The sequence below is a fragment of the Podarcis tiliguerta genome (genome assembly GCF_965153285.1).
Source record: "Podarcis tiliguerta genome assembly, chromosome: 1".
Taxonomy (NCBI): domain Eukaryota; kingdom Metazoa; phylum Chordata; class Lepidosauria; order Squamata; family Lacertidae; genus Podarcis; species Podarcis tiliguerta.
Genome location: NC_139534.1, coordinates 71,884,615 through 71,956,703, shown reverse-complemented (window position 1 = coordinate 71,956,703; position 72,089 = coordinate 71,884,615). Strand labels below are relative to the sequence as shown.

The window sequence follows — 72,089 nt, the reverse complement described above, 5'->3', positions numbered from 1 at the left end:
TGCTAATTTTCTTAAATTGTGTACAGGTCTTTATGCTTGGTATTGGGAGCATTTAGTATAGGCTGATTCGGGGAAAGAGAGGAGAAAATTATTTGAACTATATCCTGCCCCACAATATAATTTGTGTTTCATGCTTTGATGAAAATAAAAAATGTGATTGGTAATTTAAAGAAACATGGGGGCATGAGGACCATGCTGACACTTCAGCATCTTGACTCACAATTATCTCATGAGGTATACATCATACTTGGTTTTCAAATAAGCAGGTCTATTTTGCAAATGTTTGCATTGGGGATCCAGTAATTTGCATACCTCAGGAACTGAGTTGCCCCATAGCACACTACTGCTTTTGACATTATCTTGTAAACTCTGCCTCGTGATGTGATTGAAAGAGAGGAATGGAGATCACAGAGTGAAACATAAATTAATTCTCTTCAGAAATTATTCCTGATTCTCATTGATCCCCTGTTCCTGGTGTTTAGCAGTACTAAATTGCTAAATTAGATTAAGCCAAATATATTTAAAGGCACTTTACTTAGACCTAGGCAAATAAATAGCAGCTTTGACTGTAAAAATTGTTTCCTTGTGCAAAAAAACTGCTTCTCAACCTGAATCAATACAGAAGTCTGTCTCTAAATGCCAGTTATCTAGCCTTTTTTTAGTACTACAAATGTTTGTTGACCCAAATTATGAAAATATGATTTGTAATCGTGTTTTTATCTGCTGTGAAGCAAGTTTACCTAAAAGCTAAACTGCATGTGATTTGTGCCTAAAAGTAAATTGGGAAAAAAATAGCCAATTAAAAATGTGGAGATTTATTTTTAAGAAAATGCTTTAAAATTGTTTGCTTATCTATGAGAGAAGTGCACTGCCATCTGTTGGAAAAACTTTGCAAATTCACTAAACTGTACAAGACTTTTATTGCCATGTAAGTAAGAATCAGGGAGAATAAAAGGCTAAGATTTAATACTGTGTGAGTTGTCATGCTGTTAGATATAGTGTGTAAGCTCTTGCTATTTATTAAGCACAATACAGATAAAACAAAATCTAGTGAGCATTATATGTAGATATGCTTATTGGCGAATAATCTTTCAAAATCGCAAGATTCTTAGCTTGACAAGGAGGTGTAAAGAGTCACAATAAAGAGTGTAAGAAAAGCAAAATAAGTTTATATGTTACTTATGTCAAATATTTTCCAATAATCTTGACTGCAGAACTCAGCACTTATCAAGTAAATAGCATGCAACAGTACTAACATGTTATCTTTTATGGAAGAAAAACAATGTTATGCTTGATATAGGGGATAAAGATTCTTGTGCAATATTCAGCAGCATTTGATCTTTGTAAATTTATTTTGTATGATTCAAATAAAAAATGTCACTTAGTAGATGCAATAGCTCCTCATTCACTTTCATTTAAAACGCCACACAAAACTGTTTTTAAAACCTGAAATTGAAACACTACAAAATGTCTATGATTTTTGTTAGCTAGTCATTCATTTGAATATTCAAGGAATAGCAGAGGTTTGCAGACGTCAAACTATGTAAAATGTTGTTCACATCAATTAGATTTCCCACAGATGTGTACTCAACAAAATTTTCACTTTTTCCTCAGCTTTCCATGCAAAATAAACCCATATTCCAAATAGATAGTAAAGCAACTGCATTTTAATAATCTGGTGAATATTTGCATCGAGGGGGTGGAATCTGCCTTTTAAAAAGGAAATAAAGGCAAATAGGGAATGTGTACTGAAAAGATATGCTGCAATGAACTATTTTCCAATAAAATTTGTTTCACAGAAGATTGCTGCTAAATTTTATATTGTTAAAAAACACATAGGAAAAAAGGCATCAAGAAATAACATGTAGGGCATTCAAGGTAGAATTAAAAGCTGCCCTTTTTATTTTAGGTTATATTTCTTGCTTTGCTTGGATCATCTCTTTTTCCGTATTAATTTCCTGAGCTCCACAGAGCAAAGCCCACAAAATCTCTCTTGTTTTTGAAATTTTAATCCGGCAAACCTAGGCTTGGGCTGCATAGAGATGTTCTTTTCCACAGTAAGTACAAGATGAATGTTTTATTCAATACCACCAAGCAGTTGTGTAAAAGCTACATGCACGGCCAGAGAATGCATTAACTATGACCTTGACCAGACTTAAACACATGAGCTTTTTTAAAAAAAGCAGATTTGTAATAATAAAATAAATAAATATTACTTTAGGAACCAAACCATGCTAGGTTATTAGGTATGCAATTAAGCTCCGGAAGGTAGGACCCTAACCAATGGATTCAAGTTACAAGAAAGGTGATTGCAACTAAACATCGGGAAGAACTTTCTGATGGTAAGAGCTGTTCAACAGTTGAACTGGCCCCCTTGGAAGGTGGTGGACTTGCCTACCTTGGAGGTGCTTAAGCAGAGGTTGGTTGGCTCTCTAGCATGGATGCTTTAGTTGAGATTCCTGCTTTGCAGGGGGTTGGACTGGATGGGTTTCGGCATCCCTTCCAACTCTACAATTCTTTGATTCTATGAAACTCAAAATCTATTGTCTACATACGTCTCCCCGGCATTGGAATACTAAATCTTGATGAAGAGAACCATACATGTTTGCTTAGAACATTTTTAATCTTCAACCCCAAAGGATTCTTAGAACATCTCACAAAAAGTGAGAGGGCCATACACCATGGACATAAATGAGAACAGTCCAAGAGCATTGTTGTAATGTATCTGGGCACAATGCAGCAGGGAAAAGGCCATAGGTCAGTGGCAGAGTACATGCAAAAGATTCTAGGTTTAATCTCTGCCATCTCCAAAGAGGGCTGGGAATGATCCCGGTCTGAAACCTTGGATAGCCAATAAGTGTAGAGAATACGGAGATAGGTGGGCCAATAGTGTGACTAGGCATTATGAAGCTGCCTGTGTTTCCTTTGTGCAAGCAGGGTAAAAGTGAACAATAGTATCAAAACACAGCATATCAGATGCATTGTATACTAAAATTCTCATAATACCTGCAATCCTGCACATATCTATCATGTTGCAATCCTACATATACAAACAGGAGGGTAAGCCACTGGACTCAATTGGGCTTACTTCTAAGTTGATATGTTTAGGATTGCACTGTTATCCCGTTGGTGTTTAGGTTTGACCCTGGCAACTACAGGTCAACTCAGATTAGGAAGATATTACATCACTTTTGTTGATCATTTTGTTCCCTCACCCTGAACACTTTGGCTTTTGACAGCACAGATGCACATTCTGTTCCACAGTAAAACAGTGCTCGGCGTTCCATGGGCAGCAGTAACAAAAGGGCAAATTGCAGAAGGAAAGATGTTTGCCTGTGACAACCCACACAACATCCAACACTCAGAAATACTCAGTGACCCTTAACAGTGTCAGTGCATAATTTGAGAAACTGGTATTTTCCATTGGAACATACAGTTGCCAGAAACGCACCGTCACTATCTGCAAGACTGTCTGATAGCAAATGATGTCCATCCAAGTCCTACATTGTATTTCACAAAAATACTCCTTCCAGGGCTGGAAAATCCCCCCTGCACACTGTCATTCACTTCCTCATGGCATTCCCCTGCCCCCCATAACCCTTATCCACTCTCCTTTTTAAAATCCCACTCCAAGTGATACATCTTTCCTGTTGGAATGTTCTTAATATTTTCTTTCTTCTTTCCTCAACAAAATACATCATGAGATGAAGAGGTGGCTCTTAAGTACCTTCGACGCTCACTGTCTTGCTACAAGGGCTCTGCAGGAAACATCAGCATCTTTCCAAATCTCAGAAGTGAAGTTCTGCCACCTTCTATTTGTCAAGAATTAGGAAAGCCCGATAAATATTGAAAATGACATTTTTGTTTCATTGGATCCCTTCTCCTCCCTATTCCACTAAAGGGAAATACTACAATAACGCTGCTAATTTTTATTTGCCACTAACATTCTTTTGTCAGGTTATGCCTAGCAAGATAATACTGTATATGGCTGAGTAACATATATTCCCACTTATTTTGAGTCTCATTCAGGAAGATGCTGCAATGTATGCACTAATTTAAGCTTAAACAGGACTATTCAAGTGCCTAAATCTTGGTCGCTGAAGCTGTAAACTAACTGCTGCAGTGCAGATGGATACTTTTAGTCTTAAAGACTTTGGCTAAATTATTTTATTTAGTTATTTATAAACACACACACACTTGTTTACAACCATTATACGTAAAATAATACCAAAAAACCATATTAAAGAATTAAAATAAGAAATCAGCTAACTATTGCGGAAAGACATATTCTTAATTGGCCGTGCAACAATTTTTAGAAGGCATTTAAAAGTTGAAACAGAAGGTGTCTGCTGATTTCAGGTTACACAGGGTATTTGCAGTTGTAGCAAAATCTGTTCCCATCCAGCACCATTTTACTTCGCTATGTGGAATAGCAATAAATGCTGCATGTGCAGCAGTCTCACATGTGCTGCCATCCCATTGCAGCAATGGTGGCGATTGTCTTTTTAAAGTTTAACTACAGCCAACTGCTATGCTTTAAACAGAAATTGCTGCTGCAGCAAATCAGCAATAGTGCAAATACTCTCCATGGCCACCCTGCCCACAGTGTCTCACATTGACAAAGCAAGGACCTTACTCAGTGTCACAAAGTAGGGTCCTTCCTCAGAGTGAGGCAGTATAGGGGCGAAATGGCCCAGGACATCCTTGTAGTGCTAATCTTGCTACTACAGCAAGTACTTTTAAAACAGAAGCAGTAGCCTGGGGACTGTAGAAGGAGGAGGTCAGCGCACAGGGGGCAGACAGAGAGAAGAAGAAGACTGATCTGCCTCAGGTAGAACAATGAATTGTACTGACCCTGTGCAAAGCTGCGCTAAGCACACCACTCTCTGATCACACTGACACTGATGGATTTGAGCTGATTTGGACTTAATCTCCAGCCCCGGCCTACTGGATTCCTCTCTCCTGCTTCTTTTAATGGCAGTATTACTGGACAGAGTAGCCAGTGAAACTAGTGCTTTTATCAGAGCAAATAAAAGTACTCTACGTGCAGAAATTAACTGTCCAGACACAGTACAATTCTGAGACTTTTCAAGTGCTTTTTAAGGGATGGAATAACCCTAGGGAATATTATTTAGTGAGTATAAATACTTACCTCCATTATCCAAAACCGCTCATTTGACAGATATGGCTAGTTGGCTACCCCTAAAATTGCTCACACCAAATTTAAAAGTTTGGATATGAGAAAAGCAGTGCCAGGAGGTATTGGGAAGACTTAGAAACTAACAGCATTCCATAGTTTGCATTGGTACAAAATCACATATGTTGTATTAGAATCACAGAAAAATATTGCAGCAGCAGTTTTCATGTTTGGAAAACAAGGAAAAACATATCCCTGCTCCCTTCTGCTGTAAAATTGAAGATCTGGCAGTTATTTCCCTATTTCTTAATAATCTCCCACTACAGTCAAATGCTAGTAAATAATGTTTGGTGGATACACAATATTTATAAATCCAGAACATGAATGAAGAGAGTCTGATATGCTTTGTTGCTCCCAGCTAAGCTACATATGGGACTTCTGATGTGATCATTCACATCTACTCTGATTGTCAGTCCAACATCTGCTTTCACCATATTGGACTGTGAATATTTCAGATCAACAGCTCAAATCCAGATGTGTTTTTTCCCATGAACTCTATGCATTATACGTTAAATTATTGGTGTTTTGAAAAAAAGAATTAAAAATGCATTCAGGCATGCAAGAGTGACCTAAAATGTACTTGATGCATTAAAAAGATTTTGTGACAGACTCCAGGCACCTGGGTACAAGCATATTCCTTGTCCCTATCACATTTGGCAAAGAATGCAAGCAAAACACTCCTTTAAAATGCTCCATGAAACAGCAACATAAAAGACAAAATGTGAGTCACAAAGGTTTTCACCCACACCATTACTTCTGACTTCTAAAATGAGAATGTTATTGTAGTTTTTACCAAATGGACTGTCGGGCTCCTCTCAAACTGTGTCCATAATAGCTCTAATAGATTTGTAAAGGAGCATGGCATTAACAATACATCCATGCCTGAAGCCCATCTATTCACTCTAATCTAATGACCGGTCAAGGGAGGGGTAGCCAATGCGATGCCCTCCAGATGTTGAGGGACTCCAGCTCCCAACATTCCTGAACACTGACCATGCTGGCTGGGACTGATGGAAATTGGAGTCTATCAACATCTGGAAGGTGCAATATTGGCTGCTCTAGGCTGAAAGTGCAAGAAACACATGAAGCATTTATTGCCCCTCCCTACTATAGTCAGTAGGGATGCGGGTGGCGCTGTGTTCTAAACCACAGAGCCCAGGGCTTGCCAATCAGAAGGTCGGCAGTTCAAACCCCTGCAACGGGTTGAGCTCCCATTGCTCGGTCCCTGCTCCTGCCAACCTAGCAGTTTGAAAGCATGTCAAAGTGCAAGTAGATAAATTGGTATCACTCCAGGGGGAAGGTAAACGCCATTTCCGTGCGCTGCTCTGGTTCGCCAGAAGCGGCTTAGTCATGCTGGCCACATGACCCAGAAGTTGTACGCCAGCTCCCTAGACCAGTAAAGTGAGATAAGCGCTGCAACCCCAGAGTCATCAGCGACTGGACTTAACGGTCAGGGGTCCCTTTTCCTTTTACTATAGTCAGTGCTACAAGTGAATGTTGTGGCCTCCTATGATGTATCTCTTGGTGAGTGACCCAACTTTTGATGCCAAAACTGGGCCTGAAACCAGACTGGATCTAGATATGTTGCTTCCTTCAGTTACAGCTGCAGTTGGCTGGCTGTAATCACTGTGCCCCCTAAAGGTATATTTAGTACCTGGTTGCTAGTTGTCCAACATTTCTGGGTCAAAGACGGGCATGTTCTGGAGGGGTAATACCACCACTTCTTTTCATGCAGTTGACATCATACCTTTCCTTAGTAAGGCATCAACCACCCCCTGGATCCACCCAGTCAATTCCTCTCTACTTGTTTCAAAAGGAAGGCTGGGCAGGGGGTGAGACACTACATGGTTGGCCTCACTCCTGTGAGTGCCCTGTTCACATCCTCAGGTGGCAACACCTGAAACTGATTCCATATACGTGGACAAAATGGTGCTCTAAACACCTCCTTCAGACTTGCATTGACTCTGGCATCATGGCTGAAGTGGTTGTGAGCAACTGTTCTCTCAAAATACTATGCAAAACTCTCAGTGTTTTGTTGCAGCTCAGATTAACCAGTCCAGTCCTCAAAAAAGCACAGGGGGGAGGTTCAGACCCCCTAACCCCATGCAACAAGGTCTGGTCCAGATCAGGGGCTCCCACTATTTCAGTGTTAATTAATAAATCCCCAAACAACCCCAGGATTAAGCAATCACAAGGCAAAAACATTTTCTGTTCCATACACTGGGCTAGGAGATAAATATAAATAACATACAAGTTTCAACTTATTGCAGACACAAATGATCATTATTATTTATTAAGTTTATATACCAGCCTATACCTGCAGGTCTCGGGTGGTTCAGATCCTTGAGGAGATTATTCAGATTTCATATCCCATCTGCAGTTTGCACACTTACACAGGAATGAATGTGTGAGATCTCAATAAGGACCAGACCTTTATTAATAGTAAAAAGTTCTGATCCTTGCTAAATCCAACAACTTGGATCTCACACATTCATTCTTGTGTAAGTGTGCAAACTGCAGATGTGATATGAAATCTGAATTGTGTCCTTAAGGATCTGAACTTTCTTTTCTGAATAAAACAATTGCTTCCAATATTCTACACTCCCAGTAAATGCCACACTACACTACCTGCTGCATTCCCCATACCATTGAGATTTGTCACTGTTTTTCTGCTTCATAACTGTAGGAATGAGACTATATTAGGAGTGGCAGTCTAATCAATGACCACTGTGGGCATGCATTCTGTCACAGCTGAAAATTCATGAATGGGCTGCAATGGGTCAGCAACTTCCTAACATATCAGCTTAAGTAGGAGGTTCCAGTGCACTGGAGCTCTATTTACCATATGTGCTAGAATGTGCTAGGAATAGCAGAAAGCTGTAGATGAATATCTTGCAATGCAAAATAGGTACAGAAGAGGCAAAGCAGATGTCCTGCTATTGCTCCCTGAAAGAACGTTAGACACTCAGTCGTCCTCTGAGAGTACTGTATTTTGTTGACTGTCATTCAGGGTAAGCTATTTTTAATCTAAGGAATAACATAAATCCCCCATTTTTTTTCCACAGCGGTTGCAAATCTGACAAAGAACCTCAATCCCAGAGAAGCAGACGCAGAGAACAGAATTGGATCCTATTCATCAAATTGCTTCAGTGGCCAGAAGGTGGAGCATTAGTTCTGCAGCACCATCACTTGGGCCAGGTTCTCTGTCAGAAGCCATTGGATCACCATGTTTTCCAGCCCCATCCCTGAAAGACTGTCCAAAAGGCTATGATGGTCTATGGCAGGGACTTTCAACCTTCCAGATTTTGCTGCTCTACAGGTTCCATAATCACTGAGCATTGGCCAAATTGGTTGGGGCTGATGGGAGCTAGCATCCAGTATCTGGAGGGCCACAGGTTCTGATACCACAGGACTATGATACTGAAAGTTCAGAGAATTAATAGAGTGGCACTCCCTCTGTCCATCTCCCAGTGTATTTTGTCTACACAAGGTAGCTTCAATTATGGGCCAGGAATGTGAGTGATAATGATGTAAATAATCTGTAACTTCCAGGAAGACCTGGAGATAAGATGCCACTATGAACTCCATCATCTTGCTCGAAAATGGTAAATTGGAAAATGCCCAATAGTTAGTCCTCCAGGATGCATTGAAAGCTTTTTCAAGCAAAATCATACAATGTCCTTCAAAGGGGCAACAATGACCACTTCCCTCAAGGAGGCATCACAAGCTCTCCCTACCAAGATGTCATTTCCACTCTGGCAGCTTTAACCAGCTAGGAAAGGCAAGAATCAAGAACATAATTACTTAATTTCACTCCATCAAGAATCCTATCTACATCCTCTGGTTGCACATACTGCAAAGTATCCATAAGACGACAAGATGGTACCCTTGCCTAGGTACATTCAATGTTATCTTTTTCATTGTGGAGCTGAAGTCAGAATGGATACAACCAACTCACCTGCCAAGTGTGCAGCAGACTGATCTTGGCGTGTTACTGAGGTTTCCATTATCTCCCCAAACAGGCCAGAAGGAAACAGCTTTTCCAGATGACAAAGGAAATGCAATGAAGACACAGAAATAGAACCCCTTCGCCGCAATCGCTACCATGCAGTCGTATCTAACAGCAGTTCTATATGCAGTCAGATACATCACAAGTTTTCTTTGACCTTCACTCGGGTCATTGGCGCAACTGTTTCAGAATCTTCAGATCCTCAGTAAATCAAGGAGCCAAGCAGGCTTTACTTAGGGGAGAGTGTCTAGAAACAATTGTTTCTAGTCATGATTGCAGAGACTGACCACGACATTAGCAAGACCACTAGTCCTATTCACAGAACCCTCTCCCACAGTATTTTGTAGCTGCTGGTCAGATGCAACAAAGGGGAAAGAAATTATAGAAAGGCAAAATTTCTGATAGAAGAATGGTGTTCAAGGAGATGTGATGTGTCTGTTTTAAATTGTAAGCTTCTCAGGGCCGGGATCCAGTTCTCTTCGCTTCAGCAAAGCACCATGCACACTAATGGCACTAAGTAAGTACATGATAAGATCATCTGCCTGTGGCTCATCTCTGACACTTGGACACAGGCCAGTGCATTAAATTCCATTTATAGACGGCATTTCTGCCAAGAGACACAAAATAATCTAAAACTACAGTCATCAATAAAAATAATAAAACATCCATCATGATCAATAAAACAGCCAGTGAAACTCAGAGAGCACAGCCAGATATAAAAATTCATAACCAGAATAAAACAGTAGCAATTAAAAACATCCAGTTACACACACTCTGTATCTCTGTTCTCCAAAGGCTTTCTATGCTATACATAAACTTGCTCCATTGGAGGCAAAACCTACTTATGTTGATGCCAGGGAGGCGGATCTGAGATAACAATCTAGGATTGTGTGTAAACTGTGTTCTAGAATTTGCTCATTTGTCTGTCTGTGTGCAAATCTAAAAGAAGCATCATTGGTGGCACCCAGTCCACTTCCATGAAGATTCATCAGAATAACAGGACTTAAGAGACCCCTCTTCTTCCATCTGTGGTGAAATTGCTACATGACCTAAATATTATTTGAATTGGCCTATATGAGCAAAGCTGCTTGAACAGCTGTGAGCAGAATCAAGGTGAGCACAACCTCCTACAGTCTTACCCCCCACCCACCCACACCTTGATCCTGGTCACACCCCTAACTGTCTCCAGGAGAGAGGTCAAGGGACCAGGTGGAAGAGGGCTCCTTCAGAGATGGTAAAGGCCCATTACCTTCTCCTCTTTCCTGGATTGTAAGTAAAGCATTTACTATTGGTGTTTAGGAGTTGAACTATAAGAGAGTTGCTGAAAAGGAAAAATATAGCTGAATGTCACCATCCCAAATCTCAGTGGTTACATATAGATATTTAAAAGTGCTGGGTCAAGATGGGGCTTTGTAGCATCCCACAAATCAAGCTCATGGGACACAGCAGCAATCATCTGATGATGCTGACTTACAAGATGAGGGTGGAGTCCCTGCAGAGCAGTGACCCTCCAAAGCCCAATCATCTCTAGAAGTCTAGAAAGGTTTTCTGCTGTATAACGAGAGTGGGAAATGTGTGTTTCCCCAGATGTTGTTAAGAGTCCAGTTTCCAGCAGCTGCAATCAACAAGGTCAGGGATTGTGGTAGTCCAAAAACATCTGGAGGGCTACGGCTTCCCCACTCCTGTTGAATAGATCACACACCATGGAGAGATCAAGGAGAATGAGCAGGATCACCCTTCCCCCCCCCAACAGATGAAAATAATCAACCACGGTAGCAAAGATGATTTCGGTCTTAAACCCTATTCTTATCATCCGAATATTTCATTCAGTCTACAAATTAAACCTTGGAGCCAGGATCTGAAATGTGGAAGGTTAATAGTGAATAGGGATGAAGAACAACTCTTGGGTTGGGGTAACCGGCTAATTTTTTTTAAATTTTAAAAAAATGGTTCTAATGTGACGCGGGTGGTGCTGTGGTCTAAACCACTGAGCCTCTTGGGTTTGCTGATCAGAAGGTTGGCGTTTCGAATCCCCGCAACGGGGTGAACTCCTGTTGTTCGGTCCCTGCTCCTGCCAACCTAGCAGTTCAAAAGCACACAGTGCAAGTAGATAAATAGGTACCGCTCTGGCGGGAAGGTAAACGGCGTTTCCGTGTGCTGCTCTGGTTTTGCCAGAAGTGGCTTAGTCATGCTGGCCACATGACCCGGAAGCTGTACGCCGGCTCCCCCAGCCAATAAAGTGAGATGAGCACCGCAACCCCAGATTCGTCCGCGACTGGACCTAATGGTCAGGGGTCCCTTTACCTTTACCTAATTTTGATTCCTCTGTTTTGTTTTTGTTGGGTTGGGGTTGGTTAAATGTTTAGGTGGGGTTGGTGATTATTTTAATTTGGGTATCTGTAAACTGGTGGTTGTTGTTCTCTATTGATTTATTGGCTGGTTTGTTGCTTGTTTTGTTGTGTTTTTATATATGTTGTAAGCCACCCAGGGGGCTGGGGAATCCCAGCCAGATGGGCGGGATATAAATTAAAAAATTATCATCATCATCTTCAGATGCAGTTGATAAATGCTGTATTAGCAGATGTGCCACACCCTGAATAGCCATGCAGTCCAATCATGAGTCATTGTTCTGGAGATGATTTCTATCAAATCATACTAGGTTGACGCCTATTGTCCCTGGATGACATTCCAGACACTAACTCATTTCCCTTTGGCAGGACTCCTTTGGTTTCCATGCACTTGGAATCCTGAAACAGTTACTCCAGCGCATCCATCATATATATTTGCATTCGCATGGGAAATTCCTAGAGCTTTATATCATGTATCTCTTATCTTGTCTCTTAAGGTCCTACTTTGAGAGCAGTTTTATACAGCGAACCCTGTGCAGGTTTTGGGCCTGAAAAGAGTTTTACCGTACCGGGATTTTTGAACAGGCCAGTCCCGTACACGAAGAGATTGCTTGCGAGATGATTTCACAGGAGCATTTCTAACATAAATATCCTTCTAACCTTCTACAGCCAGTGTGGTGTAGTGGTTAAGAGTGGTAGACTCGTAATCTGGTGAACCGGGTTCGCGTCTCCACTCCTCCACCTGCAGCTGCTGGGTGACCTTGGGCCAGTCACACTTCTTTGAAGTCTCTCAGCCTCACTCACCTCACAGAGTGTTTGTTGTGGGGGAGGAAGGGAAAGGAGAATGTTAGCCGCTTTGAGACTCCTTAAAGGGAGTGAAAGGCGGGATATCAAATCCAAACTCTTCTTCTTCTTCTTAACGACTGGGTGGGAAACCAACCCAAGGGCCACATTCTCTTCTGGGGACCATAGGTTGTAGCCTGGGGATAATCCCAAAGGTTAGACAGAGAGGCCTGGAGGATCATATTCAGCCCCTATACCTACAGCCGTATTCTAAAATGTTAGATACCCATTTGTTATATGACATATACCATAGCCCAAAGGGGGCATTATGGGGATATGGCAGGGGTGGGACATGACAAAGGAAGACTTGTTCCTTTTCCAAACTCCATTCAGCTTGGCCATTTGACTTAGCAACCCAGCAGAAGTCACACTGGCAAAAATATTCAAACTTTTAAAGGCTCCCCCTGCCCCCCGCAAGGTTTGAGCTAATTCAGCTGACAGTAGCCTCACTTTTGAATGGAGTTTAAAACAGGGTAACTTATACCAACATAATTTACTCTTGGTAAATGATGCTGACTTCCTTTAGTTTGGATTGTTTCATGAATTGGATCCCCGCCTCCCCAGGAAAATTGTCAGAACCCTTCAAAGTTAGCACTGATTCTGGACAGTGACTGGGTCAAAACAACTACTAAACTGATAGCCAAGACAGGATTTTCATTTGATTGTTTATTAATACAGGGAGCAAATAAAGCTTTGAACTTGGTGAATCAGCATACGTTGAGTTTAGATTTTCATGAATTGTTGGCAGAGATTAACCCAATGAACTTTTTTCTTCTCCCCAAGAATCGATGTCAGGATTTTCCTTCCACCATCCAGAACAAAACTTGTTTCCTAAGTGCTAAGGAGGCATCATCCTGACAAGATTGAATAGTTTACCTTCTGCTGTTATGTTAGGACACTTTCAAGAGAATCTCTCAGAGGCATGCTGATGCCAGTGTAGACAACCAACAGCAGAAACCTTGGAGCATATAGTGATGTAGTTCAGTCTATATAATTGCCCAAGACAGAAATTTATAGCAAAGTGGTTGGGAGTCAAAAGAGATTGAGCAGAAAAGGATGTATTGGTCCTTTGGCTGACAAACCAGACCTAGGATCAGATTTGACTTAGCTAGCTTTCTAGTTATGGTTTTGTCTGTTAAAAAGGAATGGGCCAAATCTCATATGATTGATTGCCAGCATGATTTAGAATAATGAAGGGGGATGAAGAATGCAGGGGACTGTCAACCCTATTGTTAAAGTGTTGAGCTAAATTGTAAAGGAGTAGGATGCGGGGGTATTTTTTTGGAATAAATAGGGCTTTTCCTACTATGGTAAAAGAAATCGGATATGCATTATGTTATTAGTTGATTTTGATCATATTTTGAGTTGAGTGCCATTTTTTGGATTATTGTATGATTGATAATGGCAAAGCAATAAATATTAGTGATTTGTAATTACAGTGTATATTTTTGTTTCCATAATGCAGATGAATGGGCTGAGGCTTGTGGTTGACATCACCTAGTGACTTCATAGATGAGGTTAAATTTGAACCAGAGATTTCCTTGCTCCCAAGTCACATCCATAGTCACTGTGCTATGCACTACAGGTGTGCACCACCCATGAGATTCAATTTGGAGTCTGATTCTCAACTATTATGGAGATCATTATTATTTTTACCAAACTGGATAAAATTTACAGGCATAGTAGTCCCTTCTGAATGGATAAAACTTGGCAAATTAAAAAAAAGTTGATAAACTTTGGAGGTTCCTGCTTCATGTTGAGATGCATCACAGAGATTCCATGTCAGCTCAGATAAGCCCTAAACCTGCCCAAAGTGGTCCACTTCATTTTGGGATTTGCCCAAATCTGATGCACACCCCATTACACACCACTTATGATTATGTGTTGTGAGAGCTTTTCAAAGGTCATTTCCCCTCACTTCCTCGTTGAAAAACTTTACCATGTAATTGCCAAACTGCATTTTGATTTTAAAGAGGAATTTGAAGAGTAAATTTGGGTTTCCTTCTACAAAGGTAACTTAGGCAAAATAAAAATAAATCAGATTAATCTGCAGAACATGTCTATGTATCCCTTTGATTATTGAGTACTGTTCCTGAACCTAGATCCCAAGAGACTATAAATAATACAATTGTATGCTGCTAAGGTTCAGCTGAAGGATGTAGCCAAAGGGCTGAACAGCTAGACACAATAACAACACACACACAAATGCATCACAATGTAATAATCAATGTGTAATCCAAGCTGGGGGGTTAGTTAAATAAAATGTGAAGGCTGTATTAATGAAGCTTTTTGGTGTCCAACACAGCATTTCATTTTCTTTCACAGGCTGCATAATGCAGAGCCTGGGAATAAATTATAAATGAAATCCCCATCATATGTTTATAAATACACTAACATTAGCATTTTACTTCCTCATAAATCTACACTAAACATTCAGGCACAAGATCGAAAGCCCTGTAAAACAATGATATATTCTCGGCTCGCAAGCCTTGACTAGTGGCCCATTCATTTCTACCGCTGTTCTTCAAACATTACTTCTTTCGCTCATGCCCCCTCATTTAAAATCCATTTTAATTTAAAGATGCTCGGTGCCGTCCTAGTGGTACATTTACTCATCCTAGTTATACATCATGGAGCAGGGAAAAGAAAATTGTTTAATCTAGAGATATGGTTCAGTGTGGTCACCACTGAACAGTGGAGTAATTACCAGATCAGCTCCGCTAAAAATGCACTCAGGGTGTTCTGTGACCTATCATCTTCTAATCTGCATAGTGAAGTATAGCTTCATAACTATAAATTGCTGACTTAATTAAAACCAGGACCTTTCTGTCATTTAATTACAGGGAGAAAGGTTATTGCTTAAATGCAATTTTCCAAATGTGATTTCTTAACAGTTATTAACTGCTTCACCATCATTTATTGTTTCAGATTTTTCAATTTGAAAATAGTCCCTGTGACAGAAGTAATGACTTCATGAAAAACTCAATCTAGATGGAGCTGAGTAGACCCATTTGTTTCTCGTAAGTGGAGCAGACAGAAAACTTTAAAATGTCACCAGAGGATCCTCTGATTGCTCTCAGTTTGCAGGAGTAATTAAAAACCAAGAGGCTGTATTAGAGGTGAAGGGAAGAGGTTTATGACAATTTCAGGGTTTTATCCCCCATTGCCAGAATACAGAGCTTGTATTAGCAACTCTTTCAGGGGAATAGATAGTTTCATAATTATTGACAGATATCAATTCAATATACATTACACGGAGAGTACCTAAGCCATGATATAGATCTCCTGGAGAAAAAATGAAGTTTAAAATGAAGAAATAAGGGTTCTTTATTGCTCTCATGTTCCCTCAAGACTTTCTGTGCCCCAATAATTATGATGTACAAGTTTTTTAAAAATATTCTTCAAAAATGATTTTTTATTCCCTTTTGGGAAAAAGTTTTTTTCCAAGCAATTAATCAAATGATGGGGAAATCGCTACAACCAAACCCCAAATTAGCTCTACTATCTTATTTTAAGCAGTGGAAGACAGGAGTGCCTGTCATGCTCTGGTCCATGGGGTCACGAAGAGTTGGACACGACTAAACAACAACAATCTTATTTTACTCCTCAGGTTAAGAACATAACCAATAAAGACCTTATCCTCCATTTATTAACTGCAGGTAGATTAGGATTGCAAAAAAAAATTAAAAATTAAAATGCAAATATTTTTGAAGCCTGGATTTCACCGTGTATGGGACATCACGCTTATGGACAAATTGACCATTTCACAAAAGAAATATCATGTTGGGAGGGGAAAGGTTCACCCCTTCTCTATGTTTTGTTACTTAAAATTAATGATTCTGGATGTAGGAGCCAAAGCACCAAAGTACAATACCTCTAACTCCCACTTCCCTGAGCTGTTCTGGAAGGATATTTTGTTCAACAGTATCAAAAGGTCATGCTTCTGAGGTCCTCATCTGAAGACTCCCACACAAAACCCTCAATGAAGCCACATTTCCCCCTGCACCCTTGGAACCAATGGCTTCTGTAGCAGGCAAGGCCTCTTTAAGTGGAAGAAGTTGATCCAAGGAGAAGCATGGTTAACCAATCAGACTGGGTTGCATCCCAGTTTAGGTCTCAGTCTGGGTTGTCAGTGTCTTAAGCAATGTTTAGGCTGCTTGTATGACTCTCCAGCTCGAGCGCCTCTTGGAGCTATCCATGGTACTACCAGAGCTTGAACTTGTCTTTTTGTGACTTACTGGAAACTGAATGTTGACGCGCTTTGCTTGCCTGGCCAGAATCCGAACTTTTGCCTAGAACCCCCAGCTGGAATCTCATCTGACAGAGATCACCTCCACAGAATATCTTGCAGACTCAGGGATTGCCAAAGTGCTCAGCCTTTGTGGAACACAAAGAAGCTAACCATTTATCAGGCACAATTTTAATATAGTTTTGCACAATGCAATTTCAATATAGTTACCTACATACAACTGAATGCAGAAAACAAAGCCTTCTTTGTTCTGGTCTTCATCTGCATCTGGTCATGAGCATCATGTGCTGATTGATTCAGGTAAGTATAGTTGTCACAGAACTGTTTGAGAAGGCCTTGAATTTCAATGGTATAGAGATGTGCTTAATTCCACTCCAGGAGTTGAGAGGGCTTTGATTATTTCTTCCCAGGAGTGCTCATGCTCAGAGTAGAGAGCATATCTCTGAAATTAAGATCAGTTGGAGGAAGATAATTCATAGTTGCAGTCTTTAGGAGTCAGGAAAGAGAGGCCATCTAAGATGGAATTCAAGCGTGGAACTTTGTGCTTTGAAACTACAAATTAACAAGCCCCACTCCCAACAATCCAAAATGATACAGTAAATAAAGTAAAACCACTTTAAAACCTTGGATTGGAGCCTAACCTTTTGTTTTGTGAATGGAAGAAACTTCGGTTCATGGAAGGACCCATCCTGTGGATATAACGCTTCTTCCTTAATTGGAAGCTCCTTCCATTCCTAAGATCCAAACACATTTTTAAAAGAGGGGAGAGGAGGGGGGAAATAATTCATGCCGAAGAGAATAAAAAATGTATCTCTTCCAATATCACTTGGAGAACCCACATGACTTTCAGAACTTGTAAATGTATGGCAACAGTTTCCCTTTAACCTAGTCTTATAGCAGGGATTACAAACCTCAAGCCCAGAAACCAATGGTATCAAACCTCATTTTGTTTAGCTAGCCCCAGGACTCTGAGGCCACCCCTCCCTGTGCCACACCCTTTACCCGAGCTAATATGTGTTCTTGAACTACGATAACACCTATTGCTTGCCTGGACAGAGGATACAGAGATGTGTGTGTGTGTGTGAGTCCTTTGAATTTTTAGTAGCTGGGATGTAGCCTACTGTACAAAGGTAAGTCACATGAGTTGCTCTGTCCTTTTTTCCACCTGGCCCCACCTACTTTATTCCTCTGATCCTGCTCAACCACTGGCACACATCCTCCATAAGTTGCTCATGAATGAATGTAGCTTTAAAAAAGACTCCTCTACATTTTGCACATTGCCTTGCGACATGTGTGGAAGGCTGTTTAGATAGATCGATCGATAAAATAATACCTTGTCTTCTGTGACTGAATGTATGGAATGGGTGTATGGCAATAAACCTTTCCAATTTCACTGCAGAGAATATGAACAAGGCCTGTGTCATTATTTTCAAAGCAAAAATTGAAGGATGGAAAGAAAGAAATGACTGGGATCTTAAGTAGGCTTCTGGAAGTTTCACTCAGCTCATGCTCCCACCAGCAGAAGGGAGAGGTGATTTTCACTGATCCCCTTTTTCCTCTGCAGTCCCTTTTGCCCCTTCTAAATCTGCTCTGGAGGGTTGGGGTGGCCCCTTGGAGCAGTACAACGGGTAGCATAGGGGGATGCGGGGGTAAGGAGGAATAAACTAAAATGGTTTTCCCACTTCTGCTGAGATTCTTTCGTGGGTCTTGGTCATCTCCATGAACAACAGGAGTCTTTCCATTTGCAGATGGCTACTTAGGATCCAGGTAAGAGTTTCAAAGACTCCATCAAGAGAGGGAGAGAGAGAGAGAGAGAGAGGGAGAGAGAGAGAGAGAGAGAATGAATTATGCCTGCTTTTCACAAATGAATCCAATTTGAATAGACAGCTGAGGTTTGGTAATGTGATACAGGAGTGTGTGTTTACAGATTGGCAGACTGTGTAGCACTCCTGAGCTTTTCCATGTGCATAATGTACAAAAATACATGCCTATCACATGAGCAACTCATGGGTTGCTGACCACATTGTACAACATTCAGGTTAATAGCCTGAAAAATATAGCAAGCCTTGTTCTGGTTTGTTCTTTTGATAAACTGTGACAAGTCAATTGTCATGCGAGATTATTCTGAAGTCTGTAGTCCCAGTTATTTAATGTCTTCCAGAAGCGGTTTTGGAGACTTCAAGAACTTAACATTCTAACGGCAAGTCCCTGACACCATTGTCTCTTCCCACAATTCTAATTCTATGTTCTGATAATAAAATTTCATTAGTGTCTGCACATTCCCTTCCATACCTTTGAAGGACTGTCTTGTGCTGAAACAATTAGCAGTACTTTTACGTCCTATCACTTGACTGTTTGACAAGCACTGTGAGTGAACTAAATTGTGAGGAATTAAAATTTCTGACAATTCCCATTACTTCTAAATTGCTGATAAATTAAAGGATATTTACTTCTACAAATATTAAAGGTTGTTTAAAATTTAAACTGACTTTATTTTATCAGGAGGTTCTACAATGTGCTAATTCAAAATGACTACATGCCTTTATTTGAATAAATTACCAAGTCATATCCCCAACGCCAAGGACATTTCCTCCAGGCAGAGTTTTCTTTTTTCCCTCCCCTCTTTTTTTTTTTTACTGTTTGTGTTCAGTATTTAAAAAGAAAACAGAAATACATATGAACATTTCTGGATAGAAGGTTGATGAGGAGCTTCCTTGTTTTTAGTTCAGGAGAATAATGCTGAAGATTATTAGCATATATCTAATATTTAAGGGACCAACCCTATACACAAGAAGCTGGTGTAAAACAAGGTGTATGTTAAGCAAGTACAAAGTTACACTAGAGCCAAACTCTATTCAGCAGTGTGGCTACCACTGGCTGAGTCGGCCTAAGTCTGGCAGAAGGAAAACAAGCCTTTAAAATAGTGTTTCAGTCACATCATCCTTTTTGACAGCTTAACCAACAAGCCCCCCTCCCCGCCTGTGGAACACCCTTTTTTCAGGGTTTATGCCATACAGTGGTACTTTGGGTTACATGCGCTTCAGGTTACATACACTTCAGGTTACAGACTGCTAACCAAGAAATAGTACCTTGGGTTAAGAACTTTGCTTCAGGATGAGAACAAAAATCGCGCAGCGGCAGCAGCAGGAGCCCCCATTAGCTAAAGTGGTGCTTCAGGTTAAGAACAGTTTCAGGTTAAGAACGGACCTCCAGAACAAATTAAGTTCTTAACCCGAGGTACCACTGTACTAAGCTCATACCCCCCAACTGTCCCGTTTTAAGTGGGACACCCCACGATCACAGAAATCAATACCGGCTTTTATTCTTTGGTAGATTTACAAAAAGATAAACACGCACTAATAAATAAATTTTATAAAGGGGAAAGATTTTTTAAAAATCAGGACTCCTTGTGCTCTGCTCAGCTTCCCCTTTCTTCCCGCACTCTGCCTGCCCCTCAGAGCTGGTGCACCACACGAGGCTGGGCCTCAGTGCTGGCAGCTTCCCCTCTTCCTTGCCTGCTCTCCAGCAGCCACTATGAGCTGCCCAAGAGAGAAGGGTGGCAGCAGTGGCCCTCAGAAAGCCTTGGAGACACAACGGGATGCTTCCTTGCCGCTGTCACGCAGGACAAGTGCCGGCTCGTCCTCCTCCCTGAGCTCAGTGGCAGCAACACTAGCAGGGCAAATAGGGACATTCCAGGATCAAGTGAGGCCAGGATGGCTTTCATAATTCTGGGACTGTCCCTGGGAAATCAGGACACTTGGAGGGGATGGGGTCATTTAGATTGGACTCACTCTTTTCAGGTGGAGAATTCACAGAAGAATATTGGACTTATTTGGAGAATTCCCCTCCAAGCTCAGAAATACCCAGCGATTAAGAGTCAACCTGCTGAAAATAACAATGAGGAAAGTGTTGCCTCCTTCCCCTTTTCTGTTGAGGACTAGAATCTTCCCCAGAAGCTACCCCTCCCTCTCCCTAGGAAGACTACTCCCATGCTTTTTGATATTGAGCTATGTGATGCTGCTCACGCATTAATGGTGTAAAGGGACTTTTTTCTATAGCCATTTGGCCTCTGGAACAGACACACACACACATCTTCCCATCTCAGTTCTTTATCATTTAGCAAAGTACATTTTAGATCATAAAAGCACTGGAAGACAAACTCTGGGATGAAAAAGTACTCCCAGAGAGCAAACGATTCTTAACTTACTATTTTAGCTTCTGTTCAAGGCTCTTTTATATGAAGCCCGTGTTTTGAATGAGGGAGTGCGGGGGAGCTTTTACATTGCTGCTTTATTGCTTTAAAACACACACACACACACAACCCAATGACTTCTGCAGCTTGCATTTGTTTGGAGTCATCATACATATTCTAAATGCTAAAAAGGGAGAAAGAATAGCATGTCTGCGTGTGAATAAAGGGTGATTTATATCACGGAAAAGCAAGCAAGCAAAAGTTCTATTGTTGAATGAGCGCATACGCCAAGAGACAGATATTCAAATATAGAAACTTTAAAAAGTTTGAAGCATTCTGATTAAATGGAGGCCTTCATGAATAATGTAAATAGTGTAAGAAATCTTGAGGCAAGGCTTGATGAGAGGCTCTTAAAGGAGGACGATTACAATGTTGTTGATGCCTTTTTGTTGCTGTTGTTTTGAGCAAAGAAGAGCAGTTGGAGTGCTGGCAAGTGGAACTTGCTCCAGACACCACTGTCAGGGCTCATTTATTCTCTTTAAGAGGTGTTCATGCACTAAACATACCAATTCACAGTAAGCAGTTCCCTGGTGGAGATGTTGGGGAACCAGTCAAACATTTTGCACAAAAATAAGGGTTAAAGCAGAGGCTTCCTGGGACCTCTTGATGCTATAATCTTCAGGATAAATTAATTTTCTATTATGTATCAAATTACATACACATAATTTTGTTTCTATACCATATGTTGCTAAACCCTGTGCTTCTTGGATTATTGATTGTATGGTATATTAGAAATCCTGGATTATTCTGTTTCCCTTTTTCTTTCTTTTTTGTTAAGCTAGGCTATGAATGTGCCCCAGGGTGGGGGTGGGGCTCCCCTCCCTGTTTATTTTTATAGTTTCTTTCATAAAGCTGTACAGTGGTACCTCGGGTTACAGACGCTTCAGGTTACAGACGCCCCAGGTCTCCGCTAACCCAGAAATAGTACCTCAGGTTAAGAACTTTGCTTCAGGATGAGAACAGAAATCGAGCAGCAGCAGCGGGAGGCCCCATTAGCTAAAGTGGTACCTCAGGTTAAGAACAGTTTCAGGTTAAGAACTTTGCTTCAGGATGAGAACAGAAATTGAGCGGCAGCAGCGGGAGGCCCCATTAGCTAAAGTGGTACCTCAGGTTAAGAACAGTTTCAGGTTAAGAACTGACCTCCAGAATGAATTAAGTTCTTAACCTGAGGTACAACTGTAATTGGTGTTTAGTTAATTCAAAATTAGTTTATTCGCTTTTGGATTTGTTTTTTTGGAAAACATTGTCGATGGGAGACCCATCATGCCTATTACATTTTAAATCTGAAAGGGAATAAATTTTCAGGATTTTGTTCAGCACTCCACAAGGACATCATACCTGCCAAAAAGGGTGCCAACTCTAGGGGACCCTGGGCACCCACAACTTTTTTGCCGTGGGGGCCCATCCTCCAATTCCTGCCACCGTGTGCGGCCACCACCACCTGCCCACCCAACAATTTTTTTGCTGCAGGTGGCTGTCCTCTGTCCCCTGTCATTGTGTGGGGCTGGCTGTGTGCCATTACTCTGCCCTACTTAGGCTAATCTCCCCCTGGCTTTTTTCCTAACCATGTTTATAATTCTGCAAACCTTGGTGTTTCCTCAAAAATACCTCCCCCTTGTGCACAGATGGCGATATTTTTGCTGTATAAGGATCCACACATGGAAAGGATCCACACATTTCAAGAAACTGCACCCTATGCAGCTGACAGCTGGTGTGTATGTTACCATTGCAGAATCACAGAATTATAGAGTTGGAAAGGACCACAAGGATCACCTTGGCCAATGCCCTGCAGTGCTGCAATCTTTGACCCAACCAAGAGGTGTTCCAATTAACCCTTATACATAATGTTCTTTTATGATGTACAAACCTGTTAACATTGCAAGTGCTTGTATTTAATGCAAGATGATACAGAGCTGCCCAACGATTTTCCTCCTGCGTTACTTAATGGCCCTCACAAACATCAGCTCTGTCTTGTTCCCAGAAGACACAAAGGCAGAGACAATAATCATGCTAAAGTCTGTGGCTGCTCTGTAGTCTGTCCGGCCCCAAATCTAGTGTAAGGGTATGCATTACGCTCTAATCAGGCCTGATTTAAAGTGTCTGGCAGCAAACTCCTGATCACACACATGTATGGAATGAAGTTGCAATCAACGTTCCTGTTATTGGTTTCAGATCAATACAAGTTTTCTTGAATAGCATGTAGCTTGAACTGCATATGCTGAAATTACTTTATAATCTTTATTCATTGCTATTGTCATCAGAAAACCCTACAAAGTTAATAAATATTCTTGCTCTTTTATGTATTAGGCATTGAGGTCACCAGCATGTTCTGGGCTCAGCTGGCTTTTAAACTAATGCCTCAGCTTCCTAACTAACCATGCAGTGAAAGATCATGCACACAGACATTTTTGAAATATATATTTTCTTATTGCAGATTAACCTGATGCAACAAGGGAGATCTGTACACAGAAAGAGGCATTTATATGTTCTGCTAATAGGAGTACAGATGTACATATGGATTCCAGGTGTGTAGCTAATGTGGGTACAGATCTGTAGCACTCATCTGAACCCATTGAAAAGGATGGATGCTCCCTTTGATGTAAATGGGATTTTAAACTGCTTTCTGAGGACACAAGCTGGATGTAACTAGGGTAACTAGAGTTATAATGCAGTTGAGGAAACTGTTTGGGGGTTTTCTACAGGGGGTGGTGTTTGGTTCCACACATTTGCATGAAGTGCAGAGTTGGGCCCTTGAGGAACACACAGTTAGAAGTGATCTCTCCAGACACAAAAATTGTTTTAATTTGTTCAGATTTGTACAGTGCATTCAAGTGAATTGACACAATTGCAAATATAGCTTATTAATTACACACTTGAAGATGTTATAGCAGTGTGTATATATATCAGATATGTTTCCACCTCCAAATAATTAATTTTTTATATTAAATATACTCAAGGGAAGGTATTGACTTGCCATGTTCAAGCAGAAGGGAGAGACTGAAAAATCTTGATGGAATAACTTCGTAAAAAGTGATTGCTTGATAGTATGTTTTGCTCCCTAAAACATCCAAAACGAACAGTAGAAGTTGTTCTTTTACATTTCCTCCAGCAGGTGGAGCTGCAGCAGTTGTCAATAGTTGAGAATAACTAGCCTTTGCAGTTTATATTTATGTATAGTAATTTTAGCCTCCAGGTAAAAAATTCTTTTTAAAAAGAGGACACAGGTCCAAAATGCTAAAATTAAGGCAAAAATCTCTTAAAGGTCAGAGTATAGCATATATTTAAATAAGCGTGGTTTAGGCTACAACCCTATGCGCACTTATCTGGAAGTAAGCCATATTACAGCTGCGTAGCTCTACACAGAATTGCGCTTCATATTTTCAAAGAAGACCCAACTGTGCCTTATTGCTTTAGCCTGATATTTAGGTGTCTGGCATCTCTTTAGTTACTTTTATATGGATTTAGGAGAATGTCAGTCAAAGAGACCCGAAAGGATTGGCAAGCTCAAATATGAAATGAGGCAGAGCGATCCAGTGCTTCTGCTTATTATGGCGTCTTCCCCTTTTTCTGGAGAAAAACAGAAAAATGAGAATATTTCATTTTTTAAAAATATATGCTGCAATTTGCTTTCAATATGCAGTGTGGTTGGTAGCCTACATGCTAGAGCAGTAGTGGCCAAACTTGGCCCTCCAGTTCTTTTTGGACTACAACTCCCTTAACCCTAGCTAACAGGACTAGTGGCCAGGGATGATGGGAATTGTAGTCCCAAAACAGCTGAGGGGCCAAGTTTGGCCACCACTGTGCTAGAGGATTATGAGCCCAATAAATCACATAGATATATTCTTACTTATGAAGATGCAGCCATGCTAAAGGTAAAGGTAAAGGGACCCCTGACCGTTAGGTCCAGGCGCGGATGACTCTGGGGTTGCGGCGCTCATCTCGCTTTATTGGCCGAGGGAGCCGGCGTACAGCTTCCGGGTCATGTGGCCAGAATGACTAAGCCGCTTCTGGTGAACCAGAGCAGCGCACGGAAACGCCGTTTACCTTCCTGTCAGAGCGGTACCTATTTATCTACTTGCAGTTTGACGTGCTTTCGAACTGCTAGGTTGGCAGGAGCAGGGACTGAACAAAGGGAGCTCACCCTGTCGTCGGGATTCAAACTGTCGACCTTCTGATTGGCAAGCCCTAGGCTCTGTGGTTTAACCCACAGCCACTGCTGTTCCTCAGTGACTGGTATTCAGAGATGCAGTTCCTGGATGCGGTATATAACCATCTTGGATAGCAGACCTCTGCTGCTTCCAACTCCTCCTCCCACACAGTCCTTTGATACCTATGACTGCTGTTCATTCTCCCTCCTTCTTCAAATTCTCCATTCCTTCATACTTTCCAGCTGTCTCCCTACGGCCTTCATCACTGCTGCTACTTTTTAAAGATTCCCAATGCACACAGTCCTTGCTTCTCAATCCATCTCTCCAATGAGCGTACCTTCCTATTGGTACTTAGCATGGCGTATGGTTCTGAAGGATCTTCATGGGTTGCTCTTTGCCCTCTTCTCACAGGTCTGGCTTGTGCCTTTGCAGCAGTGCTAAGAACTTTGGGTTAAACACTGCAAGGTGCGCTTTCAGCAAAAACAGATCATGGTTCACTTTGTCTGGAAATGTCCCCATACTATTATTACTCCTCCAGCCTCGATCCATCCCATCCCATCCCACTTTGTCTCTTGTCGTTTTTTTTAAACTCCAATCCTGGCCCATTGGTGGATTTTCCAGTAGCACTTTTTCTGATGCCTGTCAGGGCTCTCCAGCGTCAAGTATGATTTTGTCTTGCTGCTTTTGATGATAAATCTCTTATGATCTAATGTTTTTTTCTTGCACTTCCTCATTTTTTGGACATTGAAACAGTACATGTCTCTCTCTTTCAATCTCTTCTCTGTCATGTTGCTTATACATATTTTCCCTTCCCGCGATTTGCTCGCTCTGACTTCTGCCATGAATTTATGATCACCAGTATTATCTGTCGTAGGGCCCTGTTTTAGTTTCACACATTTAACAAAGTACCTATGTGCACATACTTTGCAACATACTACCCGCTGTCTTGTGGGACATCTTCAGGAGAAGAAAAGGCTAAGGAGTAAACAAATCTGGAGTGGAGTCCCTAGGATGGTTGGACCGTGCCTTCTACACCTCCTTCCAGCAACTCCTGCAGCCAAGCTAGTGCCAAATGTATTCCTCTGCTTTCCTTTGGACCACATCAGCGAGGCCAAGAGGCTCTGAGAGATCTGCATTGGCTGAGAGATCTGCATTGGCTGAGAGATCTGCATTGGCTCCCAGTACATTTCTGAGCACAATTCAAAGTGTTGGTGCTGACCTTTAAAGCCCTAAACAGCCTCGGTCCTGTATACCTGAAGGAGCGTCTCCACCCCCATCGTTCAGCCCAGACACTGAGGTCCAGTGCCGAGGGCCTTCTGGCGGTTCCCTCATTGCGAGAAGTGAGGTTACAGGGAAATGAGGTTACAGGGAAGTGAGGTTACAGGGAATCAGACAGAGGGCCTTCTCAGTAGTGGCGCCCGCCCTGTGGAATGCCCTCCCATCAGATGTCAAAGAGATAAACAACTACCTGACATTCAGAAGACATCTGAAGGCAGCCCTGTTCAGGGACGTTTTTAATATTTAACACTGTATTGTTTTTAACACTTGATTGAGAGCCGCCCAGAGTGGCTGGGGAAACTCAGCCAGATGGGCGGGGTATAAATAATAAATTAATAATATTATTATTATTGTATGGGCAGCCCAGGACCTCCAAACACACTGTCCAGGCTTGCATCCCAAGGAGATCACTTTGGTACTGCCAATGCAGCACTTTGACTTCACCCCCGGAGGCTTACTCCATTGTCTCTTGAGACAGATGGACGCCAACAAAAAATGTGCATATGCAGTCTGGAATCTTTGCACTGATCTCTAGGCTGGGAGCTGGGAATGGGTGCACTTGTCTTGGGGTAGTAGGTAGGCTACTAGCTGGTAGTTTTGGTTTCTCCAGCTGCATGGTTGTATTTTTTATTTTCTATTTTCCTCAGAGTGAAAATAAGATACAGTGGTACCTCTACTTACGGACACGATCTGATCTGGGGTGCCGCTCGCACCCCGAAAAGTCCGTAAGTAGAGCGTCACTTCTGCGCGGGCGCGTGACACGATAGAACGCTTCTGTGCATGTGCGAAGCGGCAAACCTGGAAGTAAACACTTCCGGGTTTGCCAGGTTCGTAACCTGAAGCAAACGCAACTCGAGGTATGACTGTAATACAATTATGACAAGCATGAACTGCATGCTGACATTGAGTCTTAAACCCCTGCCCAGTTTTGAAAACTAGAAATGGGGAAAATTGGCATATATATATATATATATATATATATAACATATTCTCTCTCTAATTATTAAGTTTTTCTATTTTACATTTTTGAATATTCTTTTAAACAACCTTAACATATCAATGACTTCCCTTCTTCTCTTTCCATGTTTCATTTTACATAACATAAATCCCTGGATATTTTACATGAACTAAACCATTCAGTATTCCATTACTACATCCATCAAAATTTAATTACACTGTGGAATTTATCTTAATGCTGCCAACGTTTTCAAATATACATAATTTTCACCCATATAGTCAATAAACACTTCCCAATCTTCTTTAAATGTATCTTCTTCTTGTTCTCTTATTCTATATGTTAAGTTCCAACTAAAGAAGAATGGCAACCTAAGCTGATGGAATATGTGCATATATCGCATATTCTTGATGGCACAGCAAAGTAGGGTGGAGTTTAGATCAGTTTGTGCACCAGCAGGGGCGGTGTGTCCTGTTTCATCGCTCAAGTTGAAATGGGAAGTGCTGCCCTGCCACTGCTGCCTTGTCCTGTGCTTTCTAGGCATGGGTTTGAGTGGTTTTGCATGTGCCCCACAGCTTTCCCCAAGAAAATGTGCTGTTTACTGCTGAATCAGAGCAAATGCCCCCTCCCTAGAAAACCTGATTGCTGTTTGGTCCAATTTCAGCGGTAAACTGTGGGTTTCCCTGAGGCAGGGCAAACGGAGGTGTGGATGAGTGCTGTGAAACAAAGCAGGTATATTGTTGTTTTTACCTGGCAGAAAGTTCCTAAGTGGTGGGTGATGGATGCTTCTCATAATATACCTTTCAAAACTTCAACTCCAAAATGCAGGGCTACATGAAATGAAATTGGAAGGAGAATTAAAATGGAAGGCAGGGTGCAACACTGAGACTGAGGAGGAGGAAGAGGAGGAAGAGGACAGGCTGCGCCGCTCCCTGGACCAGTTGCAAGTGAGAAAGGAGGCAGGTGGGGGCTGGCTGAAGGCAGACTGAGGTGGCTGGGGCAGTGCTCCATTTTAATAAAGCAACAACAATGAGAGGGGGGATGTTTAACTATTCTCCACAGAACTGCTTCTCTGATCTAAATCCCTCCTCCTCAGGCTGCTATCAGCTTCTGTGCCTGATTTTATTTATTAATTATTATTATTGCTGTGGACACCTTCAGTGATAAGTTAGATCAGAGAAATTGCACAAAGGGAAAAGGTGAAACAATCCTTTCCCCAGTGCCACTTCCCAATCAAAACTGCTCCCCCACCCCCGCAAAGGTAGCCACTTTTAAATAAAATGAAACATGTCTTACTGCTCACAAATATTAAGGACTTTCCCATTTAAGGAAAGGGGGAATGGGTCTTCTGCAAAAAGATAACCATTTCATATTTCGGATTCAAGGCTTTTCTCTTACTTACCAACATCTTTGACCTTCTTGAGGGAGGGGAGACCTAAATTCACTGAGGTAGATTTACACTGTCCTACCCTTCGACTGCATTGTTGAACATCCTCACCTGCGCGAGAAAAATGACAAGCAAAATCTCCTTATTGTACTTGAAATAGCTCTGTACATACATCAGGAAAGAACAGCATCTGCAAAGCTGAACCTTTTACATTTCACATTATTTAAATTTGCAGGGCTGTTTAATGCTCACCACACTCTCAATCCCTAAAGTGTAAGCAATTTTCTTTCAGTAGGCTTCCTCCCCCGACCCCCACTTTAGTTTTAACAAGGAAAACTGCCCCTCCAAATAGAAAGGCTGCTTGTTATTTTGAGGCAGTGAGGCAAAACATGCAACATGAAGACTACATTTGGCTTGCCGAGCAGATGTCTACAGATCACTTGATGTTAATTTCAACATAAAAGCTATTATATTCCTGGCCTTGCCCTATTAGTTGTTAAATAATTATTTATGGTTGGCGCATGAAATCTTAGGACCTTAAAGAAGGCCCATCAACACTGCTAAGCTAACTGTGTTTGACATAAAGAGTTTTCTGTCACAAATCGGCCTCAGTGTAATGTTTATTTCATATACAATTCCATTTTGCAAACTAAAAAGTAATTTGGCACTTACATTTTCAGAAAACCTGTGCTTAATGTGACCACTAACACTACCTCAGTGGTAAGGCATTAGACGGTCTAGTTCACTGACATTTACAAAAGTGTACTATAGGTATCCAATTACTCAGTATATCATCATAATCTTCGTCTCACTTCACAGCTCTGTTGTTTGCTAATATGTTTTAAGTTTAGCTTTTGTAGTCTTGGTTAACTCTACGTGGGATTTAATCAAGTCTGGTTGGCTGATACAACACAACAATAACTAGAAATTGCTGACTGATAATTTACAGATTCAGCTATCAGGTTGTGTGTGCGTACGCAGATAGAGAAATGGAGGCATTTAATACAGTGACTTCCGTCACCATCTGCTTAACTGAATTAAACGCCAATCTTATACAAAACTTAGCAAACTTGAATGTGTGCTAACAAGAGTTAAATGTACAAGGCATTGTATGAACATTCTCGAAACAAATCTCTGGCTTTTCATATGCTGCTGTCGGAAGCCCTTTTGATGATTTGCCTCATCTCATGAGCATGCCCTTTTTTTTATCTAATTAAAGTTTTGCATCTCTAACAGTCAAGCTAGAATTTTAGAAAGTTGAAGGACAAAGATTCTGAATGTGGCATTAGACACAATTCAGTTGAGCTGCCTACTTCAATTGTGTTTGTCTCTTAGGAGAAGCACTGTCTCTCCATTAAAATAGACATTATGGCTGTGTTTTTAGAGGGCTTCCCCGCCCCCTTGTTTATTATTTGTTTGCAATGTCCACTCAAATAAAATGTAGAAACCCAAAATAAGGGAGTCAATGAATTCAAGTGCGGAATTTACACTTTAGTGTATTCTTGGCTTCCAGTCCCAAACTACCAATCCAGGGTTGCTAGGCCGAGAATCTGTGCAGGAATTATTATACTGAAGCAGACAATTGAGCCTTAGTTAGAATAACAATTGGGAGACAAAAAAAAGCCCCTGCAAGAACTCTGTGAGATAGGCCATTATTATTTCTAGTTTCGAAACGGGGAACGGAGGCTGACAGAAAATGACTTGCCCAATCAATGGCGGAGTTACGATTGGAGCCCAGGTCATCAGCAGATCAAATTTAAAGCAAAACCAGAGGTTTATGCTTCTTTCTTCAGTTTTCTAGTTTGCAAGCACAAATAGCTGAGTGCAGCCAAGGTCTCGATGGGTCCCAAAGACAATTCCCTCCCGTTTTTTCTGACTCCCCGTCTTGAAAGGCCCCCTTCCTTGTTGGGTGCTGTGAATTTCACCCTTGGTCTGAGCATTTGAGTAGGTTGGAGGGGCCTGGAGAGGGTTTAATGTCTGCTTTCATGAGGGAAAGGCTGAGACCAAGGAAAAGATTTTGTCATATGATTGGTTTTACAATTATTATTAATGACAGAACCATTTCTCTCTGCAGGTGTCTGCTGTCTGTGATAAATGCAATGTTTCCTTGAACATTATGGCATAAAATAAACTAGCAGAGGGAAGCAACCACCCAGGCAGAAACGGCAAGAAGGAGGCAAAGTAGCAAAACTCATTTACATCCATCTTTATTTATCAAACTTAGCAGCTTTTTGACACGCTTCAACTGGAGGTAATTTTAAAGATCTCTGGTAAAGTATGTCTCTTTTGCTAAATGTTGCATGCAATTAAACTTTTGGGAGGTTAGTGATGGGCTGGCAAGCTCCTCCCTGTTCGTCTTGTCAATGAAAATGACACAAAAAGTCGAGACTAGGCAACCTCACATAGCACCAAGTACAAAGACTTGCCTTCAGTTCCATTTCAATCAATGCAATGTGGAAACTAAATGAACTACACACCCATATATGCCATCAGGTCCTTATCCTTCCAGAAGCTTCAGTCTTGGTTCTGAAACTTGAGCTCCCAACTTGTATTCTGGTCCAGGCCTGTATTTTGCTATAAAATGCTGCACTGGTGAGCTACCGAACCCACTGGTGTTAATACTATTATTATTTATTACACTTAAAAGAACTCAAAGTGACTTACATTTAAAACTTACATTTAAAACCATGGAGTGTGGAGAAAAATTCATTGAAAACAATAACATTTCCATGCAACATTCACAACACAGCCCTCATTCCCAAAACAGTCATAGGAGGCTTTGGCAGCACATTAACAAAACAACAGATTCTGCTTACTCCATCAAAGGCCTGCGGAGGACAGGCAAGTCTCTATGAGGTGGCAAAAAGATGTCAGCAAAGGGACATGACGGACCTTTGCACATCCTGGGATACAAAGCTCTAAACAGCTTGAGACCAAAGTGCTTAAAAGAGGGCTTCTCCCATTATCAACCATTTTGACTTTGTGATCAGCAGGGGAGGCCATGTTGGTGTTGCTGCCACTGGATGCTTCCTCATTGGTACTGATATGTGATAGGGCCTTCTTGGTGGTGAGATGTGTGTATGTCCCTCAGAACATGAACATCTGAGTAGAATTTAGAAACATTCTGATTCATCCAGGCGTTTATTGGTTAAAAGATACTGGTCCTGGCAATCTTGAAATTATTAGCTGTGATGGTATGTAGCTGTTTTTAGAGGTGCTTAATGTTTTAGGTCAGAGGTTTTCAACCTTTTTGAGTCCATGACTCCCTTGACTAACTGCATTCTTTCTGCAGAACCCCTGTGGGGCTCAGGAGCCCAGTCATGCCACCCCTTACCTGCAGAGCTGGCAGTCTCTCATCCTTTCCCAAAGACCCTCCCTTGTGGAGTGTTCCCTCAGCCTCCTCTCCTTTCCCCTCTCCTCTGGGCAGCCGCAGCTGCCACCCCTGGTCTCTGAGCTGGCCCCCCTGCCCCAAAGAGAGGTGCCTCCACACACTAGAAGAGAAGAAGAGTTTGGATTTGATATCCTGCCTTTCACTCCCCTTCAGGAGTCTCAAAGCGGCTAACATTCTCCTTTCCCTTCCACCCCCACAACAAACACTCTGTGAGGTGAGTGGGGCTGAGAGACTTCAAAGAAGTGTGACTAACCCAAGGTCACCCAGCAGCTGCATGTGGAGGAGCGGAGACACGATCCCGGTTCCCCAGATTACAAGACTACCGCTCTTAACCACTACACCACACTGGCTCTCACACTATCCCACAGGAGTCTGGGAAGCATCCCCTGGCCAGCCCCAGAGGCACCATTTGCCTGGGGAGCTAATAGCCAGCTGTGCAAGCCTTTGGGAGGCAGAGATTCACGAGGGCATCAGAGGAGATGGGGGGGGGAGAGAGGGACAGAGGCCCGCTATCATTCAAGGCACCCCAGGGTGCCATGGCACACCAGTTGAAAGCCACTGTTTTATGTTTTGTTTTGCTGTTTTGGCATCTGGGCAAAGGGTGGGATAGAAGGTCTATTAATTATCATCATCACTGTTGTCATTATTTCTATCCCATAATTTCTCCAAGGATTCAATCTGAGAACCAAATACAGATTTTCATGAAAATTCACTAATTATTCAATTCATTTATATCCCATCTTTACTCTAAGGAGCTGAAGGCACTGTTCATTCTTTCTTCCCCCACTTCTCATTTTAATCTCACAAGAACCCTGGGAGGTAAGTTATATAGTGACTGCACCATTGTCATGCACTCTTAATGGTTTATTTATTTTTTTATGAGTTTTTATACTCTCCATTCCTCCAGATCAGAGCAAAGGGTGGCTTACAACACAACATACATTATAAACAGTATGTAACTATATGTTGTGTATATAATAAAACACAACTGCAACATTATGTCTCAACTACAACCAGAATCAATAACAGTAGCTTTCAGTAGCTTGGACAAATAAATAGACTTTCACCTGTCACCTAAATATAGCCTATGTGAAGAATTACACTATCTCAGTTGGGAGGAAGTTCCAGTAAAGCTAACCACTATAGCGCCCTGGCTCTTAGGTTCCTGTGACATTTCCAGGTCCAAATGTACCAAGCTTTGCAAGCCAATTTTAATACATCTTGCTATACCCTCAATGCATCTTTCTGCTATTAACATGCAGTATTTTTGGGAGTCATCTTGGATTCTCACAGGGAAGCAGCAGCAGCAACCTGCCTCTGGCTGTGATCTTGAGAGATGGAGTTGGTGAGGCAGCGATGGCAGAGATGCTACTGCTGGCTCTGGGCCCAAAGTTGCTTCTGAGCTGTTCCTTTTGGACTGCCACTCTTAACTGTTATGGTAGAATCTGTGGACTAAGGAAAGGCAGGCAACTCCTGGCAGCATGTGAAAGTGCATCAATAGTGACCTCTCATTGTCAATTCCTGCTGTCTGGCTGGAAGGGTTGAGATGTTCCTTCCAGTCTCAAAATTGAACAGAATTGTGAATGCTCAGCTTTTGTTAAAGAGAACACACAACATGGCTCACGCCTTTCTCAATGGAGACTGGTGCCCATTGAGACTGGTGGGGAGGAAGGCTGGGAGCCCAACTGTAGGTGGAGCCAGAGCCAAGGACAGAGCCAGCTAATTCTACTTTTGCTCCCATCCTCCTCCCATGCTGCGTTCTACAGGGCAACACTGAGAATGAGGAGGAGGAAGGGGACAGGCTGTGTTGCTCCCTGGGCCAGTTGCAAGAAAGGAGGTAGGCAGGGACCACTGGTGGACGAAGGTGGGGGGGGCAGTCCGCCCCAGGTGCCATCTGGGGGGGGGCATCACAGCCACCCCTGTCCCCCAGGGCGCTCAGCGCGCATCTCCAGGCCGCTCGCCGCCCACCCCGGGACGCCCGCTGCTTGCCACGCAACGCCCGGATGCACGCCACGCCCCCTGGGACACGCGCCAGCCATGCCCCGGATGTACGCCGCCCCCAGTGATGGAGCAGGTAGCTTCACCACTGGCTGAGGGAAAATGAGATGGCTGGGGCAGTGCTCCATTTGCTCTAATGGACCAGCCAGCACTGCCTACATCACTTCCTTTCTAACCAGTGGTCTTAATTAGGGAAATGGGAGAAGGAAACCGAGAAGAATGTGGTTCCTGATACCATGGAAGTAGATCAGTTAGAGATATTGTAATAGAAAGCAGGCTGCTTCTTCCATCATTGATTGCGACCTATGTGATCAGAAGATCTATTCTGCAGTTATGCAAATATGTTACTTGGTAAAGCAAGCCCCACCATCAGGCAGAGTAATTCTGTTTTAGGTTTCTGATGGTTGCATGCATCTGCTTCTGCGATCTTATGAATCTGCTCCACCTGCACATTTTTGCAAGCAGATTTTTGAACTCTTGGGTTATAATTTCCTGATCTTCATCCTCTAAGAAAACAGCTCTGGGTACAGAAAGCACAAAACACTGTTCAGTGTCAACCATAAAATGCCTTGTTCTGACTAAACCCATCAGTAAAGAAGAAGCAAATAAGTGGGGATATTAAAAGGATGGGAAATAAATATAGTTAGAAACAGAAGGAGAAAAGTTGCAAAAAGTAAGCAATACTTTCTTATCGGCACTGTTTTCCGCCCCATAAACTCTTAAATACACCAGTTTCCCATTAAAAGTTTATATATGTCTCCATTTTCTGACGGCTGCTTCAGCCTATCACCACCAAAATTGCAGCCTATGTTGCAGACCAATTTTTTGAAATGTTTTACGCAACACTTGCGTGTGCATGCAACTCAGATGAGTCATTTAGCAGAACTGTAGATTAGGAAAAGAATTTTTTTCACTGAACATGGGTGAACAATATTTACAATTTAACTGCTATGAATATCTCGCAGCCAACATTGTGCGTAAGCATATTCATTAAAGTATTTGACTAAGCACCAATTACTATGGTTGCTTCAGCGCTAGGTTGCCCTGCCGAAACATTGCTCTTCTACAATTAGATGGAAGTGGAATTAAAATTCCACCTGGGAATGCTGGAGAGGACAATGAAGAGGCAATGTGAGAACCGTCTTCAAATATGTGAACCACTGCCACATAGATGGAGCAAACTTGCTTTCTGTCGCTCCAGAGGGTAGGACTTGAATATCCAGTGACTGAGACCAAACATAAGGAAAACATTCCAGATGGTACAAACTACTTGACAGTGGAACAGGCTGTTTCAGAAGTTTTAAGCTGGGTGTGATGAATATTTGGCCTTCCTGATGCTGCTGAACTCCAGCTCCCATCAGCCCTGACAAGCATGGCCAATGCCAGGGATGATGGCAGCTGCAGTTCAGTAACACCTGAAGGGCCAAAGGTTCCCCCCACCCAATTTAAGCTGTGGCTGTTGGAAGTCCCATCTACCAGGATACAGTAATTTTTGCATTGAAAGAGGGTTGGCCTGCATGAACTTTCTGCATCTGGTTCACATGCAACAGAGAAGCACATTTCAACCATCCTTAACTGCTGCAGACCTTTTTTTTTAGTTTTCAGTGTGAACAAAGTGAATACTCCACAATGAAGTATATTAGGAGAAGCTTCCTAACTCCTAAACCTTAGGAAGAATGGGGAGAGCTGCCCAGCAGTGAAACACTCCCTGAGGAAGTGGCTGGCTCTGCTTGGCTTGGAAGTATTTAAGCAAATACCCATCTGCCATGAATTCTATAGCTGCAAGACACCAACTTGGGGAGGGGGGCCTGGAGTAGATGACTTCTAAGGTAACTCCCAACTCTAACCTCCTATGAAAATAACCCTTCCATATACTAATACACACTGTATATTTCCTTTCTTCAGAGCCCAGAATTTGCCTGTGCAAACCAGTGATTTACTGTGTTTTAAAGAACAAAAGGGTACTATCTACAAGACAATACAGTGACTTCATTGCTGCATAAGCGTCTGTGAAAACCCTTCTGTCGTTGCTTAATTCAGTCTAGCCAGTCTTCCTGTGCATGTAAACTCAGGCAATTTTTTGAACAAGGCAGCTTTCTTGCAATTTGCATTCGGTTTGCAATTGGCAAACCAGTGCTTATGTGTTGGGGATGGATACTGAACGACAGCAATCTTTTTGCCTAATTTTGTTAATTAACAGTAAAACGCCATACAAGTCGACTCAGAAGAAAGTCCCATTCAGCTCCGTGGGGCTTACTCCATAGCAAGTGGGAAGAGGATTGTAGCAACGCGGATTAGGCAGTGGGAGGTCAGGGGCTTAGCATGGCTTTATACCAAGCCAGGCAAATTGTCTTTCTAACCCAGCACTGTCAGTGGTTCTCTAGAGCCGGTATGGGGGGCCTCTGGCTCTCCAAATATTGCTGAACTACCTATCCTGTACATGTTTACTGGGCAACAAGTCCTCTTGAACTCACTGCCTCCCATGCAAACATACATAGGTCTAGGATATCCATTTCGCGCAAAGCCACACCACGTCGGAGTCGGGAACGTCCCCTGGGACCTTTTCCACGTTGCAGCCCGTTCCCTCCCGCTCTCTTTCGCTGCTGGCTCCCGCCGGAGAAACCCGACCCGCCTTGCAAACGTGGCGGCCCAGCGGCCTCTTCTCGGCGCCGCCCACAGAGACGCTCCCGTCCAATGGCAAGAGACGTAATATCTTGGAAGGGCACGGGAGATCAATCGGTTGCGACCGCACTCCTGACTGGCTGGGAAGGGGGGGATTCCATCGGCCGGCCCAAATTAGGTCACCCCTGTGCGTTCCTAAAAGCAACACTTTTCCAGCCGGCCTTGTGCAATTGGGGGGTGGGGGTTGGATCAGGGGCAGGAGTGCGATCCCCCGTTGAATCTTTTTTAAGTGCATGTGGAGAGGGAGAGAGAAGGAGAGGGGGCACGTTTGCTGGTGCTGCTGGGCTGGGAACTCCGCTTAAGCACGTGGCAGGCTTTTGCAGAGAGAGGAGCCCGCAAAGAGTCGACTTGACCCTCCACCGCCTGCTAGAAAGTTGAAGTTTCTGCTTCTTCAGTTCTTTGCAGTGCCCCGACGTTGCCGCGCTCCCCCCCCCACCTCCTGCACGCCAGATCGCCCTTTGCCCGGTGCACACAATGGGCTCTGAAGCCCCTCTCCGCTACCTCGCGGCGGGGCTGCTGCTGACGCTTTGCACCCGGGGGTCCCTGGGCGTCCCCACTTTCAGGAAGGAGAGGGGAGTTCACCCGGAGCCCGAGCTCAGCGATCGGCAGCACGAAGACAACCAGAGCTTCCAGTACGACCACGAGGCCTTCCTGGGCAAAGAAGAAGCCAAAACTTTTGACCAGCTCACCCCAGAGGAGAGCAAAGAAAGGCTGGGGTAAGACCGACCTCCTCCTAGTCCCCCCCCCCATAAGTTACTTGACCCGGTGAAAGTTCCTTCGCTTTATTCCTCTCCCACCCATCTTCATCTTCCCAAAGTGGAAAAATAAAATTAAAAAGGCGCGCCTCTCGAGTTTAAAACCAAAAGCAAAACCACGCTCTACGGGAAAAAAAAAGTTTTCACTATGTCAGGTTGTCACTTTTAGCCCCAGGGAGTGTATTGTGAGTTCGACAGAGAGTGCTAGGTTGGGCAGAGACGGGAGAGCTCCCAGGATTTGCTGATAACGTGGCAGAGGGGAGCCCGCCCCCCTGAAGCTGCTTGGAATGGAGGGAGCGCGGAAGAGAGGGGGGAGAGAGATGGTTTCATTCTGGGAAAGTGCACTTGTGCGGGAAAAGAAAGGCGCTTTCGGATTCTGATCGTTCCCCGCTTTGTGCAGTCGATTAAAAGCCGGTGGCGGCTCTTTTGAGTGAGAGATCACTTGGCCATAGCCGCTATGGGGAAAATGGTGACCAGGAACGATGGCACTTGTTGCAGAAAAACAAGCAAGCAAACCAAAGGGTCCTTTGTCATCTTAAGAGACCAATAATGTTATTGCATCTTAATAGACTAAGAATGTTATTAGACTTTCGTGGACCAGAACCCACCTCATCCTCTGCATGGAGTGTAAAGTTACAGACAGTGTGTGTGTGGGGGGGGGGTTATTACTATAAAGAATCAGATACAAACAAGGTCTGGTGACAAGGGTAAAAGAAATCCTAATCCAAGCAGGTGTGCCCTATTCCCAACTCAGTTGTAATGTACTGATAATGAATGGGCAAAATTTCATTAAAAAACCCCCAAAACTATCTTTTAGAAATCAGTAGGGAAGCTTTTCGGTCCTTCTTGAAGTTTAGTAACTGGCTTGAAAGTTGTCATACTAATGCCAAAAAGTTTTAAAGGAAGACTGATGAGTTGGAGTTTATAGATGAGTTGGGCACCATTGGACTTGGGTGAACAGAATCTAAGAGTGCTTAGATCTCTACAGAAAACATTTGCCTGTTTTTAAGGTTCATTTAATTGCTCTACTTTGCCAATCCAGGATTAGTTTGGGTGTGTGTCACACCCATATCAATTAGAACAATCCCCTCTGCAATATATAATACAATATAATATTATATAATGCAATATAATATTGTATTGTTATACACCTGCTTTTTCCTCCAAGGAGCTCAAGCCTGCATCATTTTTATCTGCAAAACAATCCTTTGAGATAAGGTTAATCTGGACTGACTGGCCCAAGATCATATAACGTGTTTCGCAGCAGAGTGGAGATTTGAACCTGGGTCTTCCCAGGCCTAGTCCACCACTCTAACCATTACACCACACTAGCTCAGAGCTGGGATGGAAGGTAGAAGAGTGTAGGTTTCCCTCAGTGGTGAGTGAGCGCTCCAAGCTTAGAATACAGTTGGCAGACAGGTACAAAGTGAGGCTCTGCTTCTGTCCACCTCTGAGTTGTTGGGGGGTAGGGTGGGGGCTTCTTCTGTTTCCCCTTCCCAACTTTGGTTTAGGGGTAGAAAGAGGAATAGATTTCCCTCCTGACCTAATGCTGCATTTGGGGAAATAAAGGGAATGATATCTGCAGTAAAGTGGTAAAAATTGGTGTGAAAAGCATAGGCACAATAAAACACTATTCATTCTTCACTGCTAAATCCCTTAAAACAGGGGCAGGAAAGCCATTAGGGTGTTCCCAGTACAAACATCCAGGGCAAAATCTGGTCAACTGATGCCATTGTGATTGAGAGGTTGGTGGTGCTACCCACCTGTCAGGCTGGGGTTGCAGAGCCAGTTCCCTACCAATGCCTTTCTTAAAAGGGGAAAAAAAGTTCTTAATTTGTTCGGCACCAGTTTGCAAACTCGGAACACAGAGTAGGCCAATGGAAGGAAGAGTTTATTATGCTGTATAATTTCTCCTGCATTATTCGTGCCATCTTGTATTTAGGCAATTTTATTGGCCCCATATGGTAAACATTATAGTGCATAGATTGGTCATTAGAGCTTCAACTTGCAGTCCCTCTGAAAAAGTTTGTGGGAAATTGTTGCAAGCACTTATCATCGTATCGGCTTTGGTAGCTTGTTTCTCACAACATGACTATCCATAAGCACTGCAAGTTGGAAATTAAGATTTCTTTAAAACAGTCCAGCAATCTTTCATTCCACTATCATTTATTTGAAACCAGTGTCTCCAGCTTTTTGCTGTTGCTTGCTACATCTGATCTGATATTTGCGGCCTAGTTCAAATGGTGGTCCCATGTTAACTGTACAGTGGTACCTCGGGTTACATACGCTTCAGGTTACAGATGCTTCAGGTTACAGACTCCGCTAACTCAGAAATAGTACCTCAGGTTAAGAATTTTGCTTCAGGATGAGAACAGAAATCGTGTGGCGGTGGCGGGAGGCCCCATTAGCTAAAGTGGTACCTCGGGTTAAGAACAGTTTCAGGTTAAGAACAGACCTCTGGAACGAATTAAGTTCTTGACCCGAGGTACCACTGTACTACCTCAGACTGCAAGTGGGAACTTAAATAACTGAATGCTCTTCCATTAAAAAAAGAAATCCCTGGAAATAAACATCTAGATATCAGGGAGAAAACTAAGCTAGAATGCCCCTCCCTGGCATCTAATTTTGTGCATGGAAGTTAGTTTGTTTTAGAGTTTTTATTAACATAATTTTAATAGGACAGAACAATCCTGCCCTCATCTCCTAGAGGAGACAAGGAGAGTCTAAGGTAACCCCCCCCCCAAAAAAAACTAGCAAACAATCTATAAGTAAGCATCAGAAAGTATCAAAAGTCAAGTTTACAATGTTCATAGCAGCCAGAAAGTTTTGTATGCTGCTGGGAGATGCATTTTATCTTTGCTTGCATAAACAATAAAACAGTGCTAGTCTGCCTCAAAAGAATCTTTATAGTTTGTTTCTCCAGCCAGATGTGGATTATTTGTTAATTTTTCCAAACTCTCCAAACTGTCTTCTACCAATTATTTATTGGTATTTTTATGTTGTGAGTGACTCTGTGATCTTCAGATGAAGGGGAAGATCATAGCAACACATAGGAAGTTGTCTTATTTAGGGTCTAAGTTTAGACCCTTGGTCCATCTAGTTCTAGTTCAATATTATCTATGCTGACTGTCAATGGTTTCCCAGGTCTTCAGATGGATTTTAGCCCTACTTGTAGCCTACCACTGAGCAACGGTAGGCTGGAGAAGATTTAAACACTGCACTGACTGCAGTTTGTAATACAGTAGTGTCATTTTGCTACAGTAAGCAGAGAAGGGGAGCTGGCATGCATATTGCATTTCTAAGCAGAACATTCTTCTCTAATGATAAATGTTTCTGTGGTTTTCTTTCTCCTACTGACAGTGGGAAAATGTCACATTTTCCAGCAAGTGTGGAAACGCAGTTCCACATGCTTGATCAACAATATTCCATTAGAAGAGTTTTTGACAGAGAATGACAAGGACAATCCAACTGTGACTGAGAATAAGTTGTTGGCTACATGAAACTCCTTCTCTTCTCAAACACACTTTCTGAGATAATAGAGAACAAATATTCCAAATGCCCACCTTGAAAGGCCCTGGGAGTGTTCTTGGAAGATAAAAACCTGTGGAGAAACTTCTTCTGACTCCTACTGATCTGTCTTTAAATTCAAAACTTCTAATCTGTGGCTGGCAACCAGTGTTACTCTGAGTGTTACTTAGAATAAACCCACTGAAATTGATGAACATAACTAGGTCCATTTGCCGGAGGCAGTGGAAGACAGGAGTGCCTGGCATGCTCTGGTCCATGGGGTCACGAAGAGTCGGACATGACTAAACAACAACAACTAGGTCCATTAATTTCAATGTGTCTACTCCTAAGTGGGGATGCGGGTGGCACTGCGGGTAAAACCTCAGCGCCTAGGACTTGCCGATCGTCAGGTCGGCGGTTCGAATCCCCGCGGCGGGGTGCACTCCCGTTGCTCGGTCCCAGTGCCTGCCAACCTAGCAGTTTGAAAGCACCCCCGGGTGCAAGTAGATAAATAGGGACCGCTTACTAGCGGGAAGGTAAACGGCGTTTCCGTGTGCTGCGCTGGCTCGCCAGATGCAGCTTGTCACGCTGGCCACGTGACCCGGAAGTGTCTGCGGACAGCGCTGGCTCCCGGCCTTTAGAGTGAGATGAGCGCACAACCCTAGAGTCTGGCAAGAGTGGCCCGTACGGGCAGGGGTACCTTTACCTTTACTCCTAAGTACTCAACTTAGTTGAGTACCACACTATGTCATTTACTCAGAAATGGGTCATCATAGGTACCATTTAGAAGCCCTGTCTCTCGCAAACATAGTTGTTCAAGAGAACCCTGCAGAAATCTTTCAGTTTCTTATCATACATTTTACTTTTTCCATTACTGCAGGAAAATTGTTAATCGAATTGATGATAACAAAGATGGCTTCGTCACCACAGAGGAACTGAAAAACTGGATTAAGCGAGTGCAGAAACGCTACATCTTCGAAAACGTGGCAAAAGTCTGGAAGGATTATGACCTCAACAAAGACAACAAAATTTCTTGGGAAGAATACAAACAAGCCACATATGGCTATTACCTCGGTGAGTAAATTTGAGAGACAAAATTGAACCGGCATACTTGGGAATCCCAGAGTGATAGCCAACATGTTTGCCCACCAGTCCTAGGATGACAGGAAATCACAGTTCAATGGAAGAATCAGAAGCAAATTCATAGTTTGTTCCTGATTCTTCACTTCCAGCTGCAGATGTGAAAGAGGAATCTTGTACTGCTTTCCATGCCTAAAGCAAAGCTTATATATATAGCGCTGAAAGTAAGCCCTGCTTGTGGCAGGATTCACCTGCAGTTAGGGACTCCTGAGTGGAACCAGTTCTGGCAGGACTTCTATTTGGCAGAGCCGGGGGGGTGGTGGTTTCTGATGCGCTTAACCAGGCCTGTGGGGCCAGATGTTCCTCACCTGTAATCTGAGTACTAGCTGTGCATGTCAGGGGCACAAATTCACTTTGCTTAGAAAAAAGAGAGACTACTTTACTTGTTTTGATATTATTTCTGGAGTCATTATGACATAGCATGTGTTCTCGCCCTATGTTTTTATTAGCTTTGAAAGGGTTTAGACAAATTTGTGGAGATTAAGGCTATTGGTGGCTACTAGCCACAATCACGGGACGCGGGTGGCACTGTGGGTTAAATCACAGAGCCTAGGACTTGCCGATCAGAAGGTCAGCAGTTCAAATCCCCACAAAGGGGTGAGCTCCCCGCGGCGGGGTGCACTCCCGTTGCTCGGTCCCTGCTCCTGCCAACCTAGCAGTTTGAAAGCACGTCAAAGTAGATAAATAGGTACCGCTCCGGCGGGAAGGTAAACGGAGTTTCCGTGCGCTGCTCTGGTTTGCCAGAAGCGGCTTAGTCATTCTGGCCATATGACCCGGAAGCTGTACGCTGGCTCCCTCGGCCAATAAAGCGAGATGAGCGCCGCAACCCCAGAGTCGGTCACAACTGGACCTAATGGTCAGGGATCCCTTTACCTTAGCCACGATCACTATATAGTACCTCCAGATTCAAAGGGAGGATGGCTCTGGATACTAGTTGCTAGGAAGCGACAGCAGGAGCCGTGTATTTTACTGAAGACCTGCTTTGGGGCTTCACAGAGGCATCTTCTTGGAAGCACAGTGCTGCATGAGATAGACCTTTGGTCTAATTTCTTACTTCTAGAAGGGTTCAGGTCAGATTCAAGTTACATATCATCTGTAGGCATCACTCAGGCCTTTGTTACATACTCACCAGTCCTGTTTGTCTCCATCTTGTCTTATTATTCTGGTTTTCTAGAAAACCCAGCCGAGTTTGAAGATGCAACAGAGCAGCACAATTTCAAAAAAATGATGCCCAGGGATGAAAGAAGATTCAAAAGAGCTGACCTGGATGGTGATTCTGAAGTCACTCGCGAGGAGTTCACAGCTTTCCTTCACCCAGAGGAATTTGAGCATATGAAAGACATTGTTGTTCTAGTAAGCAGCAGAAAAGCCAATCTCCTTTCTTTTGGTTTCCGTTTATTAAAGAGGTTTGAAAGCTGGCTTCCTCATCTTTCAGGGCAAGGTTTCCCAGACAATAGTCGCCAGCTATTTCAACAGGAAGGAAAGCTGTTTAAATAATCCTGCTTTGGTTATTTAAACGTGACCTGCTTGGTGACCTCCCTAATATGTTGATCAATATCACATGAATAGCTAGAAAGCTTGGAAGCAAAGTGATAGGTTAGGCCTGAACCAGTTTTGCCCAGAATGTTGTCATCTTTAAGTGTGCTGCTGAGTACTTCCATCAGACAAGCAACCTGATTTTATCATACTACATTGGCTGACACTACAGTGTGGGGAAGGTTTTTCAAACTGATTTTGTAGCTAATGCAGCATCCTGTGTAAGTCAGTGCAACCAGACCTGCACATTTCTGTTGCACCTGCCTTTGGTAAACCCTTTCAGCCTCCTGGATTTTACAGGCACACAACTGCTTCAGCAAGACAACGCAGGTCCATTGTAGTGGCCTATGAGATGAGTTTTACAGAGCCACCTGTGCCCCATCACCACCTCGCTCTTCCTCAGATGTCCCTTATTCAGGGACTTGCTAGGAACACAAAAAGCTGCCTTGTATGGTTCAGTAGTTTCTGGACCAGGTATGGGGAACCTGTGGCCCTCCAGATGTTCTTGGACTCCCCCATAATATGGCTAATGGGCAGGGATAATAGGAGCAACTTCTGGAGGACCAGAGGTTCCCCATCCCTGGTCTGCACTGACTGGAAGCAGCTCTCAAGGGTATCAAGACAAGAGTCTTTCCCAGCCCTGCATGGATATTCCATGGAGTTAACCCAACACCTAATGCATGTAAAGCATGTTCTCGGTTACTAAGCTACAGCCCTTTCTTAGTTGCTGGGACTGGGTACATCATTCCTGATTTAGATGACAGAATAGAATTATTTTATTCTAGACCTGTGTTTTTTAATTTTATGTTGTGAACCACCCTGAGATCTATGGGCATAGGGTGGTAAACAAAATAAATAAACAAACAATAGATTAAAAAATTATTTTATTATTAAGCTTAGAATAAGCTTTTCTTTAATTTCATAAGATATTAATTCATTTATAGCAGTCCCTATCGCTTATCAAGGTTTATTGTGAAGCTATCTCTCTCTCTCTGTATATATATGCAGGACATGTTCTATTTTAGTAGTTTGGCGGATTTTTAAATGAATACACTTTTATGAGTTTGGGGGTTTACTTTTGGGGGATTTTTTTAAGCTTAGGGATAATATTTTCTCTTTGTCAATATTATATCATTATTGATATTTCCGTGTGTGTGTGTGTGTGTGTGTGTGTGTGTGTGTGTTAAAGACTTTACCCTTGATGTAAAGTGACAGCTCAGAATGAAATGGTTTTATAATCGGTTTGGGCAACAAATACACACCTCTGCAATGACAGCTTTTTTCCCTTATTGTGACAGGAAACCCTGGAGGACATAGACAAAAATGAGGATGGATTTGTGGATCAAGATGAATACATTGGTAAGCTGCAGCAAGGGGATTTCCAATATTTATTATTTTATTTTAAAAGTTTTATTATGCCTAGTTTGGACAGTTTTCTCCCCAAGTCAAGGGGAGAAAGAGGCATGCGACATTTGTCATGTCTAGTTTGGACCTCAGATTACCAAAGTACATGGCACCCTCTGTGGTTCTCTCAGTGGAAGTGGGCGCCTTTGGAGTGCTGGTTGTGTCAACCCCATATATTACAAAAAGGGATGTTCTGGATGCATAACAATGAAGCAGGCCCCTGTTGATTCCCCTCATGTTCTTGCATTTTCAAAGCACCATTGGCATTTGCCGCAGAGTGCTTAATGTTGTTCAGTACTAAGGAGTTAATATGAGAGAAGTAATTCTTGGGGCACCAAGGCTTCCCTCCCACCCCCCAAGTCTCTCTAAAAGCCATCCAGTTTCATGTAGATGATTTTTGTTTCCCCAAGTTTCCTTCTGCCTTTTATTCCCTTTCCCACTATTGCTCGTTTGATTCTGATGTTATTCACACAGACACTTGCTGGCAGAGACAAGATGCAATGTTGCTCTGGGTCCTTTTTCTTCCCATACTTCTGAACCTAGCATAAAAGATTGTGATTGCATCGTAAGAGGGGATCTTGAAAGAGTTGTGACTTCTCCAGCCTTAGAAGAAACCTACTGAGTGAAAGGCATTAGGGCCAAAGTTCTCCTTTACATTTTATTTAAAAAAATATACGTTTCTCCATCAGGATGAATAACAAAAGGTGATAACGCAACATGGAACCTTATCAAAATGCCACATAGATAGCATAACAAATACAACTCTAATAGTAAAAACCAAAATAGAGATGCAGTTTTTTGTCTTTGTAGAAAAAGAGGGTGGGGGGCTTTTGCTGAGGGTGCTTGTAACGATTTGAACCACTGAAGGCAAGAACCTGGGTCAGTTGCTCGTGAGCATGAGAAACGAGGAGTGAGTGGACAATCCCTGGTGTGAGACAGAATGCAAAATGTTGCTGAGCCCATTTCATTGTTTTAGTAATCTATATGTCCTTATTTGCTTTGCCCAGGTATTTGACTAAACTGGAAATTCCAATTGTAGTTTAGCTTGTTTTATGATGGAGCCTTTAGTCTGCTTAGTCTATTCATTGGACTGGTTTTGATGAATTCTCTTAATTTTTGTACATTGGGAGGAACATTATGATCATTTGTCTGCACAAACACTTCTGCTTGCTAAACGGAGCAATCTTTCTCGGGGTTCCAACCTCCCCCAGAGCCCATAGGGTGTGGCCCACACAGGAAGAGAGGAGGGATGGAAAGCCTGTTGCAACAGCAGGACTTGTTGTGCTAGCTCACACTAGTGCAATTGCTTAGTTGAAACTGGCCCATTTCTATAATTTTTTTCCTGTATATTTTTATTATTTTATTGTTCCCTGTTCTGGGATTGAAATATTCAGTGAAGAGCAGGTTATAAAATCTTAGATAGATAGATAGATAGATAGATAGATAGATAGATAGATAGACAGACAGACAGACAGACAGACAGCACATGGAAGAGGTAAAGAGAGTAAGTAGCAGGTAGGATCTTATTTTTTTCCACTTGAGAAGTATAGTCAGACTTCCATAAAAGTTATGGATAGCATATGGCTAGTTTCCAATACCTGTGTGGATGACAACAGTAATTCAGTGGACGAACAGGAATACAGTGGTACCTCAGGTTACAGACGCTTCAGGTTATAGATGCTTCAGGTTACAGACTCTGCTAACCCAGAAATAGTACCTCGGGTTAAGAACTTTGCTTCAGGATGAGAACAGAAGTCGCGCGGTCGCGGCAGCAGGAGGCCCTATTAGCTAAAGTGGTGTCTCAGGTTAAGAACAGTTTCAGGTTAAGAACAGACCTCCGAAACGAATTAAGTTCTTAACCTGAGGTACCACTATATGCCTTTTTCTACACTGTGTGTGATGTGCACTCTCCACAAATGGAAGCCCTCACTAATGGTTGACCACTTCACATGATTTCTCCTTCCTCATGAGAAATTATGAGATTCCACCTTCCTTGTCCACAGAACCACTGTCATTCTTATACATGTGTGGAGGAGAGGAGAGGATACTCCTCCTTTGTGCAAAGACTCTTGCCACTTTGGCCAGCAGCCGGACTGGGCCTAGATATTGGTTCGTTTGTTTTTTTTTGTATTAACTTTCAACAGCACTAAGGCTGTATAAGCTTGCCAATGGCCAGGGGGATAATCCCCATGTAGATCTCAAAGTCTGACAGATACCATCAGCCTCCACGTCGGTTTTCATTACCACCATCGTATGGCTTAATTGAGCATTACAAATACGTTGACAAAAGTTAAAAGCCCACATCACTTTTTACTAGACTGCCCACCGACAAAAATCCTGATGTAAATCATTTGTGGTATATCAGCAGCATGAAACAAACAAACAAACAAACAAACTCTGTACATGTAGAAGATGTTTGTGCCTGCTTATCTGGAGGCAGTTCTCATTCTTTATAGGTGAGCGGTGATATTCAAGGCCAAGTTAATTGTGCCCAAAGTAGATGGTATGATGGGAATGCAGCTTTTCTTTAGGTGTTTGGCTGGAGCATTGCTCTCCATCTTTTCTGGCAGGTCTTGATAAGTTAATGCAGAAGTGAGCAAACCCAGGCCTGGTACCTAATGTGGCCTTTTAGGCCTCCTTATATGGCCCCTGGAACTTTCTTCAGGCCACACCCCTCACTTAGCCTTGCTTTTCACCCTGAATGTTGTTCCCTGGCTAGAATATGTCCTTGAACTTTGCTAATGCCTCTTGCTTGTCTAGATGGAGGAGAGGGAGGCCTGGTGATCTGGAAAAGCTTCCCCTCCCTTGAGGTAGCAGAACAGTTATTGAATGGTATGGGCACAGTGATAACAGTGAAGGTACTAGACTGATAAGTCATAATTCAATAGATAACTCATAGCAGTGTTCCATCTGTCTTCACCAGGGTAATTTACACAGTCGATAGCTGGAAAATGACACCTCTTTCTAATACACCATATATAATGACTTGTATCTCCAAAGATGCACTCAAAATTACCTACTAAGTTGTACTTGTTGGCCTTGCATCATCTTACATTATTTCCTGCTCTTCATGCGGCCTACTGCTTTGTTGTGGAGAGGAAATTGCAGATCAGGGTAGCAGATCTAGCTTCTAGGAAAGGGAAAGAATGTATATATGTTGTGTGAGATATTTAAGCTTGTGGGGGTTGCCTCCTTATGGTGGTGATTGGCATTATTACCCTGACAGCAGCTGGCACAGCAAGCAAAATGCTGAATGAAGATAAAGAGGAGATGGGCCGCCCACCAATCAAACACAAAATAGGCATAGAGAGCAGGTCATCGTTGTGAAAGTATTTAGAGTGAAGCCTCCCCTCCCCAGGATTTATAACCAGGAGAGGTTAAGAATGGAAGAAAGTGTAACAAATAACAATAAATAATAAGCATGACACTGTTTCCTCTCAGCTGATATGTTTGCGCATGAAGATGGTGGTCCAGAACCTGACTGGGTAATAACTGAACGGGAGCAGTTTGCAGATTTTCGGGATCTCAACAAGGATGGGAAGATGGATAAAGAGGAGATACGACACTGGATTCTCCCACAAGACTATGACCATGCACAGGCTGAAGCCAGACACCTAGTATATGAATCAGATGTCGACAAGGTACTTAGTTCTTTCACAGAGTTCATGAATGGTAGATTATTGGTTTACTTGCTGCCTTTTTATATAATGTCAGCCTACCAAGAGTCAAACCTGAAGGACTCTGTAAGGAGATCACAAAAAATTGATATAAATATTGATAATGTTAATGCCACCCACTGATCATTCAGGAAACACAGAAAAAGTAAACTATGATGGAAGTGGGAGAGATCCAAATGTTAGACCCAAATGATAAGAGTTTACATTAAGTGTTCTAATTCCGAGATCAATGTGTGGTCATATTTGCATAGAATTCTGTGTGCTGTATTAACTTTTCATAACAGTGGAAGTGTGCCGATAAATTCCACAAAACTTTCAATGCCTACAAGTCATTATACCTATATGCTGTTAGAATTCCTCCATATATGCCTTTGGATTACCAGTTATTGGTGAGCGGCAGGAGAAAAATGTTGGTGAACTACATGGGCCTTTGATCTGATCCAGCAGGGCTCTTTTTCCATGTTCTAATCCTCCCGTTGTAATGAATGGGGAAACATTTTATGCTGGAGGAGCCCAGATATTCACATCAAACTCCATAATACAGAAGGGAACTGGGCTTGATTGTTTCAGAGACACTCCTCAACCTGCAACTAGAAATATGAAAGATAGTGGTGTAGGCTGGGTCTGGGTGTGTTATTTGATTGATATGTTTATATTCCCTGCCTTCTCCCACAGTCATGCCTATCCAGCATATAAGAGAAATAGATTCTAGCAATGAGGCTTGATAAAGTAAAATCTTTATAAACTTTATAAATTTATAAAGTTAAATCCTACAAATACAAAACTAATATGTTTAAAAAACCCAAGGGCAGCCTAAAATTGACATAAGATAGTCCAGGGTAATAGACCAGCCTCCACTAGAAATTTCAAAAGAGTGCTCTTGTTTAGTGTTCCAGTCAGTCCCCCTCCAGGACACTATTCCATATTCGTTTTTTTGGCCAACAGTCTGTCAGCATTCTGAGGACACATAGTCTTCATTTATATAATTTTGGTGGGGATGGGTGTGTGTGTGTGTGTGTGTGTGTGTGTGTGTGTGACTAGATACTTTTATACTTTGGTAAACCTCAGAGCTCTACTGACATTTGGTTAAACACAAAGAGTGCTTATGTTGCCCACTCTTTGAGTAAATACAGCTTATGAGTATATTGCCTCATGCCATGAGGGTCTTTTCTTAGTGAATCACAGAGCAGAATAAAGTTCTGTTGTTTTTAGACACAGCACTCAAGCCCTTTAACAGAAGCTCAGTTAAGATTATACTGAAGATTTTCATTTCCACCCCCTCCAGGACCACATGTTAACCAAAGAAGAGATTCTGGACAACTGGAATATGTTTGTTGGAAGCCAAGCAACAAATTATGGAGAAGACCTCACAAAAAACCATGATGAGCTATGATGTTTTTTGAGAAGCAAATACACTAGAGACTTGGGTCATGTTTTCCTGTATATAACCAAAGTAATAGCGGCTATTTTAGCAGATTATATTTTTAATAAGGCTGTTTTTAGCATTGTTGAATATACAATAGGTTTACCACTTTTTTAATTGCACATTTTTATTATACATTTCAGTATAATTTTGAGGATGCACTTTTCAGTTATAGCTTTTGATACACTTTCACCTCAGCCATAAATACTCAGACTTGGAATTCTCGCTGACATTGGTGAGACTTAGCTTGTAAAATGTAGTATGGAAGATGAGTAGCCTCATAGGATACCCTTGTATGTTGTTGATTCACACTGCAAGTGTGTGTGTGGCAGGTTGCTAATGGTTCAGTGCTCCCTCATAACACATTAAAAAATGTCAGGCTGCAATTCTGTACACGTCTAGCTGGGAGTAACTCCTGTTAAACTCAGTGGGACTTCTGAGTAGACGTATGCAGGATTGCACAATAGGTAGGATAGTCTTCCTGACATGCTGGCTTCCTTTGATAGAGGAGACTTTTTCATAAGGACAGAAGAAGAACTGTACTGAATCAGGCCATCTGTTCCAGCATCCTGTTCTTGCAGAGGCTAACCAGATGCCTATGGGAAGCCTTGAAGCAGGACCTAAATGCAACAGCACTTTCCTCCCTTGGGATTTCCATGTGTACAGAGTTTGGGCTTCCCATCCACTTCCATGGCAGTGGTGGCTTTCACGTTCCCTTGCAGATGGAGAAGCCCTGGGTGGAGGGAACTATATGAATGGTTGGAAGCTCCTGCCTTGGCTTAAAGACATCGTCCTAAATTAGAACCAATAAACCTCATTGGCATTTGAAAGACAGCATTGCCACACGGTGTGATGTTTCTGTTCAAACGGCAGAGCTGCTGCTTTCTACACTTTCCCTGTGTTTGGTAGAGTGATCCGCTTCATATTTATGAAGTGGGTTTTGCCGAATATTATGGGTGGATAGCAGTCATTTCACAGTGGAAATGAAGACACACTGCATTTCCAAACTGGGCCTTTTGTGAGCATTCATGAGCCTTTGGACTTTGTATTGAATTTCCAGAGAGGCTATACAGCACAAGAGTCTGAGTTTGTTGTATGTGTGTATATACATATGCATTGCCACTTGAAGGAGGTTTTATGCTATCAGCTAATAAAAGCTTTTAATTTAGGGGCTTAGAGAGGAACTGTATTTCAGAATGCATATGAGCTGTTGCATATGATACAATTGCATTTTTGCCTGTATTGACTTGAAGATACGAACGATAAAAAATATTACATCTTTTGGATAATAAAGGTCTTAAAGTGGGAATGAAGAAGGGTTTCATACAAAATCTTAAAATGCTAGTTTGCTCATGTCCTGATGAAATTTTCCTTCCCGTGATATCAAGTGGGGAGGGAAACATACAGCATAAGAATGTTAACATGCAATGTAATTTATATATCAAGGGACAGGGTTTATCCCTTGCTCACCCCTGAGAGCTGTTTACTACTGCTGTGTAAGAGTAATACTTTTTCCCATTTCTCCCCCCCCCCCCATCTGCAGACTAGACTAAGAGTGCCTCTTTCAAAAATGGCACAAAGCTGCATTTTGTGAAATGCATTGTTAGTGACATGAAGGTGAGAAGTGGAATCGCTGCAAACACCACTGCTCCCCCCCCCAGCTGCAAGAAACTCACATTTTTTTCCTGGGCAATGGGTACAATAAGGGGATACACTCTGTGGAAGTGAGAAAGCTGAAGATTACTAGCTAGGCAAACCAATGAATGGTTACCAAACCCAACCACAATTTGTGGAATCTTGCTGGGGATCCTTAATTTGGCTGTAGCTCCCTGATGTAGGTCCCATATATGTTTGGAGATGCTCAAAGCAGCTGTATGGAGTAGAAAGAGGGTTTTTAGAGTGGGCTCACTGACAGATTCTTGTTTGAGCCTTAAGTAAGGTGATGCTTACTTAATTTTAGCAATAAAATAGCCTCATGGATTTATTTACTAGAAGAAGAATTTGGATTTGATATCCCGCTTTATCACTACCCTAAGGAGTCTCAAAGCGGCTAACAATCTCCTTTCCCTTCCTCCCCCACAACAAACACTCTGTGAGGTGAGTGGGGCTGAAAGACTTCAGAGAAGTGTGACTGGCCCAAGGTCACCCAGCAGCTGCATGTGGAGGAGTGGAGAAGCAACCCCGGTTCACCAGATTACAAGTCCACCACTCTTAACCACTACACCACACTGGCTCTAGACCATTCTCTGCACAATAGGTGTTAGGCCTGCTGGAGTTTTCCATTGCCCTGGCCTACTAGATCCCCATGTGTTCAGCCCCCCCCCCCCAATGTGCATGCCCCTGAAGATTGGTGTAAGGAACTGCCACCAGAAGATCCGAAAAAGGCAGTGGGGGAAAAATCCAATTAATTTTGGATTTTAATCACTTCAGTAACACATTGGAGCCTTGGTTATAGTTTAAGGTGATTTTTTTTTTAAGGGGTAAATCACATTTCCTAATTGGACTAACCCTGAAATATTTTGGTAATCCATATTTAGGCACAATCTGTTTCAACTGGAAACTAGCACTGGTGACCCACAAAGCAATAAACAGGCAGGCAGCTGTTACTACTGCATGCTTTCTGCAACTTCAGTAACAGTGAATATGTGCAGTGTACTAAATTCTCCTTTCAAGCTCAATGCACCGAGCAAGAGTAACTCTAAAAGAGACTAGGGCTCCTGGGTTTAAATTTAACACTATTTAAGGAAAGCAAACCTTTGCTAGGGGACATAGCTGTTAACATTGTGATTTTTCAAGCATTAGGGTTCTAATGGGGTTTGACTGTTCCAGAGATAACATATTTTTTTCTAGGTAACATATATCAAGTCCGATTACGAGCAAAAGCTACAAAATTTTACTGTAATGTGAAATACTGTAATGTCAGATAGCATTATTTATCTGCTTAATATGACAAAAAGCATTAATTGCTGGGAGCCATGATTCAGTCCAGCAATATGGAAATCCATTTTGTGCCTATCTCATCAGTTGTTCCAGAGTTTTCCTAATGAATTGTGATGTGAGATTCTGCTGGGAAATGTGTTTGTCTCCCCCCCCCCCTGCCCCCACTTGCAGGTTCAGTGTGCTCACTGTTGTGACATAGATCCTCCATTAACTAAATGTTTTCATTAAGGTAGTGCCATGACACATCACGGGCGCATCTCTTTCCTCTTCGATATCTGGAATAGCCGTAATCATTACTCCACATGCAGTTTTAATTATTAGGATTTACCAAACGGACTAAGTGGCTAATGTTCATTGTTTTAAAAGTCCCTCTTAACTATTCAATCAGATTAAATGTGTCATCCATTTCCAATCGAGGTGGTATGCATATATCCCACAGGAAAGGGAAAATGCAGCACACTCTGATCTAATGACTTTTACATAAAGGTTGCCTTAATGCTTTACATTTTGCAACACAGAAACTGAGCTTAATTCCCACTGAAGTCAGTGGTAAGTTTCTCATAAAATTGAGGAGAGGAGCAGAAACCACACCTTCTTCCTGGTTAATAGTGATCATTGACTATAAGAAAAACTAATTTTACACACACCTACGTTTGACCTCAAGTGCATTCACCCCTGTCCATGGTAGTAGGCTTGTGCATGCAGATGCATCTGGATACATATGATCACAATGCTCACGTAGACCCCATTAACTGGACACATATTTTGATGTGGATGCCTGGAGATGGTGGTCTCAACCACTTTGGCCACACCTGCCACTGGCATATGACTCCAAGAGGGTTGGTGAAAAGACAGTAGCAGCCAATGTGGTGGGACAGAATTCCCCTTCACTCACACCAGTATTGCTGCAGCTTACCTGGTGATGTAGCAGCCAACTCCTAGAGGCCAAAGGGGCTTCATCCCTCCAATAACATATTTGAGGAGGCTGCCCCCCTCCCCATTTGCCATTCAAATGGTGTATGTGCACCACACCATGTGATTGATTATGTGGGGTGGGGCTTACCTGTCCCTCAATACTTTATTCAAATTGCACCCCCTGCCTGGTGTGGGGGGTGGTGTTGCACTTGTAGTAATAATAATAATAATTTATTATTTATACCCCGCCCATCTGGCTGGGTTTCCCCAGCCACTCTGGGCGGCTTCCAACTGAATATTAAAAACAGTACAGCATCAGACATTAAAAACTTCCCTAAAGAGGGCTGCCTTCAGTTGTCTTTTAAAAGTAAAATAGTTGTTTATTGCTTTGACATCTGCCAGGAGGGCGTTCCACAGGGCAGGCGCCACTACCGAGAAGGCCCTCTGCCTGGTTCCCTGTAAGGAGCTCCTTGTAGGAGCCTTCCACCAGGGTACTGCCCACTTCTCACCTCACCACCACTCTGCCCAGCCTATAGCATCCAGGTTAGATGTAGCAACACCAATCAGGAGGCTGGCACAGCTTATGCCCCACCACATGGGGGAATACTGCTAAGAAGAATTTAAAAGGTTCCCTGCATTATACAACCAGCGAGGTGATATTCTTTGTCGTATCATTAGTTTTCTTAAAAATGATTTCTGCTATCCAGAGCTTTCGATCAGCCCTATCCACCCCCTTTGCAAAGAATGTCAACGATGGGATAGAGGTGCCTCTCATCCATGCGGACAATGGTCATAATTATGCACCCGTGTTAGAGGTTACCTTTAACGCCCTTTGCGATCTGGCTGTATGAGTGGAACGGATTGTTACAGCCCAGAGAGTCACCAAATCTTGCACAGGAAGGATGAATGGTTTGATTCCAAATAGCATGAAGTGACTTTGTAGACAAACTGCAGAAGCTTGCCCTCCTAAGGGTCAAACTAGGTGTTATGTTAACACAGTGTTTTAAATTGTATATTTAGGATTCATCACATCTCTCTTGCAGGAAAAAAACAAGTTATGTGGGCCTCTAATCTGGATCAGAAGTGCAATGTTGGAAGTGAGGTTCCTTTCCACTCTATTTTCCTGTTCAAAACTATCCCTGAAGCTGCTAGATTCCCCCAAAGCAGTATGGTTAAGAAAAGTATATTGTATTGCTTTTCCTTGTAGATAAATGGAATCTGTTGGTCTTTAGCCACTGAAATGGAAGTGGAGAGGAGGGGAAATTAGCATCCCATCAGAAAGATTAGATTGTAGGACAGGTAAACGTAACTAAATTAGAATTACCAGATTCTTTCTGGCTACAGAAGTCAAGTGGATACAGAATCTAGTGCAACAACTGAGGATGACCCTCAGACGCTAATTCTGAATGGCTGCATGCAGATTAAATGGATATTTTTAAAAACAGTATTTTTACATTTTGCAAGATAAGTCACATATCAATGTGGCCGAATAAACACAAATGCATCGGACATGTTAGGCAAGCATATGCAAACAGTATTTGACATTGTGCTATTTTGGGTGTTTGTTTCCCGGGAAAGAATTTGCAATATACTTCTCGGTTGCATTGTATTTTACATGCTCCCTTTTGCAAGATATATTAGCTACTCAAATCAGAATGCTACATTAACCACACATTTAAACCAAAATATTCATAATAGACCTTAAAAAAAAAAAAGAGCAGAGAGGCCAAATCACAACAGTGCAACAGATTAACCCATATTTTGCTATTCACTCTGGTTTTACACTGGCACAGCTAAAAAGTTCATAAATTGGGGGGGGGGGGAATGCAGGCCTAGTAGGAAGCTGCCTGTAGGTGTGCTTGCTGTGGATAAACCAAGTCAACTACCATGTGCATATGTCATTCTGCAAGGAAGCTGTTAGGGAGAGCCAAAATTAGAATGGCCTTTTACAATAAGAGAAGGAAATGAAGGTAAGGAAAACAGCAATTCTTAATAGAACACAGTTGCTTTCTTAAAGAGATTGGGGGAGTTACAATCTGATCCCTTAAGCCTTTGCTCCTGGCAATTATGTGCTTGATCAATTGCTATATACAGCATCTAGAGAGCATTTTGACAACCACAGACGATGCCAGTGAAACTTAAGTAGGGCTTCAGCTTAGAGATCTGTTTTTGGTCTAGGGCTCGATCCTGGAATATGTGCAGAGGATAGGACCTTGGAACTATGAGTAGAAGACTCTTCTATCATAAATGAATTCCCTTTCTCTCACACATGACAAAGTACAGGAACCACTGTCCTGTAGCACTATCCTACAGTTCTAAGTACAGTAGTAGGTATATGAATGAATGAATCCATATGTCATATTTTTGTATACTGTATAGACATTTTTAAATGTTAAGCAGTGTAGATATGTATTTCAATAAATACATAAAGTTAATTACTGGACTCTGTGCTTCCCAAGTTTTATTATGCTGAGACACTGAAATGCTGTAAGTTTCACCAGAGCTATTGTTGTCTACATTTTACACAAGCTTTCAGCTGTGATGGAAATTATTCTCATTGCTAAGCAATTCTTAGGCCTTGTGGTCCAACGCATTTCAGAGATGACAAATATGAATTAAAGATCACTTCACAGAAAGGTAAACTGTGAAAGTTCATGGCTCTTTCCCTGTTAGAATTATTGAAATGGCAATGTGAAATTTGAAAAGACTGGCATTTTTTGAGGGGAAAAATCGTAGAAGGCTATTATTGCTTATAATAATTTGTATATACTTTTAAGTCACTTGCATTCAAGCTTCTGACTTACGTCTTTGAAAGGCTTGTGACAGTCTAGAATGGATTTGCTACTGAGCTGTAATTCAGTGCAGATTTCCTATTGCTGCAAAAGAGAAAATGGATTTCTCCAGCTCCTATTCAGCTGTAGCCTTTCTCTCTGTCCCTGTTGAGCATGAAAGAGAAAAGTAACAGCCTCACAGCAGCTGCTTCTCTCTTTGCACTGTGGCCCTCAATTCAGGTAACTGGTGCAGAGGCAAAAGGGGAGTGGGAGTTGCTCTCTTGTTCCCCTGTACAGGCAGTATAAATCATCCCATGGTGGAGTCCTAAGGAAGCCTGGAGACCAGATGTCATCTATGCAAGAGCACAAAAAGAAAGTGGGAATGGAAATGTAGAGAAGTCTTCATTGACATCCTACAAGTTCACATAGTTCAAGCAAGATCCCCACAGACAAGAAAGAGACAATTATATTGCCATTAGTTCAGAAACACTGTGGGAAACAGAAAGCGTATGAGGAAGAAAAGATTTTTAAAGAAATAGTTTAGGAGACCAAGTTGCAGAGGCGGCGGGAAGAAGTCTTTAAGCAGGCACAGCAGATAAAATATTTAAACAGCCAGCACGTTCTTAGGCATCCTGTTCCTATGCATGTTGCTTTTGAAATGACTAAAGGGGCTAAGTTCTGCCATTTAGTGTGCAGCCTTAAAATATTACTTTTGGGATAGGCTTCCAACGAAAGATTAAAAACACATTAAAACATCAGACATCAAAAACTTCCCTAAACAGGGCTGCCTTCAGATGTCTTCTGAACGCCAGATAGTTGTTTATATCTTTGACATCTGATAGGAGGGTGTTCCACAGGACGGGCGGAAGGTGGGAAGACCTGGTCTAGAAAGATATTCTGAAGTTCTAAACTGCAGTATCCACATGTCATTGTCAGCACTGAAATGCCATTTTATATCCCCCTCCTCATATTTATCCAGATTTCTGCTTTCCATGGAAACACACACACACACAGAGTCGTCAGTGACATGCTTGTGATAGCTGAATAAGCTGTTTGCAACATCAAGTTCTTGTCTGAGAGCTTCCCTGGAGAATAAATTACTATGGCTGCAACCTTACCCACCTGCTCCTTATGCTGTTCTGGGTGTGTGTGAATTGAGTTTTGGTATCTCTCTGCTCACTTCTTCAGCCAGCTTCCCACCTGAGTGATGCTCTTCTGCCTGCTGAAAAGTGTGGATGGAATGCCCACCAGTGGTATCTGCACTAGAGAAAACCAGTGGGAAATCCTAGAATGGGACTTCCCAAGGGCAAGGCAGAACCAGGCCTGAACTGGCCTTCAATCTGCTGGATCCAAGCCACTCTTAACGGCCAGAACTGGCCTCCATCAGGCCTGATCTGCACAAAGCTAGATATTAGACAAAAAAGAGTCCCAAATGGAATTGGGAATATGGTACACTCTGAGAAGGGTCTACTTCCCCCCTCCCTTGCTATTCTTAAAGAATATCAGCTCTCTCCCCCAGCAGCTATTATTATTGGCCTTGGGAGGGTGAGTAAATCAAGTACTGCAAGGGGCCAGTCTCTTCTCTGCAAGCCCATTGCATAGCTTTTTTTGGGGGGGGGGAATGCCACACCCTTGAGGAGAACTCAGCATTTTCTCTCTCACACACACACTCACTCTCACACACCCCAACCTCATACTTTCTGCAAACTCTTTCTGTTGGCCCTGAAGACTGAACTCCAAGGTATTACCAAAATGGCCCTCTAGATTCCAATGGGAATTGAATAAAGCCATTCCAGTGCAATTTACTTCTCCCCCACTTCAGATCCCAATCGTACAACAAGTCATTTAGGATAACTTTAGTTGCTGGTTATTCCCACCACTACCACTTAGTGTGGAACGTAAGCACCTCTGAGATGTGCCATACAGAAAAGGCCTCCAAATAGTGAAATCTCCATGGGGAGGGACTGAAGTTAATATAGAAAATTTTGTATGAAGTTAACAAAATATGCATTACTTTGTTGCCTGTGATGAGGGCTCTTAACGCAACTCAGGGGACTCAGTCCTAGGCTGATGGAAATCGACATGCCTCCATTAGCTTCAATTCTTAATTGGCTTAATTGAATTCCGTTGGAATTTGATGGGTTTTTCGAAGCTGCTAATATCGTATGTTACAGGAACTGGGGCTGGTGTATAAAGCATCATCTCAATCTCTCCAGCAAAGGAACTAACCTGATTTCTGCTGTAGAAATGGCAGATGCCCAAAAGCTTGTTGATGGAACACTTACTGGTCCAACTGTATTCTTAACACACTTCCTCAAGAGTCACAAGAGAGCCCTGCTTCCCACCTTCCTCTTGATGTGTCCACAGGGGCAGGGGAAAGCAGCATGCTAAATTGGTCAGGAGAATATCTCCCATATCCCTCTTCTAGCCCTTTCCTCCCCCTTGTGTTCAGTCAAGTGACTTGAGCTCCAAAGTTCATATAATTTGCCTGAATGGAGAATGCCGGAGGCTAGCTATGGGGATAGGGCACATAGACTTTCCTTTCTCTGTAACAGCCCATCATTCTTATTGTGAACATGGGAAATGGGTGCAAAAGAAACCCAACTGGGATTCCTCCATATCAGGGATGCTGTGGCAGTGGATTTCCTTTGTTGGCCCGGGTGGGTGCAGGCCTAGGTGAGCTTTGGGAACCCTTCCAATGCTTTGATTCTTTGAGTCCTATACAAAGTCTGCAGCTGTGCTGGGAAGGATCATGCCCTAAGTATTAGTTTAGAAAGGTAATCTTCTAATGGCATTTAAAAATCAGTGAATACCTCTTCAAAAATTGCAGCTACTATTCAAGAAACATTTACTGACATTAACTATAGAAGACGTATAGCTTTCTGTAATTAGTGTGCACCCTTTAGATGTGGCTAATTACCTCTTATCAATTAATTTTTTCTCATTAGAAAAAAAAATGAGACTGTAGTCATGAGAGAGAAACGAGAGGTCCGGATCCATACGGCAGCAGAAAATTCAGCTAGATAATGTCTCCGATTTGGTTAATTCCAGGTGACTATCGGGTTATTCAACCTAGGAGAATTTAATGATTCTGGACAGTTCATGCAATGAATGTCCCTGTAAATCATTCATAATTACAAACATAAAAATTAAAAATCAGTCTGAGGAGAAAGATAACATAATATTAATGATGGAGGGCAATAAGCTAGAAATGGACGGCTTGGCCTTTTAATCAAGGACACACTGATGGGAGACCTGTAAACCTTATAGGATTGTATTGGAAATTCAGAACTATATAATTTAATCAAATTAAGTCATTAACTAAAGGTAGATCCCATATTTTTCTCCACAAATAAGTGGGCTTTTCCTACTGTCAAGGAGAGTCTAATCTATTCTAATAGTTTAGTTTTGCTTCTGTTCTTCTTGAAAACTGGGATCATTGAGTTGAGAGGAGCTACATACCCTTTAAAAGGACCTAGGGTCAATTGAAACTCTATGGAACAATCCAGGGTAAAATTTCTTAACTTATGCCTTCAGCTCATAGGTTATTCTGTTCGTCTGTATAGCTGATAACAAACTTTGTCCAGAAATCTACATCACAAATTCTGTGTCCTTGAGCTGAAGCTGCACCAGCCAACCAAGTAGGCTCTTGTCTGAACGCAGAGGAGGAAGAGAATCCAAGTGCTACAAAACTGTAATAACTCATTAGTTATATACTAATGTATTCCAGGCATCCAGTATGACACAAAGTGGGCTTTGGCTATAATAAAGCTTATTCTGAACTTGACAAAAGATGGGATATTTTATATTTACAGTAGAAAAATCAGGAGGCTATGGTCTAGTTCACACAATGGTATTTACATGCCTCCAGAAGCCTCCAGATGCCTGTAACAGTAATAGGTGTCCCCCATACAGGCAGCCACCGACTTGCAGTTTAGTGCACATTTACTGTACCATTGTAGAGGTGCCATCAATAGGCTGGTTGGTTGGTAGGGGATGTAATGCAACCCCTAGTAGAACAACTGTATGTTCATCACTTGCCAGTCTTTGCAGAGCTCTGTTCAGCCCACATTTCAGCACATCCATTTGGTTGTGTGAATTAGGGCTATGCACTGAAGCTAGCTGAACACCAGATCCTTTTTAAAAATTTTTTTATTTATATCCAAAGGCCAGGTCCTGAACTGAAATGGGCTGATCTGAGCAAATCCAGGTTTTGACTGGATCGGATTAGTGCCAGGTCTGATCAGGCAGCCTAGGGAGGGGAGTAGGTGAACAGCCCTAGCATGAATCTTCTCCACATACAACCTATTAAGTGATCAGTTTTCAAGGGGGTTAAACACGTAAGACATATTCTAGTTTTAAAATTCCCAACACAGAAATGCCCCCAAAGTAGTACCTGTAGGCTTTAATTGCCACTTGGGTGCTTTTGATGCCATTCTCAGTGACCAAACTGTGTCTCCTCCTTGCCAATTGAAAACATGTCTCCTTCCATCTGAAACATAAAACTATTGAAATCTTTCTGCTGTAGCATATTTATAGGATATCGGTCTTTGTTTTACCCTGTAAAATAGTCAAGTGTAGTCACATTAGCACATTTCGTTGTAAGTTAGTAAAAATGAAAGTTAATATGACCTGATCATAATCATCCATGACAGAAAGTTCCTAATACGATAAAACTTTCATATCATATTAGAAGGAAAAAAGTCTGTTCCTGCCTGTTCCAGGTCACTTTCAATGTTGCCCTTGAGCGTCAAATAATTGCACACATTTGTCTCTCTGTATAAAAAGAAGTCCCTTACAGAATTCAATGGAAAACTGAAGATATTATGCTGCACATCACCTTTTGCATTCTCAGAATAATTAGCCCTGTACTAAATTATCAACAATTCATTAATTAGGTTTAATTTCCCTGGGATTTGAATTCATATCAGACATATCAGCTTCAAATAAATGTTGGGATCCATGTTTCCCACTTGCAAAAACATCAGCAGGAAGCAAGGGTCTCTGCTTATTTTACTCATCTCCTCAGAAAGAGCTCCTCCCTTCGTGGCTCAGGGTCCAGTTGATCATGAGAGCTCCTGAGAAGATTATCCTGGCTTGAGGTCATTATCAGTGGAGTCATTAACCAGAAGTTTGTGTACTGATCAGAATTTCACTGAATAAACATTTTAATAAAATACATTTTTACATATGCACTTTTCATATTTGCTGTTCAGAATGAAACAAAAGAGAGAAAAGAGGAGGAGGGAGTATGAAAAGAAACGGCCAGGTTACAAAGAAAGAAAGAAAGAAGAAGTGCCCATTTCAACGGTATCGTTGCCTGTGAAATATTACGAATGCAAAATGTAATTACCTTAATGCTATTTTTGATATCATATCAGCAAATTGCACCGAGTCCCCACTGTGACACTTATATTAGGGTAAGAATTATCCTGTTGTGAGTGTCGATCCCAAGGGAAAATGAGGCAGCACAAATGACTGTGATGCTCCAGCAATTAGCTACCTCAAGACAGCAACCACTTTCAATCTTTTTTTTTAAAAAAAGATACTTATGGAATGTTTAACCTGTAAACATCTAGAGCGTCCCTTTCCAGTTTGTTTTGATATTTTAAAGCAATTAATTCTCTAGAGGTTTTCATGCTACATGTATATCTTCTTTAGCTTTCTTACCCTTCTTCCTTCCCCATTTGTCTCTCTCTCTCTCTCTCCCCCGCCACTTTTTAATAAGAATAAAAATCCCTCACTGCTCTTGAAATACGCACTGTGGAAATGTGGACGCTTGCAACAAGCATGCCTTATCATTAACACTAATGCCATAATGCCATAAGACAACAATGTAATGTGCTGGAGGATTATATAACTTCATGTTGAGCAAACAAAAATTAGACCTGCTACAACCCTTTTGATGTGTTTTTTTAAAAGCTCTTCGAGGATTAGGAAGCAGAGACGAAAGAGATGCTTATAGCATTACCTTTCCTGGCTAATGCTTTATACTTTGTCTTGGTCTGTGGGAGATGCCAGCATGGACATCAGAATAAGGTTTAAGTCCCAAAAGCTACAGTACTGTCTACTGATTTATAACCACGCAGGGTCTGAGGAAAGCATTGCATTGAAGATGCCATTCAGAATTCAGCAGTATCTTGTACAGTCCATTATTAACACAGCATGCGGGTCTCATATTTTATCTCATTGTCAGTCTCTTAAACAGCCTGGCTAGTCTCTAAGGCTGCCACCTGCCCGTTATTTTATGGGATACCTCTTGACTCAAAAACATTGCAGCCCATAGAAAGTAACCAATGTCCCCTTTTTGTGTTTCACATAGTGCAGAGCCTGTACATTGCTGATGCTAGGGACAAACAAAGGCTATGTTCTATGGTGTCCTGTGCTGTCCCATGTTGTTCCATGGGATCTAGCACTGCAGTTCTCATGTTCTTCCACAAAATGTCCCATATTTCTGCACTTCCATATGATACCATACATGCCCACCATACCACCATCCCCAAATAGCCCATTTCCCCAAATTTTTTAGCCTCTTTTAATTAGGCTTTGCACATTTGCCTCTGTCTCAGTCCCAATGAACACGAAGGGACCCATGGGGCGCTTGCCAGTGCTGGGCAGAGCAACAAATGCCTGTTTTAGGTGTGTATAGTTGGATAGTTTCTACATACACTCCTCTCTGTCCTTCTCCCAAGCAGATAAAAAGCATTGTTGATAAAGGTCACATTTCGGTCAGGCAAAACCACTTGAGGGTGTGAAGCAGGACCAGCAAGGAGCATTGATTGGGGAGAGGATGTGTGGCATGGGGAGACTCCTCAGGGCCAGATAGAGAGACTGGAGGGCCATATTTTACCCCTGGGCCAGAGGCTCCCAATCTCCATTTTAAGGACATTTATGAGTTCTAGTAAACAAACAATATCTCAGGATCAGCCATGCCTCTTCTGAATAAGGAAATTTAAGTGGAGTACTGAAAACATTGTGATAACCTTACAATGGAGAGATTTTGGAACTGAAACATAATCGGAAATGTTAACAAGAGCAATAGATTTCCACATCAAGAATTGTAATTAGATATGCCCTTCTTATGGACTAAGGACATCTTAGAAAGACAAATGCTTGAAGTGTTCAGCCATTGGACCATCTAGGCTGAGGTACTGCTTCCCCTTTCAGTACATCTAACTCATTATCTGTGGTTAGGACAGCAAGAGACCAAGTGGTGTGGAATAATCCTACCGCTTCTCAGAGGAAAAATAACAAACAAGAACATTTCACCCTTCCAATAATATTCACTGACTGTAAAAGTGGATAAATGATTCACAGCCTGATCCTATGGATGGGCCTTTGCTGTCATGATGCAAGCAATATAGTTTGCCTGGCTACAATAAATATAATATCGCTTTTCTGGAAAGTGGCACATAGGCTAGCTTAGACTTCTTTGTCTCAGGAGAGACAAATTAAGTCTGTTGAGGGTTGTGGGGCACAATAGCCAGTTTTGTCCTGTGAAATTGGATCCTAAAGACCTTAGTTCTAATCCCATTATATTATCTGTTGTCTCAGAGGCTTGTGCCGCACTAGGATATAAAGAGAGATGTTGACTCTTCTTTGCTTGCTTGCTTCTTCAAGTCTGTACCAGCAGCGTGGTCATATCTTGACGCTTGGATCTTCCTGCCAGGCCATGGAATGGCAGACTTGAACCACTGGTTCATTGGAGCTGCCCGAAAGTTGCAAAAAGAAACTATATCCAAAGAGCAAGTGGCCTTTATTTCGTAAAATTGTACAATGCCTGCTCTGGGAGTAGAACAACATACTTTCTGTGTCTTCAGAAAAGGAAGCTATTGTTTCTTGTCTTGCTCTTCAGCTGATCAGAACACATCTAGATGCCTCTCATCTAGCAGAAAAATGGAATATATCATTCTCCATCCATGCATTAGTGATCTGTTGATCCTAAGAGCCTCTCTCTTGTTCCTCTCCTCTGTAGAAACACACTGTACATGATAGCTCTCTCCTATAATCTATACTTGAGGCTATTAATGTCAATCTAATGCTAAGTCTATGCCAGTCTAATCTCCACCAAAGACAATGAGTATAATTATTAATGTTATATGCTCTGCCTATGTGTGTGAAGAAAGAAGCAGGGCAATAAATAGAAGTGAAATAGCCTGTTATGTGCATAGCTGTACAAAGGATTCTTACTTAAAAGATTTACCCCTCCATAATAGAGTGCATATGTCACATACTCCTTCAATGAACATCTAAGCTTATTTCTCCCCCTATACGGTATATGGTCTTCCCTCAACCCTCATAATGGGTTAGGATGTAGATAGCGTCTTGCTTAGGATTTCAACAGGGTTCTCTACTTCTCACTCTGTGGAAAGTGTCCTGCAGTGCTACAGATAGAGTGCACCATTTTCTAAAAATGATGATCAGGATGATGAAAGGGGTCTGTGCAATAGTGAAAGCACTGCTGCAAACAGAGCGGGCAGCTTTGGAAGCAGCAAGCAGCTTGCACCTTTGCACAACCGCAGGTGAACCCTATTGATTGGAGTGAATCTTATATACCCAGGAGCTCACCCACAGCTGCAACACCACAGTAATGGCCGAGTCAACATGATTCATCCAGAAGAAATGAGAGATGGGTTGTGGCCTTAGAATGGCAGGAAAGGAATTCTGATTGGACATTTTGATTGCATAAAACAACTCATATGCACTTTAAAAATGTTCATAAATACATTCACACATCTGCAAAAGAGGCATTTTGTAGCATAAGTGGGGGGGGGCGTAAATATGGTTACTTGGGGAGAGGCCATCGCTCAGTGGTAGAGTACATCCTTTGTGCACAGAAGGTCCTAGGCTTATCTATAACATCTCTAGTTAAAAGTACCAGGTGACAGCTGATGGGAAAGACCTCTTGCCTGAGACTTGGCAGAACTGCTGCCAGTCAGAATAGACTATACAGAGAAGAGATGTGTTCCCTTTTATACAATGGTACCTCTGGTTGCATACTTAATTCGTTCTGGAGGTCCGTTCTTAACCTGAAGCATCACTTTAGCTAATGGGGCCTCCTGCTGCCACCGCACGATTTCTGTTCTCATCCTGAAGTAAAGTTCTTAACCCGAGGTACTATTTCTGGGTTAGTGGAGTCTGTAACCTGAAGCGTATGTAACCTGAAGCGTATGTAACCCAAGGTACCACTGTATTCCGAATGAAGATTCAACTCCAACTTTTTTCTTCTTGTGATACATGGTTAGCATATTTTACATACATATTTTAGCATATATCACAACTCAACCAATACTCTTGCAAGTTCACATTCTTTTTAAATATAGACTTATGATATAGCAATGTTTAACACCTCCTTTTCATATTAGTCCAACATACCATAAGTTAGCCTTCTGTGCAATTTTACATTGTTATAATTTACTATGTGGACAGGCAAATGTACGATGATAAGTACAGGAATACATCACACTTGGTATAACTTTTGTGCTGAACATAATCTACATCTCAATTAATGATCCTTCCTCTGGGGAAGAAAACTACTGAATTAAAGAAACTGACATGCTTAGGATACAATATTCTGATGAATTATAACAAATTTGAATAGTTCAATGAATTTCAGTATTACTGCTTTTTAATCATATGTGATAACCAAACAAATGTGAATTCTTCCATGCGTTTTTGACCATTTACCTGTCAATCAGGATGACGCTGATGTTTCTTTTTTGGTACTTGAATGCTTTGGCAGCAGAAACTAATGAGATAAGCCAAATAGAACTACAGTGACAGGGTTTGCCTTGCCCTGCTGTGAATGTTCATATCAGGGTAAATGTTACTGTAACTTCTGGCAATGGACACTGAGATTTATAACATGAGTGGCAAGAGTGTTATAAAGGGATTAAAACTACTTCTGTTATTTATCCTGAATGTCTCCATGCTTGTCTCCATCCTTCAAACCAAAGGGCAGTTTGGGGTTGGAGGAAACCTGAACATAAGTATCTAAGCCTGCATATTCCTATACCTGGGAATAAGCCCTATTATACTCAGGGGGGCTTATTTCTGTAGCTCTCTGAATCACAAATCTCTCCATGGCTGTGTACTTGCCTCGCTTTTATCCCTTCCTCTCCCGCCATCTTTCCATTTTTATGTCAGTTAAGGGTTGTTCAAGAGGAGAGGAGGCAGGTATTGCTGAGAGTCTGTTTTGCACTGTTGCACTCACAAAAACCTTGTGTTCAACTCTACTTTGCAAATGCATGTGCTTGAGTTCATCCTCACGCACTTCCCCTTGGTAAATGCTTGCCTTTTGGTTTGTCCCTATCTTATTTCTTACGAGTGAAATGACAAGAATGTGAACCGATATGAATGCTCCAGATCTGCTGCACCCATTGAGCTCCCTTCACTTTCCGCGACATCAAGAGCAATCATTTTGACCTGTATATTTGGGCAAGCGCTTGCTGAACACAATTCTCTCTGGCAACATCCTTTGCCTCTGAATACCCAGGAGTTATGGGAAATCCCTGCAGCAAATCTCTGCTGGAAGCTTTTCCTCATTGTGCCCCAGGGATGCAGGCAGACTAACCTTGCTGTATGTGATAGCTGATGGAGCTTGTGGCTGTTTTGCAAATAACTTTTCAACTTTTAAAGGCTGCAGTAGCCAAAGCAAGTCCCCACTGAATGCCAGCCAAAGTAGACTGCCAACCTGAGACATGAAAGTGCTTGAGTATGGCCATACATTGAATTGAAGACACAATGGACAGATCTTTGCTCTGATCCCCTCCATCCAGATTCCAAAGTGATGCCCGCACTTTACCAAAGTAACTTTTCTGTCCTCGGTCATATATATATATAGATGAATGTCTTTTTAATTGCAGTCAGAGTTCACGTCCCCTGAAATAAATGAGGTCATAGGACACATAAGAATTCAGAACCATTTTGGTGCCCTTTTAGCACCATTAAAATAAAATTAAAAATCCAGCAAATGTTCTATGCATTTGGAAAACACACAGAGACCCTTAGTGGAGAAGAAAAAAAGATTCACACAAATCTCATGGAGCGAAGCATGTTAAGTAATGTTTGAGATCAGATCATCTAAATGTGGTTCATTTGGGCTTCTTAAAGAGGTTTTGAAAAATATTCGGCTAAAATTAATGAACACAACCACAGCTTAGTGACAACTGAGTCTCATTAAAAAGAATGGCGTAGGAAGTTCCCTTAATTTCAATGGAATGTAGTCATGAGTAACTGTTGCTAGATTATTCCCCAATGACTACAATTCAACACAGAATTAGGCATGCTTCCACTCTTTGAAATCAATGGCCTTAGAAACTCTGGGCAGAATCACAAACAAGCACCCCAACCCAAGAGCAGGAATCATGCCCCGGGCCGGATGATGCATGCATGTTCCCCCACATTCGCAAGCTAAATCTCTCACTTGATCCTTGTATATAAATATCCTGCTAAAAACAAATAAATGCCCTCTCAGACAATTTCCTCATCTCTAATGGCATATTCTGTTGATTCTTTTTATTCAGAATCACTAGGAAGACCCCTTGTGTTACACTTAGCTCTTTATTTGTCACATGGGGTTCTGTGTTCCTAATGAACTGTTAAAAAGCCGTTAATTAGTTATGTAAATTAGAGAAAGAGAGCACTGTAGAATTAATGGAACTCGGGAATTATTCAGCTCAGCTTTCCGCCCAGTCCAAGCTACTGCTTGACACGGCAGAATTGCTAAAAGCTCATAAGAACAAGATCACTATAACCCAGATTTTAAGAACCAACTACTCTCTCTATATTTTTTAAAAAGAACTAGGGTTGGGGTAGACTCCACTGGGAAATTATCCTGCACAAGCTGTACTGAAATGAAGATATATCTGGTGCAATCTGCCCTTAATATAGAGCAAGGGTGGTAAGTTCTACATTCTTGTACTCTCGGGGGTGGGGAATCACTGTATATCTAGGTCAGGGTAGCCAATAGGGTGCCCTTCAGATGTTGGTGGACTACAATTCCCATCATCCTTGACTATTGGCCAGGCTGACTGGGGCTGATGGTCCATCTAATCATGTTGACTACCTTCACTCTGGGTTACGAACTGGGAGCGAAAGTGCATTTGTGCAAAATATTGAAAATACGGGCTGTTGTGCACATGTGCTCAAAGTGGGAAGGGGTGGCATGGGTTAGCCCCTAATGCAGCGCACCTCCTCACAAACTAGAGCATAAAGGACAAGTGAATTAGAGGGGGAGAAGAAGCTGCTGTTCCTTCTCCTGCAGCTTTGCTAGCTATATAAGTATGACTGCTGTTTACTAATGGTTTCCTGGCCAAAGAGTTAGTGTACTTAGAGTGCTGGACTAGGGTGGAATCTGTGCTCATATAAAAAACGCTGTGAAAATGTTTTTTTGTTTTTTAAAAAGTTTTAAAATAGATATATATTGAATTTGCCATTAGCTCACCATTGCCATCTAGTGTCACATTTGTATAATGCACTTAAAATTTTATGTTCGCAGCTATATGGCTGAGTCCCAAGTTCAAATCCCTACTCAGCCAGGAAGCTCTCTGGGTGACCTCGGGCCAGTCACTTTTCTCAGCCTAAACTACTTTACAGGGTTGCTGTGAGGATAAAATGGACGGAGGGGCAAGAATCGTGTGCCTTGCCTTGAAATCGTTGGAGGACATATAGTGGGACATGTACTTTCTATGCTATTGTGGCATGATTGATGCACAACTGTGCAGGTCATGAGGAACTGTCCAGGAGAAAGGCTGTGATTGGCTGGGGAACTGTTCAGTTCCTTTGGCTTCTACCAGAGCAGTTGTTGCAGTCATGTTATTATTCACAGTGATATGAATGACGATAAGATGCAGACTCTCTTGCAGTAGTGGACCCAGGGGCTGCTATCTTATCAGGACTATAGAAATTGACTAGCAGAAAGGACTGAGAAATATAAATGTACACATAAGCAACATGTGCATACAAGCAACTGTTTAAGGATGGTCCAATCAATGACTTCACTCCAGTGTTCAATTTATTGGGAGGTGGGAATAGGGAGCAAAGGGTCTAGTTACTGAAAGCCAAAAGTCCCATCACTTGACTCTTCCAAATGGTAGCCAAAGCAAGACTCCCCTGTAGCCTTTGAAACAGGGACATCACAAAATCGGATTAGAGCCCTTTCCTAGCATATAATTCAAGCGCTGTTTCATTCTTCATCATGGAAGCATACAGGATACTCATACAACATAGAATTCATGAGCTGCTGTACTTAGTCAAAGCACCTTTTGCAAATACACAATGTAGGAACAGTCAGGTAGGTTTACGATTGGAATGCATGAACTCCATAAGTTATTAACATTTCCAATTTGTACATGTCAGGCTCACATTTTGTCCTCTGGCGTGCATTGTTAACTCCTTATCAAGGAATGCACAATAAGAACTCAGGTATCAAAGGGAGGCAACAGCTCTAGTCTCAAGCAGAACTCAGTTATTCCTATGAAAATCCCTACTATTAAAGAGCTTGTTTTCAATGTTCCTGTACAACGATGGCATCAAAACACAATGAATGACTAGGACCATCTGCCATTAAGCATCTGCTGCACCTGAGCTCAATGGGAACTTTAGTAACAATTCTTTTAAGCAAATCAGTAGAACCCTTAAGTATGCCACTTTTGCAGGGACACTCAAGATTCCTCATTTTCAAGGGTAAATTACAACATGCAGGATGAAGGAAGCACTTACGAGTTGTGTCACACAAGTGTTAATATAATGCTCACATCATCAGCACTGTGGCTTTTTAATTTAAAGTGTGTATTCCCTGTGAGAATAACTATTATCTCTCTCTCTCTTTTGCACTCTACCTATTTCATTATACCATTCTTTTCATGGATCTTAACTGTCATGGCATCTGAAAAGAAGCTTTCTCTACCCCCAGCCAGAAGCCCTTTAAAAGGACCCACAGGGGAAAGTCAGCACATGAATTACTGTAGCTTTCAATGCGCCTTTTTAATAAACGAAGCTTTAAGCGTTATTTTCTATATTTTCCCCATGCACATTGTCAGTTATTTAACAGTAAATATACACTGGAGACTGCAGACTTTTTCTTTACAGAAGTTATAACTAAGTTAAAAACATAAGAGCCTGCTGGATCAGGCCAAGGGCCCATCTACTCTAGAATCCTGCTCTCACAGATGTCTGGGGAAACCTGCAAGCAGGAACCTGAGCACATAAGCACTCCCTAGCCTGCGGTTTCATCTATATCTCTACATCTGCACCCATATTGCAAATTCAGATTTGAACTTGCCACACTTTCTCTCTCCCCGTTTTTCTGAAAATACATTTCTGTGGCACTTGTGCCTTGTGTGGAAGCTAGGCTGTGGAAGAGGCTGCTCTAGCTGCTGCTGCTGCTCTTCACTTCCGCAGCATCAGCTAAGGGCAGTGGAGTTCATAGCTATTCACCATCTACTTGCCCTAAAAGCCCTGGCAGGAGTGGAGGGTAACATGGGGAGGATCTTCTGGGGAGCCAGCACCATTTTAGATTCTGTGCGTGAGCCCACCATATGAAACACTACTAGTCAGAAAGTTCCTTCTCGTTATTCAATTACGAATTTCTTTTTTAAAAAAAACAAAAACCACTAAAACTTTATTACGTGAAAAGTGGGGAAAGGGGATCAGAGGCACCAACCGCAACAGAGTTGGGGGCCTCAAGTCCTGGGTCCGCATCACACCCTCAGCAAGGGGCCCCACTTTCATCTTTCATTGTGTGTTAGCAGCACACCCTGAAAAGATTTTGTAACAAGATGATTTTGTGCATGCAAGCGCTGTTGGGGGGAGCAAAAGGAAATGATGAAAGAACCCTCTTCCTCATTCTCCTCCTTGCATAGTGGGACAAGTGCCCTTCCTCTTCTGCTCACTTGTTCTGCTGCCATTTTGGGGTAAGTGTCAGCCTGTTGTCAGTGCCACCAGGCCCAGGAAAGCAGCCAGCACACACAGCAGCAGCAACCATGCCACTATTGCCACTAGACTTCAAACAGTCATGGCTTCCCCCAAAGAACTCTGGGAGTTATAGTTTGTTAGGAGACTCCCCTATTCCCCTGACAGAACTACAGTTTCCAGAGTTCCCTAGGAAGAGGAATTGGATACTGTCACATTATTCTGAAAACTGTAGCTCCGTCAGGAGAATCGGAGTCTCCTAACAACTCTAAGCACCCTTAACAGACTTACCAGGACTCTTTGGAGAAAGCCACGACTGTTCAAAGTGGTATGGTGCTGCTTTAAATGTACTGTGCCCCTCCCTTTCTCCT

The 72,089-nt window shown here is 42.2% G+C and overlaps 1 protein-coding gene and 1 long non-coding RNA gene across 3 annotated transcripts; one reads left to right on the top strand and one right to left on the bottom strand.

The window, feature by feature from the left end:
- Positions 1–16,879: 16,879 nt before the first annotated feature.
- On the bottom strand, positions 16,880–36,746 carry LOC310679725. Of its 2 annotated transcripts, none has more exons than XR_014512487.1 (3): positions 36,550–36,746; positions 28,682–28,777; positions 16,880–17,088 (listed from the first exon to the last, which is right to left on the bottom strand). It is a non-coding gene; the product is annotated as an uncharacterized lncRNA (long non-coding RNA). The 2 variants fall into 2 exon arrangements; XR_014512488.1 differs by lacking the exon at positions 16,880–17,088 and adding an exon at positions 23,878–23,956.
- An 85-nt stretch (positions 36,747–36,831) lies between these two features.
- On the top strand, positions 36,832–51,347 carry RCN1 (reticulocalbin 1). The gene is made up of 6 exons (XM_083445333.1): positions 36,832–37,453; positions 41,880–42,073; positions 43,314–43,492; positions 44,974–45,034; positions 48,521–48,720; positions 50,042–51,347. The coding sequence occupies exons 1-6, from the start codon at positions 37,212–37,214 to the stop codon at positions 50,147–50,149; spliced, it is 984 nt and encodes a 327-aa protein (XP_083301459.1). The 5' UTR covers positions 36,832–37,211; the 3' UTR covers positions 50,150–51,347.
- Positions 51,348–72,089: the final 20,742 nt, after the last annotated feature.

Excerpts from the sequence above, each read along its gene's own strand:
- RCN1 (XM_083445333.1), top strand. The coding sequence starts at position 37,212 with ATGGGCTCTGAAGCCCCTCTCCGCTACCTCGCGGCGGGGCTGCTGCTG. Across the intron at positions 45,035-48,520 it reads GGATCAAGATGAATACATTG|CTGATATGTTTGCGCATGAA; the intron begins GTAAGCTGCAGC and ends GTTTCCTCTCAG. Across the intron at positions 48,721-50,041 it reads ATGAATCAGATGTCGACAAG|GACCACATGTTAACCAAAGA; the intron begins GTACTTAGTTCT and ends CACCCCCTCCAG.